This window comes from Bos javanicus, chromosome 9 (assembly GCF_032452875.1).
Source record: "Bos javanicus breed banteng chromosome 9, ARS-OSU_banteng_1.0, whole genome shotgun sequence".
NCBI lineage: Eukaryota > Metazoa > Chordata > Mammalia > Artiodactyla > Bovidae > Bos > Bos javanicus.
In genome coordinates, this window is record NC_083876.1 from 47,562,478 (window position 1) to 47,634,566 (window position 72,089).

General features: G+C 36.0%; 1 long non-coding RNA gene across 1 annotated transcript; it reads left to right on the forward strand.

Annotated features, from left to right (window-relative positions):
* Positions 1–25,329: 25,329 nt before the first annotated feature.
* On the forward strand, positions 25,330–52,451 carry LOC133254421 (uncharacterized). Its single transcript, XR_009738667.1, has 3 exons — positions 25,330–25,491; positions 38,072–38,243; positions 52,287–52,451. It is a non-coding gene; the product is annotated as an uncharacterized LOC133254421 (long non-coding RNA).
* Positions 52,452–72,089: the final 19,638 nt, after the last annotated feature.

The following is a 72,089-nucleotide window of genomic DNA, read 5'->3' on the forward strand; positions in this document are numbered from 1 at the left end:
TCCTCTGTCATCCCTTCTCCTCCCACCTTCAATCTTTCCCAGCATCAGGGTTTTTCAAATGAGTCAGCTCTTCACATCAGGTGGCCAAAGTATTGGAGTTTCAGCTTCAACATCAGTCCTTCCAATGAACATTCAGGACTGATTTCCTTTAGGATGGACTGGTTGGATCTCCTTGCAGTCCAAGGGACTCTCAAGAGTCTTCTCCAACACCACAGTTCAAAAGCATCAATTCTTCGGAGCTCAGCTTTCTTTATAGTCCAACTCTCACATCCATACATGGACTACTGGAAAAACCATAGCCTTGACTAGATGGACCTTTGTTGGCAAAGTAATGTCTCTGCTTTTTAATATGCTCTCTAGGTTGGTCATAACTTTCCTCCCAAGGAGTAAGCCTCTTTTAATTTCATGGCTGCAGTCACCATCTGCAGTGATTTTGGAGCCCCCAAAAATAAAGTCTGCCTAGTTATCTCAGTGTTATTCTGATTTATTAAGTCTATCTTTTCTTTATTTTATTACTTTGGCATTATATATTTATATAAAATCAATTACATGTGGAAATTTACTTCTGTATTCCCAGTCACATACGTTGATATATGTGTCCAATCTTTTGCCCACCTCACACGGCCTTGATTTTAAATATGATTATATCTAAAGTAAGTAATTTATATCTTCTGTTTTGTAATTGAATTACATTTTGTATAATGGTACATAGTGCTTCTTCCCAGATGGTGCAGTAGTAAAGAATCTTCCTGCCAATACAGAAGACAGATCCTTGAGTCAGGAAGATCCCCTGGAGTAGGAAATGTAACCGAATCCTGTATTCTCACCTGGAAAATTCCATGGACAGAGGAGCCTGGCAGGCTACAGTTCATGGGGTTGCAAAGAGCCACATGACTGAGTGACTGAGCACATACACACATACTGCAAAATACCAAGTTTTAGAGTATGTGTGTGTATATTTGAGAAGTGATAAGTCAATTTAGAGCATCAACATACTTTAATGATGCTAAATAATTTGTGAGATTACCCCATCAATAACGCAGGCAATAGAGGCTTAAAATGTCTTTAATAATTTTACCATTACATGCATAGCATTCAAACTTTGGCTTCTTTAAACTTATTTACATTAAGAGCGTCTGAAGGAGTGTTTTCATAACATCATAAATATGAACAAAAGCAAGATGAATCTCAAATTTTCATTGTGTTAGAAATGCTTTCAAATATGCTTAAACTTGCATTGAAAATAAAAACAAGTGTCCAACTTACAAAGGAGACATTCACTGGAGAAGTAGTCACTGATTGAGAATTAAGTACATGTATATGTGATATATGCATACAATGCACATCCCTCCCCCACACACACTTTTCTCAATGTAAATAGAGGTATTACTACTGCTTGATAATTAAGCTATCACAGAATGTAAAATTTGGGGGAAGGGTGCAGGCCTATCAAGTTATAATTCATAAGAAGTATTTTATAAATTGTTGATGGACAAAATCTGTCATAATAAAATGATTAAAATAATATGAGGCGGTAGTAAAAATTTGATTTTCAAAGTATATGTAAATAGACTGTATATAATGAATCTTTGCTCAGTAAAATTTCCTTTCTATGTCTAACATCCTTTACACCAGTTACAAAAAGTAAATAGAATAAGGAGGTGTAAATAGAGTAGACCATGAAACTCATAAAATATATGGAGATATCATATAGGAAGAATATTTATGTTGCCCACCTAGAATTTAAAACACTGTAATTATACGGATAGGTTTTTCACAGTTGTATATCCAAATTCTGTTCACAGAATCATTTTTCTGTGAAAGAAAATCATTTTCTGAAAAGACACAATGGTGTCTTTTCATATGCCTTTTATCCTCACTTTTCTTTAAAAATGCTTATTTCCTCCAATGTCTCATTGTACTTTTGTCCTCTGTAAATCAGTCAGGTGACCTTTAGGGATGCTTTCTGTGGGAGTGTTCTGTAGTATATGAATTACACCAAGAGGAAGAATCTCAGGTGTAGTTATAGAGCAGAATCTCAAATAACGGATTTTTAATAACCTACTGCAACATCTGGAACTGAATTTTTTAAAATAGTTCAAGAAGTTACTACTTTTAGATTTTAGCGTTATTATAGAGAAAACTGAAATCACAGATGGCGTAATTATTTTTATATATCACCAGGGAGCTTTAACATATTATGTTATAATAGAATGGTTTAGACATATGACCTTCATAATATAAAATTTTAATATGTAATCCCTTATACATGTTCTCAGAGGCCATAACAGGGAGGTCAAGTATTATTAACCTTGAAAAAAGAACAATATAAAATGCCAAAGAAAATAAGAAACAATTCTTTTAAAATTCATATTAATTTTGTTTTTTATTTTATTTTTTTAAAAAAGCTTGCTTTTCAATTATGTTAAATTTTGTGAAATTAAATATACTGTCTATATAATTAAATAGATTGATAGTTGTTTTCAGCAACATAACCACCTTTCTGAGTCTTTTTATATCATACATTTATTAGTTAAATATACAAGCTTAAAAATATAGATAAGAAAATGAAAGAGACTAGAAATCTGTGAGCTTGATTAATTAAGAAAATACTAGATAAAAAGTAAGAAATAATATAGATTGATATAGGAAATATAAGCATAAATTAGTGAAACATATATACATTTCTATTATAAAATCAGCAAAGCCATTAGTTACTTCTTAAAATTAACATCATAAATCTCTAGATATACTACTATAAAGTGAAATAATGAAACATTTTTTAATAAAAAATAATAAAAGAAAGCTAACATACAGTCTATAAATGATAAAACGTTAATAATATTATAAACATGTCTTTGGCAATAAATTTAAAATTGAAAATTTCTCCAAAATACAATGTCCTGAAACTGAGAGAAAATGGTCTACCTGCATGCTTCCTATCTATTAAAGTAATTGAATACATTATTTAAAAATCTATTCATAAACAAAATCGTTGATGAGATTAATTTACCACAGAGATATTCCAAACATCTAAAAAAGAGGTAAAACCAATCTTTCCTAAAACTTCTAAAATATTAAAAATATTGAGGGAATAATTTCAAGCTAGCTTATGAATCCAGCATATATTTAAATAAAAATCTTACGAAAGCATTAGAACAAAGAAAACTTAAAGATCCACAGCTTTATGGAGCAAAGAGAGAAAAATCCTTAACAGCAACAAAAATACTATATAAAGGACAATCTGTATTAAACAATTTGATATGTGAAATAGGATAATCCATTATGCCAATTGGATATAGTCTTCCAATTCATTGATGATTTAACAATTAAGAACAAAAGAAAGAAAAAGCTATGTAATCATATCAATAGATTAAGAAACCACATTTGCCAAAATAAATTAACGTTGAACATCAGCAAACATGATATCTGTTTAGGATCTTTTTATCTTTGTCCATGAAAAGTATAGAAAACAAACATTCAGGAGAGTAAGCTCATTCTTTTAAAGTATCAGTAGACCTATAAAATGCTAAACCAAAAGATGAAAATTACCAGTATTAGAAATGAAAAAGCAGTCATCACACTGATTCCACAGACATTAAAAGGATAATAAGGGAAATCTACAGCTAAACCTATGCCTATAAATTTAACAACTTAGATGAATAAAGTCCTTGAAAGGCACTAATTACAAAAAAAGTAGGCTACTAATAGATCTATACCTATTAAGGAAATTGAATTCACAGTTAATAGCTTCTCCACACCCCACCCCTAACCCCCATCAAAAAAATTCTCAGATCCAGATTTTTCACTGGTGAATTTCACTAAGCATTTATGAAGATATAAAACCAATTCTATATAAGCCTCACCAGAAAACAGAGAGAATACTTTTCAAATCGTTTGTTGAGGACAGCACTATCTCGATAACAAATTCAGACAAAGAGAGCAAAAGAAAATCAAACCTTAGCCCAATATCAATCTTGAGCACAGACTCACAATTCTGAAATAAGATAATCGGTCCATTACATCTAGCAATTTATAATAAAGCTTTACATTTAATTAGGACTCGTACAGTCCATGGGGTTGCAGAAAAGTCAGACATGACTGAGTGACTAATACTTTAAACTTTCATAACAGAAATGCAAGCCTGGCTCAGCATTCAAACATTAATGAATGGTGCATCTGTACCTAATGCCCAGGTTTTGGTTTTTCATATCACTCGCCAACAAAAGGAACCAGGGTTCCTTAAATAAATGGCTCATTCTAAGGCTATGGTATAAAATATATAGGATGAGTCTGGAGAGTCTTACTAAATGCCAGAAAGTAAAACAATGACCCAACCCCACAAAACACACATGCGTGCATGCACTTGCATGCTTGTGCACATGTGCACGCACACACACACACATACACTTGCACAAAAGACAGGGCCATGGCATGAATGTTCATTCTCATTACATGTATTCAATATTGTATCGGAAGTTTTATCAGTGAATTAAGGCAAGAAGTGCCTTTTGACTATGCCAAAGCCTTTGACTGTGTGGATCACAATAAACTGTGGAAAATTCTGAAATTTTTGGAAAATTCTGAAAGAGATGGGAATACCACACCACCTGACCTGCCTCTTGAGAAATCTGTATGCAGGTCAGGAAGCAACAGTTAGAACTGGACATGGAACAACAGACTGGTTCCAAATCAGGCTGTATACTGTCACCCTACTTATTTAACTTATATGCAGAGTACATCATGAGAAACGCTGGGTTGGATGAAGAACAAGCTGGAGTCAAGAATGCTGGGAGAAATATCAATAACCTCAGATATGCAAATGACACCATCTTATGGCAGAAAGTGAAGAAAAACTAAAGAGCCTCTTGATGAAAGTGAAAGAGGAGATCGAAAAAGTTGGCTTAAAGCTCATCATTCAGAAAACTAAGATCATGGAATCCGGTCCCGTCACTTCATGGCAAATAGATGGTAAAGTGGAAACAACGGCAGACTTTATTTTGGGGGCTCCAAAATCACTGCAGATGGTGACTGCAGCCATGAAATTAAAAGATGCTTACTCCTTGGAAGGAAAGTTATGACCAACCTAGACAGCATATTCGGAGAAGGCAATGGCACCCCACTCCAGTACTCTTGCCTGGAAAATCCCATAGATGGAAGAGCCTGGTGGGCTGCAGTCCATGGGGTCGCTAAGAGTCAGACACGACTTCACTTTCACTTTTCACTTTCATGCATTGGAGAAGGAAATGGCAACCCACTCCAGTGTTCTTGCTTGGAGAATCCCAGGGATAGGGGAGCCTGGTGGGCTGCCGGCTATGGGGTCTCACAGAGTTGGACACGACTGAAGGGACTTAGCAGCAGCAGACAGCATATTAAAATGCAGAGACATTACTTTGCCAACAAAGATCCATCTAATCAAGGCTATACTATTTCCAGTAGTCATGTATGGATGTGAGAGTTGGACTATAAAGAATGCTGAGTACGAAGAATTGATGATTTTGAACTGTGATGTTGGCAAAAAGTCTTGAGAGTCCCTTGGACAGCAAGGAGATCCAACCAGTCCATCCTAAAGGAGATCAGTCTTGAGTGATCATTGGAAGGACTGGTGCTGAAGCTGAAATTCCAATACTTTGGCCACCTGATGTGAAGAGCTGACTCGTTTGAAAAGACCCTGATGCTGGGAAAGATTGAAGGTGGGAGGAGAAGGGGACCACAGAGGATGAGGTGGTTGGATGGTATCACCGACTCAATGGATATGAGTTTGGGTAACCTCTGGGAGTTGGTGACTGACAGGGAGGCCTGGAGTGCTACAGTCCATGGGGTCACAAAGAGTCGGACACAGCTGAGTGATTGAACTGAACTGAATTGAAGGCAAGAAGAAGAAAATAATACAAGCAAATTAGAAAAAAAAAGTAATATTTCCCTGTTAATAGATGACAAGACTATCTACCTAGAAAATCTAAGCAATCTACAGATAAAAGTTTCTGAAATTAACAAGTGAGTTTAGCAGTGTCATAGAACACAACTTATATATATATATATATATATATATATATATATATATATATTTAAAATCTTATTGCTATATCTTAGATCGGAACAACAAGAAACCACAATTTGGAAAACTATGATTTACAATAGGTCAAACAATTGAGATACTGAGCTATAAATTTTACAAAAGATGTGAGAAATTGGAGGCTGAAAATAAGGAATCAAAAATGCAAATAAATAGAAAAATATATTATGTGCATAAATTGGAAGAGGCAGCATACTTAAGTCATTTCTTGGCCAAATTGACCTATGCATTTAATTCAACCACAGTTAAAATCAGATAAGGAATTCTTTTTTAAGTTACCAGCAAGCCAATTCCAAAGTTTATGTGGAAATATATAGGAACTAATTATTAAAACATTTTTGAGAAAGACATAGTCAAATTACTAACCTGTGTCAAATAAACTATAAGGGTACATGCTATAATAATCAGAGTGTGTTACTGGTAAAAGTATAGTCAAAAAGATCAATGGGAGAGAATAAGAAGTCTAATAATAAACCCACACAGATATGGTCAGTTGTTTGTTTGTTTTTACAAAAGTGCAAAGGCATAAGTAATTATAGAGAGGAGGTAGTATTTTAATTAAATGGTGTTGATTCCATTTACATAAAATTCTAGAAAATGCGAGTTAATCAATATTGCCAGAAACAAATCAATAGCTATGCTGGTATTAAGAGATAAAGAACATTGCATTTTGAGGGGCTATATAAATGCTTGATATTTAGATTTTAGTAATAGCTTTCTGGGGCCTGTGTGCAGTTAATTTTACACCATTTATAGTTCAGTTAATCTATACTAATTCTAAAATTTCTAAAATTCTAAAATCTATACTAATTCTAAAAATCAATGGCAGAAAAACACGTTTCATATTATTTTAGATTTTAGCATCAATTGCTGTTGTTGTTCAGTCACCTAGTTGTGTCTGACTCTTTGTGACTCCATGAATTGTAGCAGGTCAGGCTTCCCTGTCCTTCACCATCTCCCAGAGTTTGCTCAAATTCATCTCCCTGTCCCTTGAGTCAGTGATGCCATCCAACCAATCATCATCTGTCATCCCCTTCTCATCCTGCCTTCAATCTTTCCCAGAATCAGGGTCTTTTCCAATGAGTTGGCTCTTTGCATCAGGTAGTCAAAGTATTGGAGTTTAAGCTTCAGCATCAATCATTCCATTGAATATAGAGGGCTGATTTCCTTCAGGATTGACTAGTTTGATCTTGTTGCAGTCTAAGGCTGTAGTCTAAGACTATCAAGAGTCTTATCCAACACCACAGTTCAAAAGCATCAGTTCCTTGGGTCTCAGTCTTCTATGTGGTCCAACTCTCACATCCATACGTGACCACTGGAAAAACCATAGTTTTGACTATATGGACCTTTGTTGCAAAGTTATGTTGCTGCTTTCTAATACTCTGTCTAGGTTTGCCGTAGCTCTTCTTCCAATGGCATGTGTCTTTTAATTTCATGGCTGCAGTCACCATCTTCACTGATTCTGGAGCCCAGGAAAATAAAGTCTGTCACTGTTTCCATTGTTTCCCCATCTATTTACTGTGAAGAGATGGGACCAGATGCCGTGATATTAGTTCTTTGAATGTTGAGTTTTAAGCCAAATTTTTCACTCTCTTCTTCCACTTATATCAAGAGTCTCTTTAGTTCCTCTATTTTCTGCCACAAGGATGATGTCATCTGCATATCTGAGGTTATTGATATTTCTCCCGCTAATCTTAATTCCAGACTGTGCTTCACCCATCCTGGCATTTCACATGATGTACACTGCATATAAGTTAAATAAGCAGGGTGACAATATACAGCCTTGACACTCTTTTCCCAATTTGGAACCAGTTCCTTGTTCTATGTCCAGTTCTAACTGCTGCTTATTGACCTGCATATAGATTTCTCAGGAGGCAGGTAAGGTTGTCTTTTATTCCCATCTCTTTAAGGATTTTCCACAATTTGTTCAGATCCACATAGTCAAAGACTTTAGTATAGTCAATGAAGCAGACATAGATGTTCTTGCTGGAAGTCTCTTGCCTTTTCTATGATCCAATGTATGTTGGCAATTTGTTCTCTCATTATTCTGCATTTTTTAAATCCAGCTTGTACATCAGGAAGTTCTTGGTTAATGTACTGTTGCAGCCTAGCTTGGAGGATTTTGAGCATGACCTTTGTAACATGTAAAATTAATGAAACTGTGTGGTAGTTTGAATATTCTTTGGCATTGCCCTTCTTTGGGATTGGAATGAAAACTGACCTTTACCAGTCCTGTGGCCAGTGCTGAGTTTTCCAAATTGGCTGGCATATTGAGTATAGCACTTTCACAGTGTCATCTTTTAGGACTCTAAATAGCTCAGATGAAATTCTATCACTTCTACTAGCTTTGTTCATAGTGATGCTTCCTTAGGAAGTATCCAGGGTGTCTGGCTCTAGGTGAGTGATCACACCATCATGGTTATCTGGGTCATTAATATATGTTTAGTATAATCCTTCTGTATATCCTTGTCACCTGTTCTTAATATATTCTGCTTCTTCTATGTCCATTTCTGTCCTTTATTGTGCCAATCTTTGCATGAAATGTTCCCTTGGTATCTTTAATTTTCTTCAAGAACTCTCTAGTCTTTCCCATTCTATGTCTTTGTATTGTTCACTTAGGAAGGCTTTCTTATCTCTTCTTGCTATTCTTTGGAACAGTGCATTCAGATGAGTATATTTTTCCTTTTCTCCTTTGCCTTTTGCTTCTCTTCTTTTCTGAGCTACTTATAAGACCTCCTCAGACAAACATTTTGCCTTTTTGCATTTCTTTTTCTTGTGGATGGTTTTGATGGTGTATGTACATCAAACCTGTACAATGTTACGAACCTCCATCCATAGTTCTTCAGGCACTATATCAGATCTAATCCTTTAAATCTATTTTTCTGTACAATGTTACAAACCTCCATCCATGTTACAAACCTCCTGTACAATGCTACTGTACAATGTTACGATCCTCCGTCCATAGTTCTTCAGGCACTCTATCAGATCTAATCCTTTGAATCTATTTTGCACTTCCACTGTATAATCATTAGGTATTTTATTTAGGTCATAACTGAATGACCTAGTGATTTTCCCTACTTTATTCAAGTCTGAATTTTGCAATAAGGAATTTTGTTCAGAGCCATAGTTATTAATCATAGCATCCTTTAATCATCAATTATTTTAAAAGATATTTTACCATACACAAAAGATTTTTTTAATAGAGAAACTAACCATTGCTGAACAAGTATTTATCAGGCAGTATATGAGGGCTTATCCTGCTTAATTTTTAGTAATCTTTTTTGAGGTAGTGCTTTATTTTAGACATAAAATCAGAAATTCTGAAAAATTAGATAAATTACTAAAGATTACAAACCAATGCCAGAGGAAATTTAAGAAAATTGCTAAACTGAACTTTAAAAAAAAAAAAAAAACATGCATCTCCCTAAGAATGTAGTTTGTGTTTCTGGGTATGACATCATCATATTTTCAGGTTGAAAATATCACTCTTTAGTGATATTTAATGTGGAGAACAGGTGGAAAGAGGTGGTAGGGAAATATTAGTTGCAAGATCAAGATAAGAGAGCTAGTTTAGTGTGCTATACAGCAGACAATTGCAGTCTAGGATAATGCTAACGAAGTGAACTACATATATAAGAAAATCAATATATATTTATACATATATGTGTATATATGTGTGGGTGTGTGTGTGTGTATCCTAGTGACTCTAAGAGCATTAAAAAATGTTTTTCATTTTTCAGAGCAAATTAAATGATCAATAAAAAGCATTAATTATCTTTGTTTAATCTGTTTGGATAAAACAAAGAATGCTCAAACTACCGCACAATTGCACTCATCTCACATGCTAGCAAACTAATGCTCAAAATTCTCCAAGCCAGGCTTCAGCAATAGGTAAACTGTGAATATCCAGATCTTCTAGCTGGTTTTGGAAAAGGCAGAGGAACCAGAGATAAAATTGCCAACATCTGCTGGATCATTGAAAATACAAGGGAGTTCCAGAAGAAAAAAAAAATCTATTTCTGCTTTATTGACTGTGCCAAAGCCTTTGACTACATGGATCACAATAAATTGTGGAAAATTCTGAAAGAGATGGGAATACCAGACCACCTAACCCACTTTTTGAGAAACCTGTATGCAGGTCAGGAAGCAACAGTTAGAACTGGACATGGAATAACAGACTGGTTCCAAATCGGAAAAGGAGTATGTCAAAGCTGTAGATTGTCACCCTACTTATTTAACTTATATGCAGAATACATCATGAGAAATGCTGAGCTGGATGAAGCACAAGCTGGAATCAAGATTGCTGGGAGAAATATCAATAACCTCAGATATGCAGATGACATCACACTTATGGAAGAAAATGAAGAACTAAAGAGCCTCTTGATGAAAGTGAAAGAGGAGAGTAAAAACGTTGGCTTAAAGCTCAACATCCACAAAACTAAGATCATGACATACAGTCCCATCACTTCATGGGAAATAGATGGGGAAACAGTGGAAACAGTGTCAGACTTTATGTTTCTGGGTTCCAAAATCACTGCAGATGGTGATTGCAGCCATGAAATTAAAAGACGCCACTCCTTGGAAGGAAAGTTATGACTAACCTAGACAGCATATTAAAAAGCAGAGACATTACTTTGCCAACAAAGGTCCGTCTAGTCAAGGCTATGGTTTTGCCAGTAGTCGCGTATGGATGTGAGAGTTGGACAATAAAGAAAACTGAGCACCAAATAATTCATGCTTTTGAACTGTGGTGTTGGAGAAGACTCATTTGAAAAGACCCTGATGCTTGGAAAGATTGAGGGCAGGTGAGGGACAACAGAGAATGAGATGGTTGGATGGCATCACCGACTCAATGGACTTGAATTTGTTCAGACTCTGGGAGTTGGTAATGGACAGCAAGGCCTGGTGTGCTGCAGTCCATGGGGTTGCAAACAGTCAAACACAACTAAGAGACTAAACTGAACTGAAGGTTAATGGTTCTAAAGACTGCTTAATCTCAACTCTGTCATTAAAATCGGGTTTCACTTGTGGCTCAGATCATAAAGAATCTGCCTGAAATGTGGGAGCTTTGGGTTTGGTCCCTGGGTTGGGAATTTCCCCTGAAGGAAGGCATGGCAACCCACTCTGTATTCTTGCCTGGAAACTTCCCTATGGATAAGAAGCCTGGCAGGCTACAGTCCCTGGGATTGTAGAGAGTCAGACATGACTGAGAAATTAAACACAGCATATCATTAAAATTAACTTACCTGATCTTTACTAGGATTTTGCATTGTCCCCATGCTGCTGCTGCTGCTGCTAAGTCGCTTCAGTCGTGTCCAACTCTGAGCGACCCCATAGACGGCAGCCCACCAGGCTCCCCCGTCCCTGGGATTCTCCAAGCAAGAACACTGGAGTGGGTTGCCATTTCCTTCTCCAATTCATGAAAGTGAAAAGTGAAAGTGAAGTCACTCAGTCATGTCCGACTCCTAGCGACCCCATAGACTGCAGCCCGCCAGGCTCCTCTGTCCATGGGATTTTCCAGGCAAGAGTACTGGAGAGTCAGAGGCTGTATCATTCTCCACCGACACCGCTCATCCGTTCAGGCTGATTCCCTGGCTCCTGGAGCTGGACTCTGGCAGTAGCCAACAAAAGAGTCCGAAATGCAGTACCTAGATGCACTCTCAAATGCAACAGAATGATTTCTGTTCGTTTTAAAGGCAAACCTTTCAATATCACAGTAATCCAAGTCGATGCCCTGACCAGTAACACTGAAGAAGCGGAAGTTGAACAGTTCTATGAAGACCTACAAGAACTTCTGGAACTAACACACAAAATGATGTCATTTTCAATATAAGGGACTGGAATGCAAAAATAGGAAGTCAAGAAACACCTGGAGTAACAGGCAAATTTGGCCTTGGAGTACAGAATAAAGCAGGGCAAAGGCGAATAGAGTTTTGCCAAGAGAACGCACTGGTCATAGCAAACACCCTCTTCCAACAACACAAGAGAAGACTACACGTGGAAATCACCAGATGGTCGACACTGAAATCAGATTGATTATGTTCTTTGAAGCCAAAGATGGAGAAGCCCTATACAGTCAGCAAAAACAAGACTGGGAGCTGACTGTGGCTCAGATCATAAACTCCTTATTGCCAAATTCAGACTGAAATTGAAGAAAGTAGAGAAAATCACTAGACCATTCAGGTATGACCTAAACCAAATCCCTTATGACTATACAATAGAAGTGAGAAATAGATTTAAGGGCCTAGATCTGATAGATAGAGTTCCTGATGAACTATGGATGGAGGTTTGTGACACTGTATAGGAGACAGGAATCAAGACTATCCCCAAGAAAAAGAAATGCAAAAAAGCAAAAGGCAGTCTTAGAGGACTTACAAACAGCTGTGAAAAGAAGGGAATCCGAAAGCAAAGGAGAAAGGGAAAGATATACCCATTTGAATGTAGATTTCCAAAGAATAGCAAGGAGAGATAAGAAAGCCTTCCTCAGCAATCAATCCAAAGAAATACAAGAAAACAATAGAATGGGAAAGACTAGAGATCTCTTCAAGAAAATTAGAGATACCAAGGGAACATTTCATGCAAAGATGGGCTCAATAAAGGACAGAAATGGTAGGGAACTAACAGAAGCAGAAGATATTAAGAGGTGATGGCAAGGAAACATAGAAGAACTGTACAAAAAAGATCTTCACGACCCAGATAATCACGATGGTGTGATCACTGACCTAGAGCCAGACATCCTGGAATGTGAAGTCAAGTGGGCCTTAGGAAGCATCACTACGAACAAAGCTAGTGAAGGTAATGGAATTACAGTTGAGCTATTCCAAATCCTGAAAGATGATGCTGTGAAAGTGCATCACTCAGTATGCCAGCCAAGTTGGAAAACTCAGCAGTGGCCACAGGACTGGAAAAGTTCATTTTTCATTCCAAATCCAAAGAATCCTCAAACTACCACACAATTGCAATCATCTCACATACTAGTAAAGTGATGCTTAAAATTCTCCAAGCCAGGCTTCAGCAATACGTGAATCGTGAACTTCCAGATGTTCAAGCTGGTTTTAGAAAAGGCAGAGGAACCAGAGATCAAATTGCCAACATCTGCTGGATCATAGAAAAAGCAAGAGAGTTCCAGAAAAACATCTATTTCTGCTTTATTGACTATGCCAAAGCCTTTGACTGTGTGGATCACAATAAACTGTGGAAAATTCTGAAAGAGATGGGAATACCATACCACTTGACCTGTCTCTTGAGAGACCTGTATGCAGGTAAGGAAGCAACAGTTAGAACTGGACATGGAACAACAGACTGGTTCCAAATAGGGAAAGGAATATGTCAAGGCTGTATATTGTCACCCTGCTTATTTAACTTATATGTAGAGTACATCATGAGAAACGCTGGGTTGGAAGAAGCACAAGCTGAAATCAAGATTGCTGGGAAAAATATCAATAACCTCAGATATGTAGATGACACTACCCTTATGGCAGAATGTGAAGAAGAACTAAAAAGCCTCTTGATGAAAGTGAAAGAGAAGAGAGAAGTTGGCTTAAAGCTCAACATTCAGAAAGCTAAGATCACGGCATCTGGTCCCATCACTTCATGGCAAATAAATGGAGATTGTGATTGCAGCCATGAAATTAAAAGATGTTTACTCTGTGGAAGGAAAGTTATGATCAATTTAGACAGCATATTAAAAAGCAGAGACATTACTTTGTCAACAAAGGTCCGTCTAGTCAAGGCTATGGTTTTTCAATTGGTCATGTATAGACGTGAGAGTTGGACACTAAAGAAAGCTTAGTGCAGAAGAATTGATGCTTTTGAACTGTGGTGTTGGAGAAGACTCTTGAGAGTCCCTTGGACTGCAAGGAGATCCAACCAGTCCATCCTAAAGGAGATTAGTCCTGGGTGTTCACTGGAAGGACTGATGTTGAAGCTGAAGCTCCAATACTTTGGCCACCTGATGGTAAGAGTGACTCATTTGAAAAGACCCTGATGCTGGGAAAGATTGAGGGCAGGAGAAGAAGGGGACGATAGAGTATAAGATGGTTCGATGGCATCACCGACTCGATGGACATGGGTTTGGATGGATTCTGGGAGTTGATGATGGACAGGGAGGCCTGGTGTGCTGTGGTTCATAGGGCTGCAAAGAGTCGGACACAACTGAGCAACTGAACTGATAGTGTCAAGTGAATTGATTTTTAACCAGGGATCTACTATCATGCTATATAGTTTGAAAATAATAGAAGTGCTATGACAGTGTCCATGTGGACTGGGGAAGTATAGAGATAGATTTCATGTAAAGTTTTATGTTGTCCTTCCCTCTACATAGTAAAAGAGTCTCTGAAACCAATATTGGAGAATTAATTGTGTGGAGCCAGTTTTATTATTTTTAACAAACTAAAATTCAAGTAGTCCATAGTTCTTGATAACTTAAAAAAATGGGAAACATCTCATTCACTTAAAAGAAAAATGTGAAATGAATTCCATGAAGAAAAAATTACCCAGGGGATATTCTGAATTTTGCAGAATAAAAGACTTGCCCATTTTCCTTTTATTAGCTTTGTAGACATAACCACAAATTAACAAACCATGAAATTCAACACCACACCAAACAGTAACAGATGCCTGACTTTGCAGTTGCTAGAGCAAAAAATCAACGAATATATTTAAAAAGTTGAAGAGAGATCATTTTGCTTCCTTCGAAAATTCAGACATTTGCATGCTCTTTTTAGAATCCATACCCTTTTAGAAAAGATTCATTTTCAATGTCCACTCTAGATCAGTGGTACAATATAGGAAACATTTCAAAACCTATTAGAGCATTGCCATCATATATTAAGTTGTAAATATAACTTGTAGACAATAATGATAATCACAAATACTTTATAGAGTTATAAATACCTTATATTTGTGTGTGTTATTCCAGATCTACTTACAAAGGCTGTTTCTTTAAAAATTTATCTCAAAATTATATCTCTAAGTAATATTCTAATAATTAATGTTTTTTCTTTCATACATTCATATGATTACCAATATTAATTTTGTGGAGAATTTTATTGCTACATGTGTTTAGAATTCTCTTAGAATGCTTACATTTTGTGTAAAATCTCTTTGAAATTATTGAGATGAAATTTAGTCCATTTATAAATAAACTTGTAACCTAAAAAATAAAATCATGTTCTTTGATGTGGGTAGTCAATTCTTAGAATCTTATATCAAGGATAGGATCAGAGATGTATAAGAAAATTTATGTGCCAATATGGTCAGCTACATATCAGTAGTATTTCTAAAGTGAAAAATGGATGTATTTATGTATATATTGCTAAATATACAATGATAGTGGAATGATTAAATACAGTGTATTCATGTAAGGACCATGCAGCTGTAAGTACTCCTGTTTTGCATGCATGCATGCTTAGTCATGTGCAACTCTTTTCTACCCCATGGACTGTAGCCCATCAGGCACCTCTGCCCATGGAATTTTCCAGGTGAGAATACTGGAGTGGGTTGCCATTTCCTCCTCCAGAGTATCTTCCCAACCGAAGGATCGAACCCAAGTCTCTTGTATATCCTGCTTGGCAGGCAGATTCTTTACCATGTGTCACCTAGGTAGAAGGGACTGTTAATTACATGGAGAAATTGCTTATATTATAATGAGAAATAAAATGACAACTTTTTTATTACATTTATAAAATATCAGCTCCCACTCAAGTGCAAAATGCAAATACATGAACATATATACAAAATTCATTATGGTATATATGTAAGGAAGAATGTTAATGATGGTTATTTTTGAGATGAGAATATAAGTAGGTGTTTTCCTTTATCTCCTTCTTTACATATTTATTTCTAGTTCTTAAAATTTTCTATGATAAACATCAACAAAAATGTAACACTTGGTCCTGTTTTAGAAACTTAATTGTAGAAGAGAGTTTGACCAGTCAATGACTTGTATAATAAGTAAAGTATATTTTATGTGAATTCAGTTTATGTGAATTGTATAACTGACATTATGAGAACAGTAGAGGTAATGCACTATGGTGAGCTTTTTTTTTTAATTTATGGTATTAAAATATTTTAAGTATTCAAAATATTATCAATATTATCAATAGTTCAAGTACAGGAGAACTTATAACAAATGTACCTACCCATATATGAAAAGAAGGGTCTGATTTGTGAAAACTTCTCAGAGAAAAAAATGAGCTGAGATAGGAAGGATCAATAGAATAGATATAAAGCAGAATAAAAGATCATTTTGAACAGACAGTAGCTTTAGCTAAGATGCAAAACTGGAACAATGAGCATTTGAAAAACTGTAAAGCCCCAGTATTAGAATGGAGATGACTTTGACAGTGTAACTTAAGGTGATCCTGGAAAGATAGGTGGCCTTGTTTAGGCAGGGTCTTCTACCACCTGAAGAAAGCTATCTTTTATTCAGGAGAAAGTGGGAAGCAAGTTTCTTAGTAAAGACATAGCATTATCAAATATTTAAATGGTTATTCTCTGCACTGTAGAGACTAGATTGAAGGACCAGTCTCAGCAAATGGATGTTAGAAGATTAACAATAAATCAAGAATGATGGTAACTTGGACAAGAGTTGTGGCAATAAAGATGGACTGTAATAAGCAGTTTTGTGAGCTCTTGGACTGATGTAGTAGGAGAAATCATGCATGACTCAAGCTTGAGCAACTGGGTAAGTGATGATGACATTTAATTTAAACTGAACTTTGGATGTGGGGAAGATTTAGAAGAAGATAGTAAATCCAGTTTAACATGTTCAGTTTCAGGTATGTAAGTGGAGATTTTGAATAGCTGGTTTGATATTTACAGATGAAGCTCAGAAAACAGTCTAGACTTGGAATTTGTATTGATGGAGATGGTCAAATTTCTCCCTATGGGCCTGGATGTCTCTTATCACTTGCCATCCAAATAATGATTTTTATTTTTGTCCTTGGGGAAATGTATGATTCATAAACTAGGAGTAAGTGTTAAGTAAAATACACAAATATCTATGTTTCTTTCAAATATTATTACAAAGAAAAGAATAATAATAATGTTAAAATTCTGAAGTTAAGATTTTCATATATATACCTATATGTGTATATGTTATATACATATATATGCATATATATATAGCATGCATATATATATATATATAAAATTAGAAGTAGAGTACAATGCTTCACTTAATTTTATATATGAGACAGGTAGGTTGTAATAAGACATTAACAATAAATCCAATCCAATTAGAAGTATGTGATGTCTGGAGACTACAATTTCTGTCTCAAGAATTAACACAAAAATTGATCAAAATACTATCCAATTTGAAACAGGTTCCCAGCCTTAGCTCAGACCTTATCTATCAATTACAAATAAATCTCTCTTTGTTCACTTATTTATTAAAATGATCTCAGATAGTTGGTTGCCAAGAATATTTGAAAGTCTCTCATTTGATAGAGGACTGATAGCAGTACTGATAGTATCTAAATGTTGCTTGCCATTTCGCTGAAGACAAGTGGTTGGTTTAAAATACAATAAACAAAAAATGCATCTTTTCAAATTCTGAACCATCCTTTACATTATGTCTAAGGCAAACAATGTAGGTTTTGTGTATTTATTAAGACTTTAATTTTTTATAAAGAAATCTTTTCAATTGCATTACCTAGGATCCTAGGATATTGGCTATGTATGCATTAAAATGTTCTTCTATGAACTAGAAGTTGGTTTAATATATATTTCTTGGACCATAACTTTATCCCTCAAAAGCAGATAGACATAACTCCACTATTTCCTAGCTTTAAAGGTAGTTGTGACAAAGTCTAAGGTCAACTCAAGTCACTGGCATGCTTTTTTTTTTTGCCCTAATTGTTTTTGTTCTGTCAAAACATTTCAAAGCCCTATGAGTTCACCTGACTGTCTTCAATTGCTGATTTTCTGTGTTTCTTGAGAAACACTGTATTTCCTTTCTAGCAACATATTCTGTGTCTCCTATGATCACATATAAATTGAAAAAAGAAAGGAAAGTAAAAAGTGAAAAACAAACTTTCCCTTAGTTTGATTTGATTTTGTCTATTATCTATCTATAAATCATCTTTTTCTTTACTTTCTTTGAGTTACTGTGATACTTTGCCTTTCCATCACCATCCCCCACTATATTTTAATTCTTCTCAGCTATGTCACTTTCCTCTCCATAGTCTATTTGTTTATTACAGATTTTTTTCTTCACGCCTTTTGTTAATTACTGGGCTTGCTTCTATTCTTTCTTTTTAAATTATTTTTTATTTATTTCTAAGTCCTGTAACAGTTTTATTTTAGTTTAACTATCCTTCAACTTGGATCTTAACCTTTTATATCACATTTTATTGCCCTTAAAAATCTTATATTTGATCCTTTTAGCCTTTAATGATACTGAGAAAGTATGAAACATTTCTTGTTGAAAATTATGTTTCTCTCTATAAAATGGATACTAATTTGTCTGCATATTTTGCACTGCTTTTTACTTTTTAACTCTCAAAGTGTTTCTGTGTGGTTATTATTTCCTTCTCATTATTTTTTAAAAGCAGAGATAATTTGTATGTTTTTAATTTAATTTTGTTTCTCCCCAAATATATCGTTGGTGCAGTCTGTTTTGCCTTTACTCCCATAACATATAGTTATTTGTTCAGTTACAGTTGATCTTTGAACAACTAAGGATTCAGGGTGCCTATCCTCCATGCAGGGAAAAATTTACACATATAGTCTGCTCTCCATATCTGAATTTCCTCTGTATCTGTGGTTAAGCATTTGCAGATTTAATCAACCATAGATCACATAGTACTATTGTATCTACTATTGAACAAAGTATGCATATAAGTTGACCTGTGCAATTCAAATGTGTATTAAGGGTCAACTGTACTTCAAAAGACCAGCTTGAAGACCATGCACTGATGATCTTTTATCTTGTGTTTAATTTACACAGAGCTGAAGGAAACTAGGTCAAGGATTACAGTACTTTTTATGTTTATTCTAGGCTTCTCTCAACTGCCAGAGGCCCTTGAGATGGGCTTTTGTATTTTGGAGTGTTCATTAATAGTAGGTGCAATAATAAACCTTTGCTTCTTCCAGGGTCAAGCAGTTCATTCCTCAAATTAATCCACCCCCTTTCAGCTACCTGCATCAGTCTTGTTACAGCTAGAATTAGGGAAGTAGATGAAACTCAGGAATGCTTTAGTTGTGGCCTACTGTTATTTATTTATGTTACCACAAAATAATGCAAACACATCAGCTTGTCCAAAGTCACTCAATCTATGGGGAGTATGGCTCATTTAAGGAAGTAAATTTCAATGTAGATGGAGATTAGAGGAAAGGGGAGTATGAGTGAAATGGAAATGTTAATGTTGGGTAGCCAGTCTGGGCAGAGACATATATACACTCAAATCTTAAATATTTGGAAGAGTTTCAGAAGGTAAGTGTCATGATGTGATTAGATCTGTGTTTTCAGGAGATATATCTTGCAAGATGGACAATAGATTCACAGTGTTGCTGGTGGAAATAGCCCATGATGATAATCATTTCTATTTGACTGATGGTTATGAAAATTGACAGAAACACATGCATTTGTGATTGATTTAGTTGTCAAGATGATGAAATTTAGAGAAGTCTGACTCAGAAGTATAAATCTGGGAAATACTGACATTTGTAGCAAATAAAACTATGGGTTTGAGCTCTCCTAGAAATTTAATATTGATTGATAAAAATCTGCAGGCTTAGATTTGAGCATTGATGATTTCCAATATTAAAAGAGATGACAAGGAAATATAGGGCAGAGGAAAACCTGCAAAAAAATGTGACTAGGAAGCTACATGATACTGACTAGTCCCTTTAGAATACATCATTTCCCTTAGGTAAGATCTTTATGATGCCAGTTTATAGAGGGTATTAGCCTAAAGTGGTTAAGAGCATGAGTTCTGGCATCAGATAACTATTCTGTAATTAGACTCTGGCCTCACTGATTGCCATTGTGTGCCACATGTTATAAACCTTTCTATGTCTCTGTTCCTCTTGAAAATAAAAATTGTTCTTATGCCATGGAATTTTATGAGTTAAAATATGCACTTGACATACAATAATGCTGACAAATGGCTGCAGTCATAGCTGCAGTGTCTGTGATAGTTGTGAATTCCAGCACTGTGTTACAAACCTCATATTTTTGTCAGGAAAGAGCTAAACTACATAGTTAGGAAGGCAAGAATAATATTTGTAAAATAATTCTAAACTTATAGAAAAAATATTCAACTATTATGTCAATCCAGTTAAAGGAAAGCAGTTAGAGGCCTATGATAATGAGAAACATATTCATGGAAGTCATCAGTTCAAGTTGCTTAGGATAGAGTGTTGAATTTGAAATACTAAGGGACATGAACTTCTGCTGGTTATCTATTACGGAATAACAAAACAGGCTAAAATGTGGCAATTGTTCACATTATCCTTGGTTCTCTAAGTTTACAGTTTGGAATTAGTTCAGCTAGGTGGTTCTTCTGCTATCATCTCGTGTCACTAATGTGGCTGAAGACTGGAAAAATACTGCATGGGCATGAATTCTTGAAAAAGGTTGCCTTGCCCCAAATACCTCTGGTTTCATGTCAGATGCTTAGGGCTCACTGTCAGATGATTCATATAGGGAGGTATGTCTAGATTGATTTGTCTCTGCTCTACCCGGTTTTTCATCCTCTATAGGATAGACTAGGCATCTTCACAGATGATCTTGGGGCAGCATTCCAAGAAAGTGAAAATAGAATCTGTGCGACTTCTAAAGGCCTAGGCTAAGTACTCCATCAAATTTGTTTCCTCTGAATTTTGTTTATCAAAGGAAGTCACAAGTCCTAATTCAAGAGAATGGAGAACTGGGTTCTACTTTATGGGAGGGGAAAAAATGTAGCAAAATCTCATTGAAGAAATATATGCTCATAGGAATGGGGGAAACATGTGTCTAAAAGTATATTCCAAATAATAGAAATGAAAAGCAAAATACGACAATAACATGAACTACTGAATGCTGAAGAAATAAGCTAGGCTGGCTGGCCTTATGTGAAAATTACTTGTGAAGAGTTTTTGAGGTATATAAAGTATTGATTTGTGGAGTTTCTAGAAAGACACTGTCCAGTACAATTATATTGTGAGACACAGAGAGCCAAACATAAAATTTTAAATTATTTTAAAAATCTAGCAAGAAATAAATAAAATAAGTATTTTATTTGACTCTCTATTAATATTGATATATAATTATTTAAATGGGAAATCAGTGCTTTTAAAGTATTTGAAACATTTTACCTTATTTTGTGTACTAAGTATTTTAAAGAAGGTGTGATTTTTAATCACAGAGCATATCTGTCCAGATTAGATATCTTTCACATGTACCGAAGACAAATATAATTAGTGGTCAATCTGTTGGACAGTTCAGCCATGTGATGTTGGGATTAGAATTTTTAATTTGATGACTTTAGAAATATATTATTTGTAACTAGTAAGAGTGGAAGGATATGAGCCTGGTAGGATTGTATCCATGAGATTCTAATTCTAGCTAAGGCACTAATGTGTATTTTTTCAGGATGGGGAACACAGGTATACCTGTGGCGGATTCATTTTGATATTTGGCAAAACTAATACAATTATGTAAAGTTTAAAAATAAAATAAAATTTAAAAAAAGTTATTAATGACTATCATTATTTCCTCATCAAACACTAAGGGCATTGCCCAATGTTTATGTTAATGTGTTTTGGACCCCTGATACTATATAATCTTATTATTCTTAAGCAAAGTCTATAAAAATAATTTTGTTTCACTGTGCAAAATGGATATAGATTTGAAGTATAGAGCAACACTGTGAAAAACTAAAATATAGAGCAGTGAAAACAAGACCATCAATTAGGAAATGACAGAGTGAGGAGAAAGTACTGAATACATAGAGAAAGGGAAGCCAAACCTCATGGAGGGACCAAGGGGATATCTATTAAAAGACTTAGTGACTGAGAAAGAAACAGAAAACTGTTATGATCACTTCTCGGCCTTTTGGCTAAGATCAAGTGCAGAAAACTGTTATCAGAAAGAGTGACTCTTAACTTCAGAGAAACTGAGTTGTCTATATAGTGATCATATGAAAACCTTGAGAGAACCTGGAGACTTTTCTCTTTGGAAAAAGATATGGGGCAAAATTAGCTCAGTGACTAGATTTGGTGGCAAAAAAAAAAAATCAAACTATCATTAATGAAAGAAAAAGAAAGGCAAGACAGCAAAAGAGACACAGATGTATAGAACAGTCTTTTGGATTCTGTGGGAGAAGAGGGGATGATTTGGGAGAATGGCATTGAAACATGTATATCATATAAGAAACAAATCGCCAGTCCAGGTTTGATGCAGGATACAGGATGCTTGGGGCTGGTGCACTGGGATGACCCAGAGGGATGGTATGGGGAGGGAGGTGGGAGGGGGGGTTCACGATTGGGAACACGTGTACACCCATGGCAGATTTATGTTGATGTATGATAAAACCAATACAATATTGTAAAGTAATTAGCCTCTAGTTAAAATAAATAAATTTAAATTAAAAAAGAAAAAGAAAGCAGACTAGTATAAGCTGAAGGAAAGTTAAGAAAAGTTTTGAGAAAAGAAAAGGGATAAGAAATTCAAAAACTATAAGAAATCCAGGAAGCTAAGAATTAAAGAAAAACAATCAGGTTTTGTAATTAAGAAATAGTTGGTGATATTTAAAACAAATACATCAGTAACATGAGGCCCAGAAAGCAATCTATTAATTTTGGGGGGGAAGAAAAGAAGCAATGACTATAAATAATTTCTTAAGAAGTTTATACTGAAGCTAAGCAAGACTGAAAAATGCTTATTGATCCATGGTCAAAAAAAGGAGGAAAAATCATCTCAAAATGCATGTATACCTGTGGTGGATTCATTTTGATATTTGGCAAAACTAATACAATTATGTAAAGTTTAAAAATAAAATAAAATTAATTAAAAAAAATTAAAATGCTAAAGCACATGCTAAATTATTAATTGGGGGAAATCTCATAGATGGAGAAGATATTAACAAAGTGAATCAGCTAAGGAAGTGATAAAAAAAATGCAAAACAATGCTTTCCATTACAGTGCAATCCTCAGCAGTGATACCAGATTTTTAGATTGCATACTCTCAGAAATTTGGTCTGTTTTCTCCTTTTACTTACCATGACCCATTACTTTTTATCTAACTCCTCTTATACCCTATCACACAAATATAGATGCACAGATTGAAAGTAATGTGTTGATAAGAAATTGAACATTGCCCTCATTGAGAAGAAACTAACCAATCCCAAATCCCTGTACTAAGCAGATAAGAGACATTTAGGAGTTGTGTTTCTTGGGGTGAGGGGGAATCAGGGAAGTAAAGTTTCCATTTTTGTTACGCAGGTGGTAGCTGTGTTTGCACTCACCATCATTTTTAAACACTGCACTCTAAAGACCACCATTGAGACCACTAAGAAAGTGAAAGTGAAGTCGCTCAGTCATGTCCGACTCTTTGTGACCCCATGGACTGTAGCATACCATGCTCCTCTGCCCATGGGATTTGCCAGGCAAGAGTGGATTGCCATTTCCTTCTCCAGGGGATATTCCTGACCCCAGGATCAAATCCGGGTCCCCCCCCTTGTAGGCAGATGCTTTACCCTCTGATCCACCAGGGAAGTTGAGACCACTAAGCAATAGATACATATAATGCTTTTAGCATCAATTCCACTTTCCCTGACACAAGAACAGACACAGTGTTGGAGGGAAAAGGAGTCTTAGCAGTATTACTTTTTTCACCTCCCTCACCTGACTGTATGCTACTTAGCACACACACAGGCACTGAACTGTACAGATGTAAAAAGGAGGAGTGAAAAAGCAGCTTAAAACTCAACATCCAAAAAACTAAGATCATGCCATCTGGTCCCATCACTTCATAGCAAATAGATGGGGAAACAGTGGAAACAGTGAATGAATTTATTTTCTGGGGCTCCAAAATCACTGCAGATGGTGACTGCAGCCATAAAAGTAAAAGACGCTTGTTCCTTGGAAGGAAAGTAATGACAAACCTAGACCAAGTATTAAAAAGCATAGACATCACTTTGTCTACAAAAGCACATATAGTCAAAGCTATGGTTTTTTAAGTTGTCATGTATGGATGTGATTTAGATTATAAAGAAGGCTGAGCACCAAAGAATCAATGCTTTCCAACTTTTATATTGGAGAAGACTCTTGAGAATCCCTTGGATTCAAGGAGGTCAAACAAGTCAATCCTAAAAGAAGTCAACCCTGAATACTCATTGGGAGGACTGATGCTGAAGCTGAAGCTCCAATATTTTGGCCACCTGATGGGAACTGCTGACTCATTCAAAAAGACCCTGATGCTGGGAAAGATTGAAGGCAGGAGGAGAAGGGGATGACAGAGAATGAGATAGTTGGATGGCATCACTGACTCTATGGACATGAGTTTCAGCAAGCTCCAGGAGATGGTGAAGGACAGGGAAGCTTGGTGTGCTTCAGTCCACGGGGTTGCAAATAATTGGACATGACTTAGTAACTGAATAACAACGACAACAACAAAATTTGAGAAAAGAGATAAAAGAGAGTTTCAATCTAAAGTTAGATACCTGACTGAAGTCTGAATATAGTTTCAGTTCAGTTCAGTTCAGTCACTCAGTCGTGTCTGACTCTTTGTGACCCCATGGACTGCAGCACACCACGCCTCCCTATCCATCACCAACTCCTGGAGTTTACTCAAACTCATGTCCATTGAGTCAGTGATGCCATCCAACCATCTCATCCTCTGTCATCCCCTTCTCCTCCCGCATTCAATCTTTCCCAGCATTAGGGTCTTTTCAAATGAGCCAGTTCTTCATATCAGGTGTAGTTTAAAAGTAAAGAATATGGTCTTAAACAGTGGCAATGAAAAGACAATGGAAAGCATTTCACCGATTTGGGATAGTGTTAATGCTATTTCCTGTGACCTATGCACAATGAGGCCAAACAACTCTGAAATTTCACAGTTTGGAACAGGTAAAGGTTTACTGCAAGGCCATGAAATGAGATAGGTGGATCATGCGCTAAAAAGCTCTGGACTCACTGAAGTGTTTCAAAAAAGCACTTTTTAAAAGCCAGATGACAGAAGGAGGTCACAGGGTTTGTGATCCACTTATGCACAATTCTTTGATTGGCCAGTGGTGAGGTAGCAGGATGATGTCACAGGGGTTAACATCATCAGTCCTTAGGCTCCAGGAGGCCTGGGGTTATGTACTCATGGACATCAAGTAATTAAAGTCTTCCATTTGCTGGAGGGGAGGAGGTTTTTTAACATCTGCAAAATAACTCAGGAAATGTGCATCAAATACTATTATCTAAATACTTCAGAGAGGAGGTAAGTAGAGGATATGGGGAAGGCTTCTTCCAGGGAAAGCCCCATTGGGTTTTCCTAGGTTGTAAAAGTGTGTTACTTGTAGAACTCACATGGTATTTGCTCATTATACCATCATAGTTAACTCAGATTGTTCACAGTCTTCCCATTGGGTATATGGACACTTCTTATAACAAATCAACCTGTTTACATAGATGTCAGGTAGGAAAATAATTTTCTCTCCCTCTTCTAGGTTGTGGGCTGATAAAATACTTATTAACAGTAGAAAAACAAACAGTTTAATAACACACATACCTTCTGTGGGTCTTCCCTGGTGGCTCATTGGTAAAGAACTTGCCAACTACTGCAGGAGACCTGAGACACAGGTTCCTTTCCTGTGTCAGGAAGATCTCCTGGAGAAGGAAATAACAACACACTTCAGTATTCTTGCCTGAAAAATCCCATGGACAGAGGAAACTGTCAGACTACAGTCCATGGGGTCACAAAGAGTTAGACAGGACCGAGCGACTAAGCATGCATGAAAATACATACCTCCTATATACATAAGATACTAAGGAAAACTGAATAACTCCCCCAAACAGTTTAAGCCAATGCTTTAAACACAATGGCTAAAGGCAAAATAAGATCTTGGGGAAAGGAGTGAATAGTTATGGCAGGCTATCAAGAAAAGCCAGGCTTCTCCATCCATGAGATTTTCCAGGCAAGAATACTGGAGTGGGTTGCCATTTCCTTCTCCAGATCAAGAAAAGTATAGTAGAATAGGGTAAGGTCCTTATGCAGATTTAGGCCATTACCTAATCCATTGACAAGAGTTTCTAGACAGTCTTTTTCTGATAGAGAGTGGGAAATACCCTTAAAAGTAGGAATTTCCCATATAAATATAAATATCAAACAGGTAGCTTATATTCACTTTACAGAATGTCTTTTGTGTCTGCTGTTTCTTAAAAATAATGAACCTAAAATAATTCTTATGCCAAAGAAGCATATTCTGGGGTGGAAAATTCTGCTCCCCTTCATAGATAATCTTTTTCATAAACTCTGTTACTGATTTTCTAAGTTAGAATTTAGAAATTTCAGTTCAGTTCAGTCGCTCAGTTGTGTCTGACTCTTCGCCACCCCATGAATCGCAGCACGCCAGGCCTCCCTGTCCTTCAACAACTCCCGGAGTTCACTCAGACTCACGTCCATCGAGTCAGTGATGCCATCTAGCCATCTCATCCTCTCTCATTCCCTTCTCCTCCTGCCTTCAATCCCTCCCAGCATCAGAGTCTTTTCCAATGAGTCAACTCTTCTCATGAGGTGGCCAAAGTACTGGACTTTCAGCTTTAGCATCACTCCCTCCAAAGAAATCCCAGGGCTGATCTCCTTCAGAATGGACTGGTTGGATTTCCTTGCAGTCCAAGGGACTCTCAAGAGTCTTCTCCAACACCACAGTTCAAAAGCATCAATTATTCGGCACTCAGCCTTCTTGACAGTCCAACTCTCACATCCATACATGACCACAGGAAAAACCATAACCTCGACTAGATGGACTTTTGTTGGCAAAGTAATGTCTCTGCTTTTGAATATGCTATCTAGGTTGGTCATAACATTCCTTCCAAGGAGTAAGCGTCTTTTAATTTCATGGCTGCAGTCATCATCTGCAGTGATTTCAGAGCCCCAAAAAATAAAGTCTGACACTGTTTCCAGTTTCCCCATCTATTTCCCATGAAGTGATGGGACCGGATGCCATGATCTTCGTTTTCTGAATGTTGAGCTTTAAGCCAACTTTGGCACTCTCCTCTTTCACTTTCATCAAGAGGCTTTTTAGTTCCTCTTCACTTTCTGCCATAAGGGTGGTGTCATCTGCATATCTGAGGTTATTGAGATTTCTCCTGGCAATCTTGATTCCAGTTTGTGTTTCTTCCAGTCCAACGTTTCTCATGATGTACTCTGCATTGAAGTTAAATAAGCAGGGTGATAATATACAGCCTTGATGTACTCCTTTTCCTATTTGGAACCAGTCCGTTGTTCCATGTCCAGTTCTAACTGTTGCTTCCTGACCTGCATATAGGTTTCTCCAGAGGCAGGTCAGGTGGTCTGGTATTCCCATCTCTTTCAGAATTTTCCACAGTTTCTTGTGATCCACACAGTCAAAGGCTTTGGCATAGTCAGTAAAGCAGAAATAGATGTTTTTCTGGAACTCTCTTGCTTTTTCCATGATCCAGCAGATGTTGGTAATTTGATCTCTGGTTCCTCTGCCTTTTCTAAAACCAGCTTGAACATCAGACAGTTCATGGTTCACGTATTGCTGAAGCCTGGCTTGGAAAATTTTGAGCAGTACTTACTAGCATGTGAGATGAGTGCAATTGTGTGGTAGTCTGAGCATTCTTTGGCATTGCTTTTCTTTGGGATTGGAAGGAAAACTGACCTTTTCCATTCCTGTAGCCAAAACTCCCGCTGAGTTTTCCAAATTTGCTGGCATATTGAGTGCAGCACTTTAACAGCATCATCTTTCAGGATTTGGAATAGCTCAACTGGAATTCCATCACCTCCACTAGCTTTGTTCGTAGTGATGCTTTCTAAGGCCCACTTGACTTCACATTCCAGGATGTCTGGCTCTAAGTCAGTGATCACACTGACGTGATTATCTGGGTTGTGAAGATCTTTTTGTACAGTTCTTCTGTGTATTCTTGCCACCTCGTCTTAATATCTTCTGCTTCTGTTAGGTTTGTACCATTTCTGTCCTTTATCGAGTCCATCTTTGCGTGAAATGTTCCCTTGGTATCTAATTTTCTTGAAGAGATCTCTAGTCTTTTTAACTAACATCTATTAACAGGCTTGTGGGTTGATACTTTGTTAAATAATAAATCAGATCAGATCAGATCAGACCAGTTGCTTAGTCATGTTCGACTCTTTGCGACCCCATGAATCGCAGCACGCCAGGCCTCCCTGTCCATCACCAACTCCCAGAGTTCACTGAGACTCACGTCCATTGAGTCCGTGATGCCATCCAGCCATCTCATCCTCTGTCGTCCCCTTTTCCTCCTGCCCCCAATCCCTCCCAGCATCAGAGTCTTTTCCAATGAGTCAACTCTTGGCATGAGGTGGCCAAAGTACTGGAATTTCAGCTTTAGCATCATTCCTTCCAAAGAACACCCAGGGCTGATCTCCTTTAGAATGTACTGGTTGATACTATTCATTAAATGAAGTATATTCCTGGCAAACTCAACAAGTTTCTTTACTACATAACCCGCAAATTTATAGTATTTTACTAATGATTAAAACCATTATTATCACTATATTATAAAATGGAAACTGCAAACAAATTTAATGACAGATGGTAGTATATGATATATTAATATGACTTTATTGAAAAATCAAAGGATCCCAATTTAGCAGTATGTAAATTTTAGTAAAAATAAAGTGAAGTCAATGTCCAAGACAAAATTAAAATTAATAGAATATGAATAGGTAAATTAAAGAAATTTAAAATGGTCCTGTTTTGCATTGAAGGGTAAGTTTAAGATAATTTATTAAGAAAAATTGGATTTAAAAATATTCCATGTGGATAAACTAAAATGTTACTATGTTCCCTGATATAGCTATGTTTAAATCTTATTATAGTGTTTACATTAGGTATTAGAACTTTGAAATTGCAATTCTCATAATTTTGAAAGCATATATATGTTAATTTTGTAAACTCATGCAAGACTGAGTTTTTTTTTTTTATCTTTGTTACAAAGTTCTCCTAGAATATTGATCTGATTTTGATAACAGAGAATTCTAAAGGAAAATTATTATTTTGCATTTAACCAAACTTTTGATGCTTTCCAATTGTGGCACTAGAGAAGACTCTTGAGAGTCCCTTGGACAGCAAGGAGATCAAATGAGTCAATCCAAAAGGAAATCAACTCTGAATATTCACCAGAAGGACTGATGCTGAAGCTGAAGCTCCAGTACTTTGGCCACCTGATGAGAAAAGCCAAATAATTGGAAAAGGCCCTGATTCTAGGAAAGATTGAAGACAAAAGGAGAAGGGGGAAGAAAGGGATGGTTCCATAGCATCACGAACGCAATGGACATGAATTTGAGCAAATTCCTGGAGATAGTGGAGGACAGAGGACCCTGGCATGCTACAGTCCATGGGGTCTCAAATAGTCAGAACAACTTAGCAAGTGAAAAACAACAGCAATTTGCTTAAAATGCCTGTTACCGGCATCCAAAATATACCTCTTTGGCATAAGGATTATCTTGAACTGGTTATTTTTAAGCAACAGCAGATGTAGGAGAAACTCTGGAAACCAAGGAAAAGTTACTCTTTTGTAAGATACATTTACCAATAAAAGGGAAATCTCTTTTTTAAAGGGTGTCTTTATCAATACCAGGAAGAGAAGGAGGATAAAATACCTAGAATGGAGAAGGCACCAACTTAAACCTACATAATAACCATGTCTTTATTTACTGTGTTTTCCTGGTAACCTCCCATAGCAACTTGCCTCATCCCATCCAGCCCCCATATAACAGCTTTTATCCTTCAGTTCAGTTCAGTTAAGTTGTTCATTCATGTACAGCTCTTTGCAACCCATGAACCACAGCACGCCAGGCCTCCTGTCCATCACCAACTCATGGAGTCCACCTAAACCCATGTCCATTGAGTCGATGATGCCATCCAACCATCTTATCCTCTGTTGTTCCCTTCTCCTCCTGCCCTCAATCTTTCCCAGCATCAGGGTCTTTTCATATGAGTCAGCTCTTCACATCAGGTGGCCAAGATATTGAAGTTTCAGCATCAACATCAGCCCTTCCAATGAACATCCAGGACTGATCTCCTTTAGGATGGACTGGTTGGATCTCCTTGCAGTTCAAAACCACAGTTCAAAAGAATCAATTCTTCAGCACTCAGCTTTCTTTATAGTCCAACTCTCACATCCATACATGACCATTGGAAAAACCATAGCCTTGACTAGATAGACCTTTGTTGGCAAAGTAATGTCTCTGCTTTTGAATATGCTCTCTAGGTTGGTCATAACCTTCCTTCCAAGGAGTAAGCGTCTTTTATTTATTTATTTATTTTATTTAACTTTACAATATTGTATTGGTTTTGCCATATATCAAAATGAATCTGCCACAGGTATACACGTGTTTCCCATCCTGAACTCTCCTCCCTACCCCCTCCCCATACCAGCCCTCTGGGTCGTCCCAGTGCACCAGCCCCAAGCATCCAGTATCGTGCATCAAACCTGGACTGGCAACTTGTTTCATAGATGATATTATACATATTTCAATGTCATTCTCCCAAATCATCCCACCCTCTCCCACAGAGTCAAAAAGACTGTTCTATACATCAGTGTCTCTTTTGCTGTCTCATATACAAGGTTATTGTTACCATCTTTCTAAATTCCATATATATGTGTTAGTGTGTTAGTATACTGTATTGGTGTTTTTCTTTCTGGCTTACTTCACTCTGTATAATGGGCTCTGATTTCATCCACCTCATTAGAACTGATTCAAATGTATTCTTTTTAATGGATAAGAAAGCTGTGGTACATATACACAATGGAGTATTACTCAACCATTAAAAAGTAAGCGTCTTTTAATTTCATGGCTGCAATCACCATCTGCAATGATTTCAGAGCCCCCAAAAATAAAGTCAGCCACTGTTTCCACTCTTTCCCCATCTATTTGCTATGAAGTGATGGGACCAGATGCTACGATCTTAGTTTTGGGAATGTTGAGCTTTAAGCCAACTTTTTTACTCTCCTCTTTCACTTTCATCAAGAGGCTCTTTAGTTCTTCACTTTCTCCCATAAGAGTGGTGTTGTCCGCATACCTGAGGTTATTGATATTTCTCCCGGCAATCTTGATTCCAGCTTGTACTTATTCTAGCCCAGGGATCTCTTGATGTACTCTGCATATAAGTTAAATAAGCAGGGCGACAGTATATAGCCTTGATATACTCCTTTCCTGATTTGGAACCAGTCTGTTGTTCCATGTCCAGTTCTAACTGTTGCTTCCTGACCTGTATAGAGGTTTCTCAAGAGGCAGGTCAGGTGGTATGGTATTCCATTCTCTTGAAGAATTTTCCACAGTTTATTGTGATCCACACAGTCAAAGGCTTTGGCATAGTCAATAAAGCAGAAATAGATGTTTTTCTGGAACTCTCGTGCTTTTTGATGATCCAGCGGATGTTGGCAATTTGATCTCTGGTTCCTCTGCCTTTTCTAAAATGAGCTTGAACATCTGAGGTTCACGGTTCATGTATTGCTGAAGCCTGGCTTGGAGAATTTTGAACATTACTTTGCTAGCTTGTGAGAAGAGTGTAATTGTGTGATAGTTTGAACATTCTTTGGCATTGTGTTTTTGGGGATTGGAATGAAAACTGACCTTTTCCAGTCCTGTGGCCACTGCTGAGTTTTCCAAATTTGTTGGCATATTGAGTGCAGCACTTTCACAGCATCATCTTTTAGGATTTGAAATAGTTCAACTGGAATCCCATCACCTCCACTAGCTTTCTTCATAGTGATGCTTCCTAATCCCCACTTGACTTCCCTTTCCAGGATGTCTGGCTCTAGGTGAGTTATCACACCATCATGGTTATCTGGGTCATTAAGATATGTTTTGTATAGTCATTCTGTGTATCCTTGTCACCTGTTCTTAATATAGCTTCTGCTAGGTCCATACCATTTCTGTCCTTTATTGTGCCCATCTTTGCATGAAATGTTCCCTTGGTATCTCTAATTTTCAAGAGATCTCTAGTCTTTCCCATTCTAATTTTTTCCTCTATATCTTCGCATTGATCACCAAGGAAGGCTTTTTTATCTCTCTGTGCTATTCTTTGGAACTCTGCATTGAAATGGGTATATCTTTCCTTTTCTCCTTTGCTTTTCATATGTCTTTTCACAGCTATTGGTAAGGCCTCTCAGACAGCCATTTTGCTTTTTTGCATTTCTTTTTCTTGGAGACGGTCTCAATCCCTGTCTCCTGTACAATGTTATGAACCTCCATCCATAGTTCATCAGTCACTCTGTCTATCAATCTAGTCCCTTAAATCTATTTCTCACTTCCACTGTATAATCATAAGGGATTTGATTTAGGTCATGCCTGAATGGTCTAGTGGTTTTCCCCACTTTCTTCAATTTAAGTCTGAATTTGGCAATAAGGAGTTTATTATCTGAGCCACAGTCAGCTCCTGGTCTTGTTTTTGCTGACTATATAGAGCTTCTCCATCTTTGGCTGCAATGAATATAATCAATATGATTTTGGTGTTGGCCATCTGGTGATGTCCATGTGTAGAGTTTTCTCTTGAGTTGTTGGAAAAGTGTACTTGCTATGACCAGTGCATTCTCTTGGAAAAACTCTATTAGCCTTTGCCCTGCTTCATTCTGTACTCCAAGGCCAAATTTACCTGTTACTATAGGTGTTTCTTGACTTCCTACTTTTGCATTTCAGTCCCCTATGATGAAAAGGACATCTTTTTTTGGTTCTAAATGGTCTTGTAGGTCTTCATAGAACTGTTCAACTTCAACTTCTTCAGCATTACTGGTTGGAGCATTGACTTGGAGCACCGTAGTATTGAATGGTTTGCCTTGGAAACGAACAGAGATCATTCTGTCATTTTTGAGATTGCATCCAAGTACTGCATTTCAGACTCTTGTTGACTATGATGGCTACTGCATTTCTTCTAAGGGATTCTTGGTCAAGTAGTAGATATAATTGTCATCTGAGTTAAATTCACCCATTGCAGTCCATTTTAGTTTTCTAATTCCTAGAATGTGGATGTTCACTGTTGCCACTCCTGTTTTACCACTTCCAGTTGCCTTGATTCATGGACCTAGCACTCCAGGGTCCTGTGCAATATTGCTCTTTACAGCATCATACCTTGCTTCTATCACCAGTCACATCCACAGTGGGTGTTGTCTTTGCTTTGGCTTCATTCTTTCTGGAGTTATTTTTCCACTGATTTCCAGTAGCATGTTGTGCACCTACCGACCTGGGGAGTTCATCTTTCAGTGTCCTATCTTTTTGCCTTTTCATACTGTTTATGGGGTTCTCAAGGCAAGAATACTGAAGTCACTTGCCATTCCCTTTCCAATGGACCACAGTCTGTCAGACGCCTTCACCATGGCCAGTTTGTCTTGGGATGCCGTACATGGCATGTCTTAATTTCATTGAGTTGGACAAGTCTGTGATCCATATGATCAGATTGGCCAGTTTTCTGTGATTGTGGTTTCAGTCTGTCTGCCCTCTAATGCCCTGTCTTAGCATTTACCATCTTACTTGGGTTTCTCTTACCTTGGACGTGGTGTATCTCCTCACAGCTGCCACTCCTGACCTTGGATGTGGCATATCTCCTCTGGGCTGCCACTCCTGACTTTGAATGTGGGGTATGTCCTTGCAGCCAGTGCAGCTGCCACTCCTGCTGGAGATTTACTTAAGGTGGTGGCTTGAACCATTTTGAGGAGTTACTTGGTTTTCCCAGGTATCTCCTTTGTATACAGGAATTTACTGATTACTAAACCTCTGTTTTTCTCCGGTTAATCTGGCTTTTATTACAAAGTGGTCTCAGTCAATAATCTAGAGGGATAGAGGGAAAATTATTATCTTTCCCTCTAGATGCATGCCTTAATCACAGTTTCTTAGTCCTGAGATGAGTCTCCAGATTAATGCTTTTTAATCTCCCGCCCCTCTTCACTTTCCAGTCTCTCTAATGAGACTTTGACGTGTTTCTTACCTCATAAAAGTTTAGTCTATACAATAATCTATTTAATATAATTGTTTATTTCTTCCTTGAGAAAAGTTGAGCAGGCAGCATTTTTGTTTGTTTGTTTTGGGGCAGTTTTTGTGAATCTCCATTTATGTGTATGCTGTTTTAGATCACTTTTGAATTTGTGAGGAAGAGATTTATTTGATATTTTCTTTGGTTAAGTAATTCTCTAGACTTGGAGATATATCCAAATACATTATTCTGAAATAGTATAGTCTAGAGTGTTTTCAGAGAATGATCAGTTTATTCCAGGATTTTAAGCAAGATTATATTCTAAAATGTCATTTTCAAAATTGTATTTTAATACCAATTTTAGATGATTATTATAACTTGATTGCAATGTTCATGGTAACTACCTTAAACATCTTTCTCAGAAGAAGTACTGATTTTCAAATTCAGCCTATATTGTATGAACAGTAGGAAATTTCATATTTGAGAAGCCTGGGGAGATCAATCAAGATGGAGGGAAGAATACATGAACTCAGTTCACTTCATGAACACATCAAAAATACATCTACCTGTGAAACAATTCTCACTGAATAATAACTGAAAACTGGCAGAAAGATTTCTGTATAATGAAGGCTATAGGAAATGCCCACACAAAATTAGGTCGACAAGGAAAAGAGGCCATCAGGTTAGGACCTGTGCCCCTGGGAGGGGATTCAGAAGATGAAGGAGATTATGAGGGAGAAGATTCGCTTTCAGGAATGAGCAGTTGGAGTCACATATCAGGCACCATAGTCCTGAAGACTCACACAGGGAGTACAGGCACCCCATGACTGGTTGAAGGGCCACTGGGGCTAACAGAAAGGCTGTGGGAAGCCTGGACTCTGCTCTAAGGAGCACACTCACAGTGGCTGACTCCAAAAACAAGTTGGAGAGGGTGAATTGAAAACCTCTCCAGCAGCTACCCATTTTCCTGTGACCACTCCAGTGTGTCACTCCCTAAGACAAGCTAATGCTCAGCTCAGTTCAGTTCAGTCGCTTAGTTGTGTCCGACTCTTTGTGACCCCATGGACTGTAGCATGCCAAGCCTACCTGTCCATCATCAACTTCTGAAGTTTACTCAAACTCATGTCCATTGAGTCAGTGATGCCATCCAACCTTCTCATTCTCTGTCATCCCCTTCTCCTCCTGCCTTCAATCTTTCCCAGCATCAAGGTCTTTTGAAACAAGTAATTCTTTGAATTAGCCGGCCAAAGTATTGGAGTTACAGCTTCAGCATCAGTCCTTTCAATGAATATTCAGGACTGATTTCTTTTAGGATGGACTGGTTGGATCTCCTTGCAGTCCAAGGGACTCTCAAGAGTTTTCTCCAACACCACAGTTCAAAACCATCGATTCTTTGGTGCTTAGTTTTCTTTATAGTCCAACTCTTACATCCATACATGACTACTGGAAAAACCATAGCTTTGACTACTTGGACCTTTGTTGGCAAAGCTAATGCTATATCAATTCAAAGATATATCCTAATAGTTGAAACTTAGAAATGCTAAAAATGTACATCTTAGAATTAAGAAACTACTCTGTCATGAGTATATTATTATAATATGCAAAGTTACCTTAGCAAATAATTTAGGACAATATGAAAATTTTAATAAACACTGAAAAATTTACATTATATATTTCTAATAAAAGAATACAACAATTTGGAGGCAAATGTTTCTACTTTAAAATATATCTATTTTAAAGCATCACATTTCAAATGTTATATTTAATAGTACACTACTAAAAATGCCTTCTATTTCTCATTTTAGTAACACTACTAGGCTAGTGCAGTACATTTTAAAGGAAGTGCTAAACTTTTAATACAATTAGAAAATAATGACTAAAGGGTTTGTCATTGAAAATGTGATTATTTTACTGCACAGAAAACAAAGCAGCCACAACACTTCTGGTATTTGGAAATCAACTTTACTAACACAAAGAAAGTGCCAAGAGACAAATTTCTCCTACTGGGAAAAATAATGATGCTTACTGAAAAAAATATGTGTATGTGCTCAGTCACTCAGTTGTGTTCAACTCTTGTGACCCCATGGACTGTATATTGCCATGCTCCTCTGTCCATGGAATCTTCCAGGCAAGAATACTGGAGTGGGTTGCCATTTCCTACTCTAGGGGATCTTTCTGATTCAGGGATTGAACCTGCATCTCTTATGTCTCCTGCCTTGGCAGGTAGATTCTTTACTACTGAGCCATATGGGAAGCTCTACAGAAAAAATACATTGGGATAAATAGAATATTTATTTGAAAATAGTCACAATTACTAAGTTTCTAAATAATTTTTCTCTAACAGTCTCATCTGATGTGAAGACACTATCAATTACATGCAATATATGAAGTACCAAATGTATCAAGACCAAAGTAAAGCTTACTGAATTCTAACAACTGCAAATATTCAGGTCCTTATAAACTTATTTATTATTGGTGGTGAAAATACTATTTATTTCTCCTCCACCTGTAAAGGTTCTGATATAATTGAGAAGTAGTCATAGGAGATAAATAGGGATGAAAATACCAGCTTTATTTTTCCAGGAATACATTTTCAGAGATATTTGATTAGTTGCAACATTAATAAGTGATTGCTTTACAGAGAAAAGCAATCAGATAATCTGTCCTCACAGGTACAAAATTAAAGCTTTTCATAAAAGTTTGAAATTAATACTTTCACTGTGGTTAGGAAACCTTTTATATAAGTGGTACTGATTATTTCAAAAATACCAAATTATGAGTATTTCTTCTTGCATGCGTGTGTGCTCAGTGGCTCAGTTGTGTCTGACTCCTTGCAACCCCATGGACTGTAGACTGCCAGGCTCCTCTGTCCATGGAATTTTCCAGGCAAGAATAGTGGAGCAGAAAAAAAAGAATACAGAAGCAGGCTGCCAGCTCTTACTTCAGGGGAACTTGCGGACCCAGGAATCGAACCCCTGTTTCCTTCATTGGCAGGTGGATTCTTTACCACTTAGCCACCTGTATGCATATTTCGCCCTAGGCAAATCATTTTCCCTTGAGTTGGAAACAAGTTAGAATTTAAAATATTAAGAAATATGTGATGAAACTGTAGCATCTTGAAATGATATCAATTATTACATCATTGAGGTTTTCCCTGATTATGAAGAACAATTAAATTGGTAAAAGAAAACATGACCTCCTCTTTTTGAAAAGAGAAGATATCCAGTCTGAGTGTTCCAAAGTAAAATATTTGTAGAAGATCAAGTGGAGCATTAATTCTCTAAAATACGAACAGTTTTGAACTATACTTCATATACTATCATTTAATTCTCATTTAATTCTAGCACTTACAAAACAGACATTGATATAATCTTATCATACAGGAAAGTTAGTGAACATTACTCTAAGTTTCTCAAGATGAATGTGACCAAAAGGAAAAAAAAGGAAAATAATTTAGATTTTAATCTATTCTTTAAACAGAATACTCAATCAGCTTAAAATTGGGTGAATTGGCAATAAATTAACAAATATAACATTTGTATTGTAACTTGAAAAAACAAACTGCTCTCCAATAATTGATCAATAACTTATAAGCACTAATTTAGATTCTAGAATAATAACATGTATTGTTAGCTATCATGAATAACTAAAATTATGTGCAATCTACCTAGTATTGGCAGCAAAAATGAACCTATATTAAGCACAGTTCCTATAAGATTGTCTAAATATTTAGGATTAAAGTAAATTATTTATTTTAAGGAAAATGTTTTACATATAAAATATTTTTAATTTCAGATAATAATAGATAAAATGGTTAATAATAAGACTGACAAATTTTTAGATTGCTTTTCAAGGTAAAAATGTTATTATATTTTCTCATTACAGAGTATGAACATCTACAAGTACATCTTGAAAGCCTGGTTAGAGTGTTGTCATGGAAACGTTGTTCCTGTGTTACCATTCCTGAGACTGTGGCAAAATTTCCTGGACTCTGCTCACAATAACCTTAGTATTATGCAGTAACGCCATTGATGCAATGAATCTTTCTTTGTACAATGTGTGTTGAAATTGATATGCAATCCTCTATAAATTGACAATAAGATATTTTTAGTTCCTATGTTAGTAATACTTACTGATAAAAAAAATGCTGGATTATAACAAAGTTTTCCAAATTAGTACTTTTCTAACACATACCTTCTGGCAGCTTTATATACTTAATATATGTTTACATATATTTACATATTTTATTGGAGAAGGAAATGGTAACCCACTCCAGTCTTCTTGCCTGGAAAATCCTATGGACAGAGGAGCCTGGCAAGCTACAGTCCTTGGGGTCGCAAAGAGTTGGACATTACTGAGTGACTTCACTTTTCATATATTCTATATGCATATAATGTATTTGTTTTTAGTCATTAATTTTGAAGTGTTTTAAAGGAAAATAGTTCAAGCTATTGCAAAATTCACTATAATATTTTGAGATGGTCATAATTCATGGTAGAATTTAAATATGAATGATATACATTAGCAACCATTAAAGTTAACTTTTATTATACTGGGCTCAACTTATTGATTATTTTCCAGATTGTTTAACAATCAACTTGTTCTCATCTCTTAGTCTTAATAAGCAATTTTGTGTATTTTGAACAGTCATTGAGTAAATTAAACAAGCACTTATGAATTTTATATTATGGATAATCTTTGGGACTGAAAATCAGAAAAAAATAATCATTACAATAGCACCAAAAAGTTATGTGTAATTCTTAATGGATGGGCAGAGAATGATAACAATAATTGCAAAATCTAATATATATTAAGTATTTATTCCTTTACAGGTACTTTGATTATAACTTGCAAGTCTCTGTTGAATTCTATGAGATTTTATTCCTATTTTTTAAACTAGTAAATCCAGGCTTAGAAAGATTATATAATTTGCCTAATATTGCAAAATTATTAAGTGGTGAATATCAAACTAGAACACCAGTTTATCTGCCATTAAAGACAATTTTCATAGCAGTAGCACTAATTTATACTGCTTTTCAGAGCAATGAACTCTGAGCCTAACTGGAATTAAGATATAAACATGAATTTATGTTTCAAAAGATAAGAATTAATCAAGCAAAAGAAAATATCACGAGCAATGAAAACAGAAATATGATATAGATCTTGCTCCCATTGTTTATCAGCATTGTAATTTTTGACCACTTATTAATAGGTAAATATATCAAAACCAGAAAAATAACATTTTGTAGGTATAGATTCATTTCAATGAATAAATAAAATTATGTATATAATGAATATGACTCAATATTCATCAACAGGGTGCCTTTGAAAAACAAAATTAGTGGTCCAACATTATTAAACAACTGTAAAATTATTGAATTACTTTTATAAAGTCCGCTTAAGATGAATAGTAGCATAAATTAAGACTTCTGCTTATGGGAAGTCAGGTTTTATTGCAGTAATTCATAACAAGTAGTTCCTTATGTTATAAACAATGAGCTATAAACATGACTCACTTATTGAAACTACCAATGCCATGGTTTTTTCCATGGGAAGAATTAATGTATACCTTCTTTGGTGTTATGGTTTTATATTTCTAGAAGTGCTATAATGACATTATATAAACAATATATTTATACTAAAATCTTAAAAAGCATATAGTGTTTTTGCTTCGCAGGTGGCACAGTGCTAAAAAAAAAAAAAAAAATCTGCCATCCAATGCAGGAGATATAAGAGACACAGTTTCCATCCCTGGATCAGGAAGGTCTCCTGGAGGAGGAAATACAACCCACTCCAGTATTCTTGCCTGAAAAATTCCACAGACAGAGGAGCCTCACGAGCTACAGTCCACAGGGTCGCAAAGAGTTGAACACAATTGAGTGACTGAGCATGCTCCCATAGTGTTTTTATTACAGTGCCTATGACATAGTTATCATTCAGTAAATCTCACCTAAATTTCAACTAAGTGTATATGGATGTACTGCCATCTTTACACAGTCGGATCATAAATTTAGCATACTGTAGGCTAAAAGTGTGAAATCTATCTAAAATATGATTTCCTGATGTTTTCTCTAATTAAACCATGACTTTGCCCTCTATTTGATTTAATTATTCTTGATTGGAACTCTTGGACTTAACTGTTTACGGTATAGTGTGACTTGCTAAGTTTTAGGAATTCTTCAGCTCATGTATGATAATTAACTTCCATTGAAGAGATATGATAATAAATATACTATATAAGCAATCAGGTAATTTTTTTTTTACATAAGTTTAAAAGCACCACAAGGGAAGATCGTTTCTGTCCTGAAATTTGATAAAACATGGAAAAACCTTCAAAATCATAATTTTTTAAACCCTTGAGAGAGTTTGCTAGGTGAATGAATACCAAATAATGACAAGCTCCTCACAGAGAGGAGACATGCTCTCTGTTTCACTCAGGAACATCATGGAAGGAAGAAGTAATTGCCATAAAATTTGTAAGAAGAAAATAACCAAAGTTTATCAAGTTCTTAAGGGCTAAGTGAACTGAGATGATACTTTAGAATCTCTAGGAGCGCCAGACTGAAGGGGTGTTTCCCCCAATTGCTATCATCTGCCGTCACTGGACCTCCACCAAGTGACTGTGAAAAATATGAGGAACAGGATATGATATTTGAAAGAGCTCACCTGGGTGATACTAGTATGCAGGGCCTGATAAAATTTAATAATGGAACAGGAGGAGCTGGCAAAACTCAGAAATGCTCTGAACCCTGCAAGACAACAACGTGGTAATTAGCTGTTCATTTCCAGGTTTCCTTCTGTTTCCAATACCACTCTCTATCAAGAAAGTCTGCTTCTGCTTGAAGAGAAGCAAGCCATTGTCCCAGACTGAACAACTGGTCATCATAATCATGTTTTAGTCAAGTGGACTTGCACTTCACTGTTGAACATAAAGGGCATGGAAAAATAATTCATCGAGCTGTTAAAAACACTTGTAACCTAAGCTAACTCTCCAATCCATCAGTACTACTAGCTCTACCATTCTCCACCTGAGGAATGGTTTCTATGCAATAGGAGCAACCAGGAAGAATAGATGATGCAACTTCAATTCATGAACAGCTGGTTTATTTACATTGCCAACAATATTCAAACAAGCAAATATCATAAGCCATTGGAACCCAAGAAGTTCCAGAGCTCCTATACTTAATACAATCTCATTTACTTATAAGTCAAATTGAATTTGTTCACATCACATTCTTTATGCATAAAAAAATAGCACACTCTTTCCAATCAAATTCCTCTTTTAATCTTTCATAGCAGAATCTATCTAGTCATGTGGCTTTCTACCTCTTGCTGTTTAACTTATTTACATTGGATTTTTGCAGTAAAATATAAGCAAGAATAAAGAGTTACATAAATGGTTCAGAAGGGAGCTGCATGCAATGCACAGGATGTGCCATTTGGTTGATTCCATTTTTCTTCTTTGATATCATGGATATCATGATATGTGATTTTCAAACTGCATAGTCTCTTTCTCTTTCTCCATAACTTGCCAGTCTCTTAAAAAACATTCCATCAAATTCCTGGAATTTGACATAATTGATTTTTATTAACTAAACATAAAATATATTACCTTCTTACAATTCATTAGACTTCCTTTCTTATCATACTATGCTTCACTTACATGTGGGTGCTGCTCTCATTTGTTCAGCATAAATGATTAAAGAGCTTTCTCTGGAATCAGATTTATACATTCAATTCTAGACTCTGCTACATTTTGCTGAGTGTCCTTGAGCAGATCATTTACCTGTTTTGCCTCAAAGTTTTCATATGTAAAATAGAGGTTAATTAGTATCTATCACACAAGAGTGTTGTGATAACAAAATTAGTTTATTGATGAGACACATTTAAAATAATCCTTGCACTCAATAAACATTCAGAGTTAGCTACTTAAAAGTAACTATTTAAAACCTGTTTTCAGGTGAATGTTGTGAGTTCCAAGTATGCCACTTCTGTAGAATTAGCAAAAAAAAAAAAAGTGAAAAAGAGTAATAAAATACAATTCTTTTAAAAACGTATATGACATCAAGTATAAACTTATAATTAATCATTTTGGTCATTTTATTTAGTTTTTTTTCTTAAACTTGGGGATATTTGAATAAAAATTAATATTTTAACTAATTTGCCTTTTCCATGATAGCCTTTGGATAATTTTCTTAACCTATTTTTAGCTTCATCTAGTGTAAATTTATAATTAATCATTTTGGTAATTTTATTTAGTTTTATTTTTCTTAAACTTGGGGATATTTGAATAAAAATTAAGATTTAACTAATTTGCCTTTTCCATGAGAGCCTTTGGATAATTTTCTTAACCCTTTTTAGTTTCTTCAAGGGTAATTGTTTCTACATCAAGTAAACAATGGGGGAATTGGTAATTTAATACGTGTCAGTTCAGTTCAGTTCAGTCACTGAGTCGGGTCCAACTCTTTGCAACCCCATGAATTGCAGCATGCCAGGCCTCCCTGTCCATCACCAACTCCCGGAGTTCACCCAAACTCATGCCCATCGAGTCGGTGATGCCATCCAGCCATCTCATCCTCTGTCATCCCCTTCTCCTTCTGCACCCAATCCCTCCCAGCATCAGAGTCCTTTCCAATGAGTCAACTCTTCTAATCAGGTGGCCAAAGTATTGGAGTTTCAGTTTTAGCATCAGTCCTTCTAATGAACACCCAGGACTGATCTCCTTTAGGATGGACTGGTTGGATCTCCTTGCAGTCCAAGGGACTCTCAAGAGTCTTCTCCAACACCACAGTCCAAAAACATCAATTCTTCGGCGCTCAGCTTTCTTCACAGTCCAACTCTCACATCCATACATGACCACAGGAAAAACCATAGCCTTGACTATGGACCTTTGTTGGCAAAGTAATGTCTCTGCTTTTGAATACGCTATCTAGGTTAGACATAACTTTCCTTCCTAGGAGTAAACGTCTTTTAATTTCATGGCTGCAATCACCGTCTGCAGTGATTTTGGAGCCCCCAAAATAAAGTCTGACACTGTTTCCCCATCTATTTCCCATGAAGTGATGGGACTGGATGCCATGATCTTCATTTTCTGAATGTTGAGCTTTAAGCCAACTTTTTCACTCTCCACTTTCACTTTCATCAAGAGGCTTTTGAGTTCCTCTTCACTTTCTGCCATAAGGGTGGTGTCATCTGCATACCTGAGGTTATTGATATTTCTCGCAGAAATCTTGATTCCAGCTTGTGCTTCTTCCAGCCCAGCGTTTCTCATGATGTACTCTGCATATAAGTTAAATAAAGGTGACAATATACAGCCTTGACATACTCCTTTTCCTATTTGGAATCAGTCTGTTGTTCCATGTCCAATTGTAACTGTTGCTTCCTGACCTGCATATAGGTTTCTCAAGAGACAGGTCAGGTGGTATGGTATTCACATCTCTTTCAGAATTTTCCACAGTTTATTTTGATCCACACAGTAGAAAACTCAATAAATGTTACTCTTTAAAAGAGGAGTTAAAAGAGAAACATTCACAGTTTCATATGATTCAACTCAATAGTTACTGTCCAATATACTCTTACTCCTAATTCATGCTAATTTGGGCATTTTTATCGTGGTGGTAGACATTATAAAACAGAACAAAGCAAAGAACAGGAAAAGTAGGAAGAAAGAAAGCATTCAAGAAATGATTGTGAAATTGAACTTAATTTTAGGCTACTTCATGTGATCACTTTAGAGACTTTACTGAATCAGGTTAATTAATTGGTATATGATCCATGGCAGTAAGGCGTGCAGAAAGAATGAAGGTACTTACTGTCTGGTGAGTACCTCCTAAGTGCCCAATGACTTTCGTGTGTCAATAATGTTATTATGAATAATAATCCATGCATGCATGCATGCCAAGTCACTTCAGTTGTGTCCCACTCTTTGCAAGGTATGGACTGTAGCCTGCCAGGCTCCTCTGTCCACGGGGATTTTCCAAGCAAGAATCCTGGAGTGGGTCGCCATGCTCTCCTCCAGGGGATCTTCTTGATCCAAGGATAGAACCCATGACTCTCATGTCTCCTGCACTGGCAGGTGGGTTCTTTACCACTAGCCACTTGAAAGTGAAAGTGAAGTCGCTCAGTCATGCCCAACTCTTTGCGACCTCATGGACCATAGCCTACCAGGCTCCACAGTCCATGGGATTTTCCAGGCAAGAATACTGGAGTGGGCTGCCATTTCCTTCTCCAGGGGATCTTCCAAACCCAGGGATCGAACCCGGGTCTCCTGCATTGCAGACAGACGCTTTACCATCTGAGCCACTAGGGAAGCCCATAAATAATAAGTAATGCTAATTAAGCATTAACTATTTGCCAGGCACCATATTAAAATGGTTGTGGGCCCATGTGTTCAGTCACTCACTTGTGTACGACTCTTTGTGACCCCATGGACTGTAGTCTGCCAGGCTGCTCTACTCATGGGACTATCTTGGCAAGAATACTGGAGTGGGTTACCATTTCCTCCTCCTTGGGATCTTCCCAACCCAGGGATCAAACATGGGTCTCCTGTGACTCTTGCATTGACAAACAGATTCTTTACCACTGAGCCACATGGGAAGTTTAAGATGGGTTACATACATTTAATCCTCTAAACAATCCTAAGAAACATCACTCTTTAAATCTTATTAAGTCATTTCTAGTCCTCAGTAAAACTCTAGAAGCTATGATTTGTTTTTATTTGTTTTTGTTTATTTTATTGAATTATAGTTGATTTACTGTGTTAATTTCCACAGTGTAGCAAAGTGAATCAGTTATACATATGTCTATATATACTTCTTTTTCATACTCCTTTTCATTATGCTTCATCAGAGGAAATTGAATATAGTTCCCTGTGCTATATGTAGGACCTTGTTGTTTATCAGTTCTATATATAGCATTGATTGTTTACATTTGTTAACCCCAAACTCTCAGTCCACCTCCCACTCTTGGAAACACAAGTCTGTTCTCTATATCTGTCAATTTGTTTCTTTTTCATAGAGTTCATTTGTGTCATAGTTCAGATTCCACCTATAAGTGATATGGTATTTTTCTTTCTGTTTCTAACTTACTGTGGCCACAGGACTGGAAAAGGTCAGTTTTCATTCCAATCCCAAAGAAAGGCAATGCCAAAGAATGTTCAAACTACTGCACAATTGCACTCATCTCACACGCTAGTAAAGTAATGCTCAAAATTCTCTAAGCCAGGCTTCAGAAATATGTGAACCGTGAACTTCCTGATGTTCAAGCTGGTTTTAGAAAAGGCAGAGGAATCAGAGATCAAATTGCCAACATCCGCTGGATCATCGAAAAAGCAAGAGAGTTCCAGAAAAACATCTATTTCTGCTTCATTGACTATGCCAAAGCCTTTGACTGTGTGGATCACAGTAAACTGTGGAACATTCTGAAAGAGATGGGAATACCAGACTACCTGATCTGCCTCTTGAGAAATTTGTATGCAGGTCAGGAAGCAACAGTTAGAACTGGACATGGAACAACAGACTGGTTCCAAATAGGAAAAGGAGTACGTCAAGGCTGTATATTGTCACCCTGTTTATTTAACTTATATGCAGAGTACATCATGAGAAACGCTGGACTGGAAGAAACACAAGCTGGAATCAAGATTGCCAGGAGAAATATCAATAACCTCAGATATGCAGGTGACACCACCCTTATGGCAGAAAGTGAAGAGGAACTAAAAAGCCTCTTGATGAAAGTGAAAGAGGAGAGTGCCAAAGTTGGCTTAAAGCTCAACATTCAGAAAACGAAGATCATGGCATCTGGTCCCATCACTTCATGGGAAATAGATGGGGAAACAGTGGAAACAGTGTCAGAATTTATTTTTCTGGGCTCCAAAATCACTGCAGATGGTGACTGCAGCCATGAAATTAAAAGACGCTTACTCCTTGGAAGGAAAGTTATGTCCAACCTAGATAGCATATTCAAAAGCAGAGACATTACTTTGCCAACAAAGGTCCGTCTAGTCAAGGCTATGGTTTTTCCTGTGGTCATGTATGGATGTGAGAGTTGGACTGTGAAGAAAGCTGAGCGCCAAAGAATTGATGCTTTTGGACTGTGGTGTTGAAGACTCTTGAGAGTCCCTTGGACTGCAAGGAGATCCAACCAGTCCATTCTGAAGGAGATCAGCCCTGGGATTTCTTTGGAAGGAATGATGCTAAAGCTGAAACTCCAGTACTTTGGCCACCTCATGTGAAGAGTTGACTCATTTAAAAGACTCTGATGCTGGGAGGGATTGGGGGCAGGAGGAGAAGGGGACGACAGAGGATGAGATGGTTGGATGGAATCACTGACTTGATGGACTTGAGTCTGAGTGAACTCCGGGAGTTGGTGATGGATAGGGAGGCCTGGCGTGCTGCGATTCATGGGGTCGCAAAAGTCGGACACGACTCAGCGACTGAACTGAACTGATCTGATCACTAGTATGATAATCTCTAGATTCATCCATGTTGCTACAATGGCATTATTTCATTCTTTGTTGTTGTTGAGGAACTACTGCACTGTTTTCCATAGTGGCTGTACGAATTTACATTCCTACCAAGAGTGTAGGAGGGTTCCCTTTTTACCCTTTTCAGCATTTGTTATTTGTAAACTTTTTAATAATGGCTAGTCTGATCAGTGTGAGTTAGTACCTCACTATAGTTATGATTTGCATATCTCTAGAAATTATTGATGTTGAGCATTTTTTCATATGCCTGTTGGCCATCTGTATGACTTCTTTGAAGAAATGTCTATTTAGGTCTTCTGCTCATATTTTGATGGAAATATTTCTGTTATTGTTGCTACTGAGTTTTGTGATCAGTTTGTATATTTTAGAAATCAATCCTTTGTCACTCATATCATTTGCAAATATTTTCCTGCAGTTCATAGTTTTCTTTTTCACTTTGCTTATAGTTTCCTTTGCTGTACAAAAGGTTTGTAAGTTTGATAAGGTCCCATTTTTAAATTTTTTGTTTTTATTTCTATTGCCTTGGGAGACTGGCCTGAGAAAACATTGTTACAATTTATGTCAGAGAATATTTTGCCTATGCTCTCTTCTAAGAGCCTTGTGGTGTCATGTCTTGTATTTAAGTCTTTGAGCCATTTTGAGTTTATTTTTGTGTTTGGTGTAAGGGTGTGTTCTAACTTCATTGATTTAGATGCAGCTGCCCAACTTTCCCAGCACCACTTGCTGAAGAGACTGTGTTTTCTCCATTGGATATTCTTGCTTCCTTTGTGGAAGATTGTCCATAGAAGTGTAGGTTTATTTCTGGGGTCTCTATTCTGTTCCATGGATCCATATATCTGTTTTTATGCCAACACTAAGAGTTGACTCATTGGAAAAGACTCTGATGCTGGGAGGGATTGGGGGCAGGAGGAAAAGGGGACAACAGAGGATGAGATGGCTGGATGGCATCACCGACTCGATGGACGTGAGTTTCAGTGAACTCCAGGAGTTGGTGATGGACAGAGAGGCCTGGCGTGCTGTGATTCATGGGGTTGCAAAGAGTCAGACACGACTCAGCAACTGAACTGAACTGAACTGATGCCAATACCACACTGTTTTAGTTACTGTAGCTTTATAGTATTGTGAACCAATTCTTTTATTGTTTTATGTTATTGTTTCCCAATATACAAAACAAACAAAAATTATTTTGTTTCCCAAAATGTAAGACTTCATCCTTATATAATATGTAAAATCTAATACCTTTGTCCAAGATCACAGAGGTATACAGTGAAAAAGCTGGAATTCAAATCCTGAGTTATCTGACCAAGTGACTGTACTCATAATCATATATATATACTACCTCCATAAAATTCTTATCTTAAAATTATGAAGTAAATATTATACTTTCATTTCAGTAGGGAAACTGAAGGTTAAGTGTTTGATTTCCTGAAATACATTTTTTAAATCAGAAAATACTGCACATGCAAAATATATTTAGCTAACATATCTAGTACATAGTAAGGATATGTACTAGATATCCTTTTAATCATTTTTAATATTATAATTTATTTTTAATATTATAATCTTTATTTAAGGTATTTAACCAGTTTTAGAAAAGCTAGGATTCCAGCCTAAGACTGTGTTCTAAATCATTTACAATTGCTGGCACAAAAATGAACATATATCCAATGTTCCAGTGCCTTCAGTTTTGTAGATTGAAACTGATTTAGCCTTCCTGGTTAACAGGGAAAGACAATCTTGCTTTTTTGGTTAATTTCTTATATATATAGAAAAAATTCAGAAGAATCACTTTTTAAAGACACTTTCCTCGGACTATATTTATGTCTGTGCTTCTGAAAAATCCTATTATTTTTAGTTGTACCTTTTAGCTTCTTTCTCAAGGTTCACATTGCTGATCAATGAATCAGAATATTTTCTTTTCTGATCATGCTCATTACTTTTTACATCATGCTGGGTTGTGCTGCAAGGAGATATTAGGACTTGAGTATTAAAGCATTATTAGCTAGTAGCTAATAAACTCAGATATTCAATTTTATCATTTAACAGGTAGTGAAATAAGTACACTGGAACTTTGTGGTAGTAGTTTGTAGACTCATACATGTTATGATATTATTTTTATATTCTAACCTCTTAAATTATTCTAGGGAGAAAGCATGGCCTGAGGGAAAGAGGACAGATTTTGGCATTTGGGCAGACTTGGTCTCATACATACTCTTTGTGTGAGCTGTAAAATATTACTTTAATTTTGGATTGGTGTCTGATTTTCCCAATCTATAAAATCAGATTAATGAAATCTACTTTACATGTGTTGAGTACTAAGATAATGTATGAAAAGTCATTTCTATAAGTAGTAGACATAAATTCAAGTAATTTCTCAATCCTGCATTCACTTATATTTGTATTTTCAACTTATTGTTTATGTTAATGAGTTTGTGAGAGAGTTTGGAGATTGTTTTGATAGAAATAAAATAATCTCTTAGTATTTTATTTATTAATGTTTCTAATATTAGCAGAATTTTCTGTGTAATTATTATCACCACCATAATCATCAAATCTGTCCTCACTAGCTTAATGGAAAATCTGCAATAATCCGTAAATCTACATGAAAGACTAATTATGTAGATGCTATTAATATTTTATTAGCAACATAGTTGCAGGTATCTTTACAAAAAATATTTTTGAAATTTTTACTTTTATCCATTAAACAATTGAAGATATATCTATTTTCATTTTTTAAAAAAAATATGGCTTTTAACTTCAGCTATGTCATTGGATTCAGAAAGGAACATTCAATCATTTTTAATGGAAATAACTTATTAAATATTGTAGAGAGATGACTTTGATGATACTCTCATTAATTGAAGGTTGCCATAACAACTGAAGGTCTGCATTCACCACCTCATAGTTACAAAGAGAACTAGCTGTCCTATGTCACCTTTATTATAATTCTTAACACTTGCACATGTGTGGCATGCCTAATTTATCTCAAAATGTTATTGAGGTGAAAAAGACATGATAAAAAATTCAAATATGGGGACTTATGTCCATTTTATTCTTACAGCATATCACAAATTTAATTCATTTTCTCTGCCCCTGAATATCCTAGAATATATTTATTGTTTTCAAATACTTAATTGTACCCAGGTAATGCTCATCAGATTGGATGCATATAAATGTATTATATATAAACATCTTTTTATATAATATAGCCTTAACTCTATTATATCTTTGCTTATGTAACACATGTACAGGATAAGCAATAATGGGTGTTTGTTGAATGAACACCATATTAGAAAATAAATAAGGAATTTAATTAACAAATACCAAGAATTAATGTTCTCTGTAGAGCAGCATGAAGCTGGCCTTCCAGGGAAGTAGTGGCTGTGTAGCTCAACCATCACCTTGCTGAGACCAGACTTATGGCAAATCACTGCATAGTTTCCACTCTATAAAATACATACTGAATGAAAATCCCCACTCACATAAACTGCTTTAAAATTTAACTCCATCCCCTTCTGGTGTTCTTTCTCCTATCCTCAGGACTGGTAGTTATGTTTGATTACACACACACACACACACACAAAGTAGCGAATACTTTCATGGAATGACTAAGTTTCTCTTTGATTCTATTTTAGTATGGTCAAAAGCCCTTCTTTTTACTCAAATGATTCACTACCTGTTGTTAACAACCCAGAATTCTCCCATTACTGTACTATTCATGTACATAGCTGAATTTTATTAATATTAAAAAATTCTTGGTTAGAAAAGCATAGTTTTAATTAGTCATTTACACTTTTGTTCAAACATTATAATAGGATATACACTTCTCTGACCCACCAGACCTGCCTAATTTGAATGAATATGTGAGCTTGTTTTACTCTGCCTCCATAGCTTTAGACACAATGGCTTTTTCTCATGTGTGAAAACATACTCTACTTTTTCCTATCTTGATTCTATCTTGTATGATCCTTATTTGATTTGAAGTGTATGCATCTCAGTTTGATAGAGGATTTAGCCAGGCAGATATAGCCAAAAATATGGCACTTCTTTCCACAACAGCTTCCAGTTTAGGGGGATGGTACTTGTGGGATAGGCAGGTGACCAGCAAATCTCATCAACCTCCACCCCATGATGCAGAAGCGTTATTTTAGGAATGTATACCTGAGACACCTGAATGTACACCTGAAAAAGTTGGCTTAAAACTCAACATTCAGAAAACTAAGATCATGGCAATCACTACAGATGGTGGCTGCAGCCATGATTAAAAGATGCTTGCTCCTTGGAAGAAAAGTTATGACCAACCTAGACAGCATATTAAAAAGTAGAGACATTACTTTGCCAGCAAAGGCCCATCTAGTCAAGGCTATGGTTTTTCCAGTAGTCATGTATGGATGTGAGAGTTGGACTATAAAGAAAGCTCAGTACTGGAGAACTGATGATTTTGAACTGTGGTGTTGGGGAAGACTCTTGAGAGTCCCTTGGACTGCAAGGAGATCCATCCAGTCCATCCTAAAGGAAATCAGTCCTGAATATTGATTGGAAGGACTGATGCTGAAGCTGAAACTCCAGTACTTTGGCCACCTGATGCAAAAAACTGACTCAATTGAAAAGACCCTGATGCTGGGAAAGATTGAAGGCAGAAGGAGAAGGGGACAACAGAGGATGAAATGGTTGGATGGCGTCACCCACTCAATGGACATGAATTTGAGTAGGCTCTGGGAGTTTCTGTCTGCTTGTCACTTTCCTAGTATCATTCAGTTCAGAACCACACAATCTAAATTTCAGAAGAAATACCTCCTCGTTTTTTTCTAGAGCTCTTAGAATCTTCTTTATTTCTTGATTCTTCCTGTTGCCATTTTCATTGCTAAAGAGAAAAAACAAAAACAAAAAACCCTTTCTCACTTTCTTTCTAAATCCATGGTCAAACTACTGTTAGATATATCAATATTTTCAATGAAAACAGAGAATTGTTTGAAGCACTTTTTAAAGTGCTTCAAAGTACATGTCACCCATTAAGCAGTACTCGTTTAATATTCTAGCGTGGATAGCACAAATATTTTGAGCACATTTATCAAAGTTGGAGATCAAGTTTTTTTCTTTATAACATGCTAATATATTTGGTGGTTTAGTTGCTAAGTTGTGTCTGACTCTTGAGATTTCAAGAACTGTAGCCTTCCAGGCTCCTCTCTCCATGGGATTTTTTTCAGACAAGAATACTGGAGTAGAATGCCATTTCTTTCTCCAGAAGATCTTCTCAATCCAGGGATAGAACTAGGGTGTCCTGCATTGCAGGCAGATTCTTTACCATATGAGCCATCAGGAAACACATTTAGTTGTTAAAACTCAGTTTTAGTATAATTCATTTTTTAGTCTGCTCAGGCTGCCATCAGTTCACTTCAGTCTCTCATTCGTGTCTGACTCTTTGTGACCCCATTGACTACAGCACGCCAGACTTCCCTGCCCTTCACCAGCTCCATGAGCTTGCTCAAACTCATGTCCATATAGTAGGTGATGCCATTCAACCATCTCATCCTCTGTCATTCCCTATGTCAGGCTGCCATGACAAATTATTATACCATAGACGAGGTGGATTAAATAACAGAAGTTTTTTTCTTACAGTTCTAGAGGCTACTAAGAAAGCCAAGATTTGGAAACCCAAGATCTCCAACCCAAACTTGGACACCCAAGATCAAGATACAGCAAATAGGTTTCATCTGAGGACTCTTCTCTTGGTTTGTCGGTGGCTACCATCTTGCACTGTGTTCACATAACCTCTACTTTCTGCACTGGGTAAAGAGAAAGAGATGGTTCTGTTCTTCTTCCTATAAGATTATCTATCTGATTAGAGTTTCTAAGATTACAGTTTCACTTTTAAGACCTCATTTAACCTCACTTAAAAAACCTTTTATTTTCAAATACAACCCCATTGGGGGTGGTGATTTCAACCTAATTTGAGAGGAACACCATCTATTTCTTAGCATTTAAATTGGGCTTTTACTGTGAATATGTAGTGGAAGATTCAGTCATTGCAACAGTAAGAGTCTATTTTAATACTTCATATCCTTGAAAATGTTTATTGGTGAGATTTCCTAGCCTGATGTAGTTTAATACTTGACCTCTCTTTCCTTATAGAATGGTTGCCAAATGGTCTATAACCTCCGCTATGACTAATTTTATAGTCACTTTCATAGCAAAGCCATTATCTTTTAGCAGTTTCTGAATGATTTTGCAAGTATATTTCACGTGTGAAACCTGTAAACATTCCAATGTGATATTTGCTTCCAATTTCATTGTAGCATTTTCAAATATGCCATAAAATAGATTGACAAAGATTGAATTTAATATAGAGCTTCAATTTTCCTTGGGTAATAGATCACAAATAATCAGAAATTATTATTAAAATGACCTGGATTAAAATATTTAACTTGATTCTAACATAATTTACATGTGCAAAATGTCAAATATTTTAATGATGATACTAAATGCAAGTTGAATTGTTACTCTTTTCCTCTAAACTACTACAACTGATATTCACTAGAAATATCAACATGAAATTTTAGCTAACTGTTTCATTAAGAGGGTTTTATTACCACTGCTAGGATAGAAATAAAACTAAGCAATAAAAAGACAGCATGGTAAAAAGATGCAGAAGAGCAAACAGTTTCAAGAGAGTTTGGGGGTAAACTAATTTATAGATAAAGATAATTTACAGATTAAGATAATAAATCTGAGTTTTGATCACTGTAATTAGTAAATTTTTTCATTAAAGATTGACTACATTTCTTGGGTATTAAATAGTCACAACTGAAATATTTAGTAGTATCTATAAATTTAAGATTTTAATACATAAGAGTTTTTCCTTAACTAAATTTATGATTGTAATTAAGAAGTTATTATTTTTCAAGTGCGTTATCTTGAATTACAAATATTTTTGACAATATAATTAGTGTTACTTATCTAAGATAAGTGACAGCTCTTTAGTTTTGCCATTTATTATATCAAAATGCATTCAGATTCATAAAAGATATCTATTTTAACTTTACTTTGCAATTACAACTTAAAACCTTCATGGCAACAAATCAAATGTATATTTTAATGTTAGAAGTGGAAACATTTTCACATAATTTGATGTTTCTATGCATTAATATTTTTAGTGTTCTTTTTTTATATACTATTTCTTCTTAATTTGGCTAGTGAATATGACAAGCATAAGTAGAATTTGTTCTGTATTGGAATATTCAAAGAAGCATAGATAACCTGTTCTTATTAAACTAAATTGAAGGAGTTGATGATGGACAAGGAGGCCTGGTGTGCTGTGGTCCATGGGGTCACAAAGAGTTGGACACGACTGAGCAACTGAACTGAACTGAACTGAAATTGAAGGAAAACATTTCTGCTTACTCTAAATCATGTATCTCCAGAAGTTCCCTTTCATTCAAACTGTATAATTTCTTATTTTTACCTTCAATGAAAGAGAAACGTGAATCGGGACCTAGTTGCTAACACTTACTTTTTGTGGTCCACATTCTACCTACCTACCCAGGTTAAGGTTAGGAGGCACATAAAGTCTATCTTGAGACATATCCCTGACTCTTGGGTCTTGATTGAAACTGCTACAGTTGATTCAGAATAAGAGAAAAACATAAAGGAGATAAAACTAACTCATATAGGAAGGAGAATTAAAGGTCTAACCCTCATATTTCTTCATATATGAAGAAGTCAGCAAGCTTTAACAACAAGAATGCAGTTTTTAAGGGAGATTTATCCCAAATCAAAATTTGTAGATATTGATATATAGACTTTTTTTGATATATCTAATTTTTTGTAGATATTGATATATAGAATTTTTTTAAGCTTTATTTGAAATGGTTGAAGAAGAACAAAGTTAGAGTACTTAAACTACCTGATTTCAATATTTATAAAGCCACAGTGTATCAATATATCTTGGAAGTGACAAAATAGACTTGTAGATCAATAGAATCAAATAAGCAGCCCAGAAATAAAACAGGACAAACATAGTTACTTGAGTTTTTGAAAGGTGTAAAAGCAATTTAATGGAGAAAGGATAATCTTCCAATAAATGGTAATGGAAAAGTTGGAAATCCATATTCAAAAATGTGAAAATAACATAGAAATGGAGCTCAAAACTTACTTTTTCAAAATATAAGTTCAATGTGTTATGACTAGAGTAAATCATAGATTAAAATAGTTAGGAAATATTCATTATTAATTAACAATTTCTATTTTTTTTTTTTATTCTTAATTATGTATGTGAAGATTTGCCTTATCTATGGGTTTTAAACAAAAAATTTAAATGACCCATTTTTTAATTCTGTTGTTTTACTAATGTGTAGATTTGTCATTTCACCTTTCAATATATATTAAATCAAATTTACATATTTACCTCTATTTTTCTGATATACTTTGAGTTTTGCTATTTGACATTTTTTTATTTAGTTTTATAGTGTTTAATTTCCATTTTGAAAATTCTCACTTATCCATCACTGATTTTAGATATTTTTAATATTCACTTTTACTTTTAACAAACTTTTTAATATAATTAAAATATTTTACTATTTATTTTCATTGTTTTGCTCAGGTCTGTGATAATTATAGTAATTGTGTTCTCTAAATTTTTTAATATGGAAATATTTTATTTATTTGAAATATGGTCATTTTGGAAAATCATCACAGTGAAAGTGATCAGGAATCTAAAGTCAATTTAATAAATACAGATTTATGAACTTTTAAGAATTTTCCTAAGATATAATGATTTTCTTTATTTTTAATGAAATATAGCTGACATACAATATTTTGTTACTTTTAGGTGTACTATCACATTTTCTGTATTCATCTATCCATGTATATTTAGCTTGTATCCATACCTTGGCTATTGTAAATAATGCTACATACACTAGGTGCACATATTTTTTGGAATTAGTGTTTGTTTTTTTTTAATCTTTTGGTAAATAAGCAGAAATGAAATTGCTGGATCATATGACAGTTTTATTCTAAATATTTTGGAATTTCCATACTGTTTTCCTTAGTGGCTGTACCAATTTACATTTCAACTAACAGTATACCGGGGTTCCCTTGTTCCCATGTCCTTACCAGTATTTATTTATTGTTGTTTTTTTGACAATAGCCATTCTATGGGTGTGAGGTGATTTTGTGATTTTGTGTTTATATTTCTCTGATGATTAGTGATTTTGAGCACCTTTTCATGCACTTGTTGCCAGTCTGTATGTCATCTTCAGAAATATGTCTAAATCATCTGTCCATTTTTTAATTGATTTGCTTTTGTAGTTGAGTTGTATGAAGTTTTGTGTGTATTCTGGATATTAGCTCCTTATTGGGTATATTGCTTGTAAATATATTTTTTATTCCATTGGCTGCCTTTCTACATAAAGTCCCTTTAAGATTTGTTGTAAAACTATTTTAGTGGTGCTAAACTTTTTTAGATTTTACTCCTCTAAAAAACTTGATCTCTTCTTCAAATCTGATTGATAACCTTGCCAGATAAGAGTATTCTTGGTTATAGGTTTTTTCCTTTCTTCCCTCTAAATATATAGTGCCACTCCCTTCTGATCTGTAAGTTTTCTGTTGAAGAGTCATCTAAGAGTTTTCTTGCATATATATGTAGTTGCTTTTTCTTTGTTGCTTTTAAAATTCCCTCTGTAATATTTGCCACTTAAGTTACAGTGTGCCTATGTATGAACCTCTTGGGATTCATCTTGTTTGGGACTCTCTGTGCTTCCTAAACCTGGATGGAGCTATTATTTCTTCCAGTAAGTTATCTGCCTCTTTGCCTCTCTGTCTCTCTCTCTTCTTTTCCTAGAACGTCTATGATGCAAATGTTAGTGTACTTGAAGTTGCATCATAGGTTTCTTAAACTATCCTCACATTAAAAAAAAAAAAATAATCTACTTTCTGTTCAGCTTGGATGGTTTTTGCTTCTCTGTCTTCCAGGTCACTGTTGTGTTCCTTTGTGTCATGTAACCTACTGTTGATACCTTCTGGTGTATTTTTTATTTCCGTTATTGCACTCTTCAGCTCTGTTTGGTTCTTCTTTATATTTTCTAACTCTTTGTTAGACTTCTCACTGTGTTCATCCATGCTTATCCCAATTTTATTGAGCATATTTATCATCATTACCTTTAACTAATGGGTACATTGGGTATTTCTAATTTCTTTAGTTCTCCTTCTGGGTTTGTACTTTGTTTCTTTGCATGAAGCATATTTCTCTTTCATTTTGCCTAATTCTCTATGCTTATTTGTACATATTAGGTAGACTGGTTATGTCACCTGGTCTAGGAGAAGTGACCTTACATAGAAGAAATGCTGTGGAACCCAGCAGCACACTCACCTCTGGTCACTCGAACTCTGTGCTATGGAGGTGCACCCCATGTGCACTGCATGCACCTTTCTGTTGTGGCACACTAGTAAGTGTGACTTGTCCCTGGTTGGCTACATAACCCTAACTCGTGTGGTGACTGTGGCCTGCTGAAGAGTCGGGTAGTCTTCCTCCAAGGTTGGCAGCTTTGCCTGGTCATGTTTGGTTGCTCTGAGCCTGCTGGTACATTGGGCAGGCTCCGAGAATGGCTGGCAGTGTGGCCTGAAGGCATGTACCTGCTTTAAGCTGGACCGTGGGCAGGGAAACCACTTATCATTAACAGGCTGAAAAGGGGATCCCAAAATAGCTCTTACCAGCACCCATGTCATCAAAGTGGATTGAGCTTCCCCAAATTGCCATCTCCATCTCCAAGTGGAGTCCCAGTTGCCTCCCCCCTCTCCAAGAGGCTGTCCAAAAGCAGCAAGTAGACTTCACCTACACTCCTTTCAAACTATTACCTCTACCTTAGTTTCCAGAGCATGTGAGATTTTGTGCACACTCTTTAAGAGTGGAATCTCTTCCCTATAACCCTCTGCTTTCCCAAGTGTAAGACCCCGTGGTTTTCAAAGCCAGGTGTTCTGGGGGCTCATCTTCCCAATGCTGGACCCCCAGGCTGGGAAGTATGATGTGAGGTTCAGAACCTTCTCTCCTTGGGGAAGACCTATGCAGTTCTGATATTTCTCTTGTTTGAGGGTTGCCAATTCAGGGTGTGGGTTCTGACTATACCATGTCTCTGCCCCTCCTACCTGTCTCTTTGTGGCTGCTTCTTTATATTTGGTTATGGAAAACCTATTATGTTATTCTTAAGGTCATTATCTTAAATATTTACTCTGTAAGTAATTGTAATTTCGTGTGCCCATAAGAGGAGGTGAGTTCAGGGTCTTGTATTCCACCATTTTGGCCAAAACAAACACGTTGATATGTTATTGAAATTGCCTTACCTTTTGATTTGTTTATATATACTTAGTATATTTTGGTAGAGGCATATTAAATATATTAATTAAAATTATGGATTTATCAACTAACCCATAAGATTTGGTTTATTTTTCCAGTTTTACTGAGATATAATTGACATAACTTCACTAATCATCAAGGAAATGCAAAATGAAAATCATAATGAGATTTCACCTCATTCCTGTTAAAATAATTATTATAAAAAACGAGAGATAACAGGTATTAGTGAAGGTAGGGAGAGAGGGGAATCCTTGTACACTTTTTGTGGTTATGTAAATTGATACCATCATTATGGAAAAAAATGTGGAGGTTCCTGAAAAATTAAAAATAGATGATCCAGTACTCCACATTCTGGGTATTTATCATAAGAAAATTAAATCACTACCTCAAAAATATATCTGTGCCCACCCCCACGTTCATTGCAGCATTAATTACAATAGCCAACACAAGGAAACAATCAAAGTAAATGACCATCAAAGGATAAGTGGATAAAGAAAATGTGACATCTATTTCCCTGATGATTAATGACGTTAACCACATTTTCATGTATTTAACTGTTTCTCTCTTTTAAATGACAACATTTAGTATTCCATATTTACTCTTTCACATGGAAAAATATTTGTAGCAAAAGTTTTTATAAGATTGGTAATGAAAGAATATAGGACTTAGTGTGTAGTAAAATCTTTCCAGTTGGTGAAATCATGTACTGTTGTGTTCTAAACAAAAGGGATGCTATCACATAATGAAGATATCAGGAGATTTTTATGTTGTGGTAATTTCTATATGAGATCTAGATGTCAGACGTCTTTGTTCACAACATATGAACAAACCTGCTACCAATTCCTTCACACTCACAAGAAGAAAGTAGGTAGGGACTGAATAGCCACAGGAAACACTCCCATTTATGGAAATGAGAGCCATTCTGAAATCCTCCTTCTGGGAGAATACTGTGAAGGCTGCAAACCGGCGGAAGAAGAAAGTTCCTCGATTATACTCAACTTTGGTTTTCTGTATTATACTTTTTTCATGTGTCTCCATGATTCTCTTTGGAGACTTTTTTTTTAATTATTATTACCTTTCTAAATCATGTCAGCCTACAATGCGGGAAACCCGGGTTCAATCCCTGGGTTGGGAAGATCCCTCGGAGAAGGAAATAGCCACCCATTCCAGTACTCTTTCCTGGAAAATCCCATGGACCAAGGAGCCTGGTAGGCTTCAGTCCATGGTGTCACAAAGAGTCGGACACGTCTGAGCGACTTCACTTTTCTTTTCCAAAACTCAAGATAAAGTATACATTGGGTACATATGTTACTTAAGTGGTTTGCATGTTTTTAGGATGCTTCTTCCTGAAGGAGACTGAATGCCCACAATCACAACTAGCTTGTGGTTTCTTGGAAGTACAACTCTAACACAAACATTTTGTAATTTGTATCTGTTTGATCCCTACATCGAAGGTTTCCCAGGAATCATACTCAGCTTCGTTTTTACTTCTCAGTTTGTGCACAGGCTATATTTTCCTTTTTTTTCTTTTTTCTGTATTTTTATTCTTTTTCATTTTAAACAAGACCACCTTAAAGCTGTTGTGATTCCTTAAGAAAGGCTTGATCAGGTTTTTGTCTTGTGAAATATTTTGTTCATTTATAAAACTTAACAGGACTTCCCTGGTGGCTCAGACAGTAAAGCGTCTGCCTGCAATGTGGGAGACCTGAATTTGATCTCTGGGTCAGAAAGATCCCCTGGAGAAGGAAATGCAACCTTCTCCAGTACTCTTGCCTGGAAAATCCCATGGACGGAGGAGCATGATATGCTACAGTCCATGGGGTTGCAAAGAGTCGGACACGACTGAGCAACTTCACTTTCACTTTCTTTCATAAGACTAAACAGATATCACACTGTTAGTCTGTTATTAGCTCTGATTTAACTTTGTTTAAACTTTTCCTAGAGGGTTATTTCTTCTCAAAGATTTTTTTCTCTCTCTCTTTTTTGATTGGGGCAGGCTTAGGGATCTCAAGTCAACTGGCTTTTACAACTTTGAAAAGCCTTAGATTGCTACAAATTTCCTATTTCATTTCTTCTTTGAAAGTTAATAGTTGTTTCCTTGATCTATTTTTATTTCTCTAACTCCTTTCCTGATATAGTCAATAATGAAAATATGCTTATATTTATAATTTTTTAAAAAAATATGCTTATTTCAGTTTTCTGAACTCTTTTGTTATAGCCACAGCTTCAGAAAGGAAAATTTCAGATATCCAAAATATTCTCAAGTAACAGTTTAATTAAGTATTTTGTCACTGATTGCCATTTTTCAGCTTCCAGAATGTTTCTTCATCGTCTATTTTCTTAAAGCATAATTTTACTAATGATAACTCTTAGTTCTTAAAAAGTTACTTTATTCAAATATTTAATTTTTCTTTATAAGAAAACAATGTGTGATGTACATTTAAATAATTTATTTAAAATAGCTGAATTTAGAGTTGGTACATTACACAGAAATACTTACTTATGAAAATTTTCATAATTTAACCTCTCCCATACAACATCAGATACCATTTATCTTTGTTTTCACTAGGATGGAATAAATTAAGAGAATCTATATAATGGTTGACCATTTATAGCTATAAGAGTACAAAAGATAATTGAATAAATTTCTAATTAAAGGTCAGAGAAGAAATCCAGGTTGAAGGAAGAACAGTGATAAAATTCCTTGGTAACTTTTTAAGAAATAAATTTATTTATAGCTGAACTGGATATTCATTGCAACACGGACTTCTCTGTAGTTGCAGCGAGCAGGTGCTACTCTCTGTGGTTCACAGACTTCTCATTGCAGGAGCTTCTCTTGTTTCAGAGTACAGCTCTAGGGCATGTGGGTTCAGTAGTTGCAGCTCCCAGGCACTAGAGCACAGGCTCAACAGTTGTGGTACTCTGGTTTATTTGCTCTGCAGCATGTGTGATCTTCCCAGACCAGGGGTTGAACCAATATCTCCTGCATTGACAGATGGATGCTTTACCACTGAGCCCACCAGGGAAGCCCTAATTCTTTATCACTGAGCCACAAGGGAAGCCCTCTCCGTCACTTTTAATCTGTAATTATGTTTGGGAGGTAAAATGAGGACTCCTATGTTTGACAACAAAGAGTTACAGAACCTGAGGTCAAGTAGAAAGCTTCAGGTTCTGAAAGGTTAAGAGGGGAGTCACAAGGATGTCAGGAAGAGAACAAGGGCAGGGATTCAGGTAAGTAGGATTTATGTAAGGCCCCTAATTAACAAAGAAGAATTGATGCTTTTGAACTGTGGTGTTGGAGAAGACTCTTGAGAGTCCCTTGGACTGCAAGGAGATCCAACCAGTCCATTCTGAAGGAGATCAGCCCTGGGATTTCTTTGGAAGGAATGATGCTAAAGCTGAAACTCCAGGACTTTGGCCACCTCATGTGAAGAGTTGACTCATTGGAAAAGACCCTGATGCTGGGAGGGATCTGGAGCAGGAGGAGAAGGGGACGACAGAGGCTGTTGTGACGTGAGACGACAGACGTGAGATGGCTGGATGGCATCACTGACTCGATGGACGTGAGTCTGAGTGAACTCCGGGAGTTGGTAATGGACAGAGAGGCCTGGCGTGCTGCGATTCATGGGATCACAAAGAGTCGGACACGACTGAGTGACTGAACTGAACTGAATTAATAAAGATGAAAAGTCATTCTCTGTGTTTGTTGTGTGCTCAGTCACATCCGATTCTTTGCGACCCCATGGACTGTAGTCCACCAGGCTCCTCTGTCCATGGAATTCACCAGCAAGAATACTGGAGTTGATTAAGAGCTAACACCTTGGGAAAGTTACTAAGAGTTATGATATGAAATCAAATTACAAATACATATATTATACTAAAAGCCTCTACTCTGGTGGGTAGTGGTAGTCTGATATTATCAAATTGTAATATGTTTAAACAATGACACCTTTAGTACATGAGCACAAATAAGCTACTTTCATATGATAAACCCCTCTAGTCTCATTGTAAAGCCGGGTGCTATTTCACTATTGGGAAACAGACGAAGTAGAACATTTATTGCTATTATGCCAAATAAATGAAGTGAAACAACAAAAGGCCTTTGAATGAACTGTATTTTACGGCTAAAGCACACAGAAGAGTAAATGAAAAATCAACTTGAAATTCGTTCATCCACTTTACTTTTTCACTGGTATGTTTGTGTAAGAGCACAGTCCATTGAGAACAGAAATCCTAGGTTCTGGTGCTCCATTATTATGGTTGAGTTATGAAAAAGCCTAAGTCAAGAATTAAGAAAATAAGTGTGGCATATAATATCTGAATTATGTAATTAAAGACTGAGAAGAAAAAGTATAAAGACTCTTTATTTTCCAACTCCATGTTGATATTTAATGAAGTAAAGGAGTTTAAATTTCATAGCAGAAATTTGCTCATATCTAAGTATATATCACAAATAACGTATTTTAAAATATTCATTTAAAACCAAATATTTAAACTTAAGTTTCCAAACTATTAAAAATATCATTTTGGAGGGACAAAGTATAGATTTGCTTTTCTTATGTCTTGACAAATGTGTTCTGTCTTGTTTCCTCTATTCATGTTCAATGTTATTTTCATTAGCTTTATTAGCCTAAAAGACTCATGTTCCTATAAAATAAATTTTCTGGTATGGGAATATTAATTTGTGTGGAACTCTGACAGTGTTGGCTTTAAAAAAAGTAGCATATACTGTCATAAGCTGTTGCAGAAAATCAATAATCATACATATTTAAAATTAGTATGATGTTGTAATGGGTTACAATGATATGTTATTGATCTCTTCTTAAACATATTATAACAACCATAAATCAGTTTTCTGAGGCCATAGCATTAGCTATATATGAGGCCAGTAACATTTAATAACTCATTTAATAACTCTGTTTATTGGTTCTTAATCCTTTTCTTTTGAAATAACAAAACTAGAGAAGAACTAACAAAACTAGAAGTTTATACTATAGTGCTACTATAGTATAAACATCTGTGTCTTTCAGTACTGCTGGGGTTTGCTTTAAGTGTGTTTAATTTTTTTTATTGAGCCACTAGCCTTCAAAATGCACTAGAATTTGAAAGAAGGCTGGGGAGGGGGTTGGCAAGGAGAGAGAGAGGGGGAGAGAAAGAGACAGGCAGACAGAGAGAGAAAGAAAGGAGAAGAAAAAGAAGAAGGAAAAGGGGAAGAATACTTTGAATTTAGCTCTTATTTCAGTTGACATTGTTACAATCAATGTGATATTTTTTCAATAGTTTTATTTAAATATATTTATTATATTTTCCTTGAAAAGCACTGTTTTCCAAAGCAGCATAGTTAAAATAGGCTTTTGTTCACATAGTAGACTTAAAAAAATAGAAGTTAAAATTTATTGTATATAAAATAATTATAGCACTAAATAATTTAAATCAATATATAATTGGGGATATAACAATAGAAAATATTTTAAATAGATACAAAGTAATAATATTATCCTTAATTTTATCACAAACCAACATATATAGATCATTTATATTTTTTTTCTAAATTGTTTTCTAGAATCCTAAATTCAAATAAAATATCACATAAAACCCAACATAAAATAGATGGTCTCTAATATCCTACTCCTGACAAGCCATCCTTTGGGATTCCCTTGTAGCTCAGTCAGTAAAGAATCTGCACACAATGTAGGAGACCTGGGTTCAATTCCTAGGTCTGGAAGATCCCCTGGAGAAGAAAATACCAACTCACTCCAGTATTCTTGCCTTCACTTCTTCAGCTCTCCCAGTTCCCATCATTTGCAGAGACTCCTTAGATCACTTCAGAGCTCTGCAAACAAATTTTAATGCTTGCCTAAAGAATACTCAGTGTTTGCCACATCTCTCATTTTCTACTTAAGAAAATATACTTTAAAATGAGTATGTTTATTAAATAATTATAATATAATAAGATATTATTATTATAAATATTTTTATAAAAGCAAAAATATTATTGATATTATGTCTATAAAAAACATGATATAAATGTGTTTACAATAGGACCTCTCTTTTCCAAAAGAATGGATCTTAATATAAAATATATTGGAGTAGAGAAAAATGTTAACCATAGTTTCCTCAGTGCTGTGTAATTTTGAAGTGAGTTTTACTTTATTTTGAAATTGTGTATTTTTCTCAATAATATAACATATATAACATAAATATAATAATATCAGGAAAAGATTAAACTGAGATCACTACCAAAAATCAATGAAAAAAAATACCTGCGTAAATTTTGTTTAAATTGTCTTTAACTCAACCATTCTCTAATAAAATCATTGCTGGAATTATGAAATAATTGAAGGAAACAGTATAGATTTTTCTCTTAAGTCCACATAAAATCAGTGTTCTTAAAAACACTTTTAAATTATTATGTAATAAATAATTTGGGAAGTACAACAATAGTATCCTTTAACTTTAGGTGCATAATTAATTAGACTCTTAAAAGCTAAAAAATAAAGGTCTTTAACTTTGTTTAATCAACCATCTTCCAAAGTCATTTCACTTAACACCCCGTTATGATGGAGGATGAAAATAAAAGGGAATCCCCTCAAGTTCCAGAGGGACATTCAAGAGGGTGAAATGGTCACTATATATATTTTTTATTTTCTTTTTTCATACATGCACATTTTCATGAATGTTTGATTATATACTGATATTCTAAGGAATTTTGCTCCTGGCAACTGTTCTTTAGGGAAAGAAAATCTGTGCATACTTATAAAGAACTCCACAGTCTATATTTTGCTGGAAAAATCTCTATTTTTAGTTAGTTTTATTTAAAGTAAATATTAAGATCTCAAAGTCTTTCATCTTCAAAACAAATGGTTCTGAAAAAAAATATAATTCATACAGGGGAGAAAATATTTGAAAAGAAAACAAGTTAAATCAACAATTTAAGTTAACTTTGATTCTCTTATGCATTGAATTGTATATAAATTGACAAAGTCACTGTTCAAACAGACTTCAGTTCTTGTTATGGTTTGGTTCTATTTGTTAGATTAGGATATATTATTGTAACAAATAGACTGCAAATATGTATTAGTTTAAACATAATGTATTTTAACATTTTACTGATATTGTCATCTAATTTAGGTGCCACTGATCATTTGGTGGCTCTATTCCACATATTGACTTAAAGAATATAAATTTTATCCGTGCTGTCTGTATTCTATTCCCCAGGGTCTTATCAGTATGTAGCTGCCCTTTCTTAAAAGTCTTAACCTAGAATAGCATGTAGGACATCTACCATATTCCAGTGATGAAATTAGTCACAAGGGATAGTTCTAGTCAAGGAAAACCTAGGCTGACAATGTAGTCCTTGTTTGAACAGCTACAGTTTAGCTCCAGTTGTATGCCATAAAAGGGAAAACTGTGTATTGATAGACATCTCTATTATTAAAAATGAAGTATATTTCAAGATATGTATTGTGATTTGGAAACAACCGTTAATATCCTTTTTACTAATTATAATATATTTAATTTTTAAAAGAAACTTTGTTGACACTAAGAATCATTTTTTCATTTCAGATTATCAGATAAGGACAAATATGTAAAATGCATATATGTGTGAATCATAACTTATCTGGTCTACAGTTGAAGTTATTATTCTTTTAAATATTGCTTGAATGGACTGATATATCTATATTCTAGACAGTGACCCTTCTCTGATCAGGCCATTGTACTCCACAAATGATAGAATAAATTCATTTTCCCTACCTGATAAACTCTATCTAAGTTGCTTCAGTTGTGTCTAACTCTTTGTGACCTTATGGACTATTGTCCACCAGGCTCCTCTGTCCATGGGATTCTCCAGGCAAGATTACTGGAGTGGGTTGCCTAGTCCTTCTTCAGGGGATCTTCCCTGGAGTTTTCTCAAGATTGCCCTTAAATAGACCACTCAACTCTTACTCTAAAAAGCGTTATTCAGTGCCATTACGAACAGAATGAAAGCATTTCTACACTGTACTTATACAGTACAAAACACAAGTAAACAGTGGCAAAACCTAAAAAAAAATAGCATCCTTGTTTAAAATTTTGTTTGTTTATTTATTTTTGCCAGGGATTTCAGTTCTCCAAACAAGGACTGATCCGAGGCCCTTGACAGTGAAAGCATGGAGTCCTAACTACTGGACTACCAGGCAATTCCCCACAATTAATCTCTTCTAAAACAACTGTCTCTCAGGAGTACTGCTTAATATTACCCACTGGGGCAGATTTTCTTTTTAAGAAATGGGCACAAGAATATCACAGTTGTATCTGATATTACAAAAATGAGAAAAATTTGTTTTCCCTTTGAACTGCAGAATTCTGTGCCTCAAGGAATGCATAAAAATCTTGCTGTATTGCTTCCTAGTCTAAGTAAAAAAGGTGAAATGGTAGGTTGACAAATTTATATACTTAGTAAATAACAATATTGAAAAGATTTAGAAAAACTATGGAGTCAGTACATAGTGTGTTTGAGAATCATTTTTAACACATACAGTGAATTTAGACAATAAACACATTAAAACATTCATAATATAAGGATAACTATATCCAATATCAACAAAACCAAAAGCTTTGTATTCTAAAATAATTTATAATTATCTCCTCAAAATAAATCATAAAAAATCCTAAGTATGGTACACCAAAGGAAAATGTCTTTATTCTAATCATATTTACATCTTTTCTAAGTTTTGTTCCTCATGTCCATTTTTTGATTTTTTTACCACATACAAATTTATATCAAGATCTTCCTCCCATGTGTTAAACCCCCATATTCTCTGTCTTGGTCAGTAGACATTCTCAAAATTCACTAAAAATACAATTTCAATCAATCAAATTGAAAGCAGATTGACTACACCTAAAACTTTGTTTGAAATAACTGTCCACTTATTATTAGTTAGCTTTAGAGTGGCTTTTCTATGTATCTTTGTGACCCTGCGGCTTTCTGATCTTAGTTCTGAGCCAGGATCAGGATCCCGGGTCCGGCCTATGCTGTGGTGATGGTAGGGATTAATTCTCATACTGTTCAGCATATAAGTACCTTCCTGTCTTGTAAGCTGATGATTGACTCTCCCAATTGGAGAGCACACACAGAAATGCCTGACACTGTCTGTGTTGCATTGTTAAATAACTGCCTTGGCTGAGGGAATTTGAAAGTATTCTCTTACACCCTCAGTTACCTCTGCAGTGCAGACTATTCAGCCACATTTTTCTTTTGTTTTAATATTATCTACCTGGCTAGAATCTCAGCTTCATCAGTTTCAGTTCAGTTCAGTCACTAAGTCCTGTCCAACTCATTGTGACCTCATGGACTGCAGCATGTCGGGCTTCCCTGTCCTTTACCATCTCCCAGAGTTTGCTTGAAGTTACATCCATTGAGTTGGTGATGCCATCCAGCCATCTCATCTTATGTCATCCCCTTCTCCTCCTGCCCAATCTTTCCCAGCATCAGGGTCTTTTCTAATAAGTCAGCAATTTGAATCCGGTGGCCAAAGTTCTGGATCTGCAGCTTCAGCATCAGTACTGCCAATGAATATTCAGGGTTGATTTCCTTTAGAATTGACTGGTTTGATCTGCTTGCTGCATAAAAGGGTAAAATGTGTCCCACCTTCATTTCCACAATTATAAGGACAATTTCTTTCATCCAGGAGTTGCTCAATAAATATTTTGAGTGAATCTTTTATTTGGAAATCTTAAAATAAAAATTAATATCTAAAAATAAAACTGTTCATTTAATTCTTGCTAATTATTCACTTCATAGTTGTTCTTTAATCTTTCCAAATAGACAGACTCTAACTTCTCTCCTTTTTCTTAATCTGTAAACCCTGTCATATATTCTTCTTTTCTTATATAGCCTATTCTCCACAACCAAGTCCCTGTCTATACCCACAACTGCAATATATAAATCTGCAAATCCAAAGAAACAAAGATATATATGCATTTTCAACTCTTTACCAAGCTGAACTTGACCAAAGAAAAATATCATTATATATATAGTGTATTATTGGCACCCCAAATTGTTCTGTTGTTCTAGTAAGTCCATCTCTCATTATCCTTCAAGGCTCTTTCAGAACTTGGTTACTTAACCAAATCCCTTTATCCATTAGTTTTCTACTCATTCTGGGTAGATAGTCCCTAACTGACAGAGAATATAGCCTCAAGCACGTCATCATTCATTCTTATGCGCTCAGAAACTTATTGCCATCCTTCCATTCATCTGTCTACCCATCCTTCTTTCACATCTAATAGATGAAATGGGTCTCCCTCCACTTGTCTTTGAGATCAAGCCTACTATCTATGCCAGCCTCCAGTGAACTCCAAAATTCTGACAAATTATGTCACATCTCCCATTCTTCATCCTCCCACTTTTATTAGTTCTTCACATCAATATTTGAACACAAAGTTTCTTGCAAATTTTGGGGAAAATAGATTCTTCCTCTATTCTGTACCATATGCTAAGTACCAGTTTATCTCTCTGCTCCCTTTCAGAAATTATCTTTCTTGACTTTTCTATTTCCACACTGTAAAGAATTTCTCAAATACTTTGCCTTTTCCTTCCTTTCCTTATTCAACCACCTTCTCATTGAAAAAATTGCCTAATTATGGTAAATGCAATAGGTGTTATTTTTATATTTTGTCATCAGACTACATTCTAGCTTTTAATAGTTTTAGTTACCTTGATGTTTTCATTTTGATCACTCCAATTACAAAACCCTGATTTTCTTGCCACTTTTGTAACCACTTCTCAATTTTTAAATAATCTTTTTCTCTTACTGCACTCTCTACTTATTCCTGTGTATGACATTCAGTTTGCCCTCTATATCATTTCCCTGGTGATGCAATCTGTTATGTTGCTGATATCCACTTTTAGCCCCTGTGGGGAGAAGGAAATGGTGACCCACTCCAATATTCTTGCCTGGGGAATCCCGTGGACCTTGGAGCCCGGTGGGCTGCTGTCAATGGGTCGTACAGAGTTGGACACAACTGCGGCAACTTAGTATGCATGCATGCATGCATTGGGGAAGGACATGGAAACCCACTCCAGTATTCTTGCCTGGAGAATCCCAGGGATGGAGGAGCCTGGTGGGCTGCCATCTATGGGGTCGCGCAGAGTCCGACATGACTGAAGTGACTTAGCAGCAGCAGCTCCTATGGCTTCCCTGGTGGCTCAGACAGTAAAGAAACTGCCTGCAATGTGGAAAACCCAGGTTTAATCCCCGGATCGGGAAGATACCCTGGAGAAGGAAACGTCAATCCACTCCAGTATCCTTGCCTGGAAAATCCTATGGACAGAGAAGCCTGAAGGTCCATGGTATTGCAAAGAGTCAGGCACAACTGAGCAACTAACACTCATTCCTTTCATTCTTTCACTTTTAACCAAGCTACCAGGATAAGTATTTTCTTAGAAACTCTGTAAATATTTTTCAGTCATCCTGAAATATTCAGCTGCATGTGCTACCTCACCTTGTTCCCTACTCTTCCTTTAAATCATAACTCATTTCCTCTAAAGAGCTCGTGGATGAGTACATGAAGAACTCAGCAGAGGCAAGTAGAGCAGGAAGGTTTCACATTAAAATGCAAACTAAAAATTGAGGAAACTGTGTTAATGAGGAAACAATGTTAGATCACAGAAATGTCTTCTCTGAAAAATAAATATCAGATATGTGATTCCTTGGGAGCTTTATTACTGTTTGAATAAAGGTGGGGAAATTAAAATTAAAATAAGGAATTGAAAATATTAAAATAAGGAACTGAAAGGTCGCAAAAAGTCGGACACGACTGAGCAATTGAACTGAACTGAAGAGTGAGAAATTTCAAGAGATATAAAAGAATCAGATAGAACACAGGTCATCAAGACAGACAAACTGCTCAAGGTCTATATATACAGTGGCTATAGATTTGTTTTCACAAATCCACAACTCATTGTCCAAACCATTTGCACAGAGATGCCTTTTGGAACTCAGGTTTTGTTTTTGTTTTTTCTTTCCAGATTTTACAAAAGTAACAAAATGAATGTTATTACTAAACAACCCTGGAAATATCTGAGGCAACAGTCTTTAGTTATAAACGTTTATGTGACTTCATTGAAACATGTAAGTATTCATTATATATAGTATTCACACTAGTTGAGATAAAGACTTAAATAGTCACATATAAATTCAGGTCAGGTTTTCTAACTACAATTATATCAAACTTAAGAATAATTCATGCTGTGTTTTTGGAAACGTTAGATTTTGAGATTGCAGGAAAAAATGTGGGTCTTTATCTCTTGAGAATCAGAACTAGTGAACACAAGTGAAAATGAAAATCAAGAGTGTCAATGTGTAGTTAGAAATATAGGTATATAATCCCTATATTGCCTATGGTATATTAAATCAAACTAAAAGTAATTAACTTGTTGGAATTTACTTTTAAGCTCATGTGAAGCTAGAACAAGAAAAAATGGAAGGAAATAATGGGTAGCCAGAGAATGTCCATGAAAGTTCAAAATTTTTAATTCTGAGGTAATATCCTAGTTTAGATAAAAGTAATCAGCCATTTAGTGTTTCACATGCTTAATTCCTAAAATGAAAAATCACCCTTGACATCTACCTCTAAGAAAAATTACCTGATCTCACAATATATATAATACAGTGTAAAGGTCATGGGCTAAAGCAACAATCTTTATAAATATTAGTGAGATGTTGAATTAAAATAAATTTGTACTTATTTGGGTTTCCCTAAGCAGGAAGGCAGGAAGAATGGCTAGGCAGTAAAGAATCCACCTTTAGTGCAGGAGACATGGGAGTGGTGGGTTCAATTCCTGGATCAGGAAGATTCCCCAAAGGAGAAAGATACAACCCACTTCTGTATTCTTGCCTGGAAAATTCCATGGAGGAACCTGGCAGGCAACAGTGCATGGGGTCGCAAAGAATCGGACACCACTGAGCACACGAGCACACTGTACTTATGGCACCCCACTCCAGTACTCTTGCCTGGAAAATCCCATGGACGGAGGAGCCTGGTGGGCTGCAGTCCACGGGGTCGCTAGGAGTTAGACACAACAGAGCGACTTCTCTTTCACTTTTCACTTTCATGCATTGGAGAAGGCAATGGCACCCCACTCCAGTGTTCTTGCCTGGAGAATGCCAGGGACGAGGGAGCCTGGTGGGCTGCCGTCTCTGGGGTCGCACAGAGTCGGACACGACTGAAGCGACTTAGCAGCAGCAGCAAGCTTTAAAAAGTTTATGATAAAGTAATCAAAAAACTCTACTCCTCAGGGAAACACAATTATTTGTATTAAAATATAACATTGGAGGGCTTCCCAGGTGGCGCTGGTGGAAAATAACCCACCTGCCAGTGCAGGAAATGCAAGAGATGCAGGTTCGATTCCTGGGTTGGGAACATCCCCCGGAGAAGGAAATGGAACCCACTCCAGTATTCTTGCCTGAAGAATCCCATGAACAGAGGAGCCTGGTGGGCTGCAGTTCATGGAGTCACAAAGAGTCAGACACGACTGAAGTGACAGCACAGCACATAACATTAGAATGTTCTCAAATAAATATTTCTCTAGGTATTTAAATGTTTAGAGATGTTCACAAGTTGCAATACCACACCAAATTTAAAAGACTAATGAACATGACTAGCTTAAGTAATGCTATCAATTTAGTTTTATACAGAAGATCTTGATTTAAAATGTCAACTTGATTCTTTTATCACAGGACATAAAAAGATTTTAGTGGAGTATTTTCCTCCTGTTTTCTAGATGAAAGAAATTCTGCATCTCACTAATGTGTTTTTTTAATTGAATGATAATTTCATTTCAATTCAAGATTTTATATGCCTTTCTAAATTTTGCCATGAACTCCACATGTTCTTTTTAATTGCAAGCATTAGAGACCTGCTTTTATGCATCTGATTTGCCTCTAAAATAATCTTTCGATCTGCTTGTCTCTTCATTCAGTCCTATTTTGCTATAGCACATGACCTTACCTCCTTTCACGTGAATTGCTTCAGTCTTTTCCTATTGATATATTCTATGATTCTTAGAGGCTTCTGCCCATGGAAAGAAA